The sequence below is a fragment of the Mandrillus leucophaeus genome, unplaced genomic scaffold (genome assembly GCF_000951045.1).
Source record: "Mandrillus leucophaeus isolate KB7577 unplaced genomic scaffold, Mleu.le_1.0 Scaffold1699, whole genome shotgun sequence".
Classification (NCBI taxonomy): Eukaryota; Metazoa; Chordata; class Mammalia; order Primates; family Cercopithecidae; genus Mandrillus; species Mandrillus leucophaeus.
This window is the reverse complement of record NW_012101697.1, coordinates 18,782-81,558: the sequence shown is the minus strand read 5'-3', so window position 1 is coordinate 81,558 and position 62,777 is coordinate 18,782. Positions and strand designations below refer to the sequence as shown.

Genomic DNA, 62,777 nt, shown 5'->3' with positions numbered 1-62,777 from the left:
ATGCTGGCTCTCACGGAAGCTGAGAGCTGTGTTCGTTCTACCATCCTGGCCATGTAGGGAGAGCCCTAAAGGAGATGCCCCTGTAGATATCCTTGGTCTCTATTCAAGGACTAGCAGGACAGGTCTTCCCTACTGAGACGGCAGTCTGCTGTCAGTGCCAGTTCCCATGAAACTACCCTGAATATGAGAGAAAAGATAACAGAAGGCCAATTGTAAGCACTCAAGGTGACTTCTGCTTACTCTAGGTTTGAGCTGAGAAACATAACTATGGCCTACACATGGACAGTCTCTGTGAACCGCACAGCTTGACAGAAGGAAGCTCCGGTGTGGCCCTGATGGCCCCTGCTGACCGCACCAAACTTGTAGCAAAAAGGGTTAACCACAAAACAAGGTGGCCGCCACTTACTACACAGGAACTTATTTTTGAGGCAGCTGGAGCCTTGGTTTTGTTTGTTCGTTTGTTTGTTTGTTTGTGATGGGGTCTGTCTCTGTCACCCAGGTTGGAGTGTAGTGGCAGGAGCGTAGCTCACTGCAACCTCAAACTCCCGGGCTCAAGCGATCCTCCTGCCTGAGCCTCCTGAGTAGCTGCAACTACAGGCACACACCACCATGCCCAGCTAATTTTTAAATTAGTTTTTGTAGAGAAAAAGGGCCGTGCGTGGTGGCTCATACCTGTAATCTCAGCACTTTGGGAGGCCAAGATGGGCAGATTGCTTGAGCCCAGGAGTTCAAGACCAGCCTGGGAAACAGGGGGAAAAAAATCCCAACTCTACAAAAAATACAAAAACTACTGGTACACGCCCGGAAACCCAGCTACTCGGGAGGCTGAGGTGGGAGGATCGCTGGAACCCAGGGAGGTCAAGGCTGCAGTGAACCATGATCTTGCCACTCCACTCCAGCCTGAGTGACAGAGTGAGACCCTGTCTCAAAGAGAAAGAGAGAGAAAGACAGAGAGAGAGAGAAAGAGAGAGAAGGGATCTTGCATTGTTGCCCAGGCTGAGAGCCTTGTTTTGACTCATTCCTTCCTCTATCTCATCTCCACCCCTACCTGCCCTGGTTCATTCAAAACTACAAACCTCAGCATGCAAGACAGCCAAGAGAGGGCAAGAACAGCTCTGTGTAGCCCATGGCCTTCTAGGATATGTGGTGCTCCCAGGTACAGTGATGTAAGTGGTCTGTAAGTTATTTTTAATTTATTTCACGAGTTATTTTTTGATTATAAGTTACAAATGCTAAAAATATAAGCCCAAAGCTGAAAAGCAGCTCCAAGGGTGTGACAGGCCAGAGGACCCACCCCACAGCCCTCCCTCTATACAAGATGTCCCGTGCAGTGGTTCATGCCTGTAATCCCAGCACTTGGGAGGCTGAAGCGGGCAGATCACAAGGTCAAGAGATCAAGACCATCCTGGCCAACATGAGGAAACCCTGTCTCTACTAAAAATACAAAAATTAGCTGGGGGTGGCGGTGCACCCCTGTAGTCTCAGCTACTCGGGAGGCTGAGGCAGGAGAATTGCTTGAACCCAGGAGGCAGAGGCTGCAGTGAACTGAGATTGTGCCACTGCACTCCAGCCTGGGCGACAGAGCTCTGTCTCAAAAAACGAAAACATGATCTCCCTGCGCGCCCCATCCCAAACCCTCCTCTTCTCCGCCACCAAGCAGCACACAGTTCCATCACATCGCTCGCCTTTTCAAACACCATCAATGACTCTCTCTTACTTTTTGAGTTCAAGTTCAACTCCTTCCATGGGCAGTCAATACTTTTCAGAACTTGGCTGCTCCAACAAAAGTTTATGTTCTGTCCCAATCAAACCCGAAGTAGTTCCCTAAAACCTCTGCCTTTCTCTTCCCTATCTCCTCCAACCCCATCCACAAGCCTCCATTGCCCACCAGCCAATGGTGACACTACCAATACCCACAGGCCCAGAGGCCGGGGCACTTGGCCTATTCACACCCAGCTCCACCCCAAAACCCCGCCTCTACAGCCCTGACCTTAAACCCCGCCCACCTTTCCTTAAAGCCTGGCCCTAGCTTTCTGGAGGGGAGGAAGAAGTTAGCTGCCAAGAGAAGGCTGTGGGCCTGGCCTCCTCAACAGCGACTTGGCACAGACTCCCTCATGAAACTGTTAGATGGGGTTGGTTGGCTGCACTGTGTAATTAAATAGGCTTTTGTGGATTGGCCTGGGGACTTAGCTGCCGTATATAAATGTTATTCGAGTGACTGTATAGCATTGTTTCCATGCAGAGAAGCCTTCGGAACTCAGAGCATCTGACCAAACGTGACCTTTGGGAAAGTCCTCTTGGTTTTCGGGGGGCGACCTCTGTTGCTTTGGCTCCAGCTGCAGAAGGAGCTCCAGAGAAACCTCAGTTCCAGCCTAGCTTGGCTGGGAGTGGATGCGGGCGAAACAGATGGGGGACACCTATTTAGGTCTGATCTTCTCTTGATCTGACCCTGAGAGGGAGGGAAGGGGGTGTCTGAAGCCCCTGGCCCTTGGATATTGAGATGGAGGGCATGGGTGATCCCAGAAACCCTATCCACCACCGGACCCCTGACAGATGAGATCAGGGGCTTCTTCCTCCATTCGGCCTCCTGGGTCAGGGGGAGCTGGTAGGGGCTCAGCAGGTGACGAGGGAGAGGCGTTGAGGGACCGGGATTATTCAGCTCACCCGGTGCAGGGCCGCGGTCTTAGCGCGGGCTCTAGGGGGCGGCAGAAGCGGAGGCGCCAGCGCCAAGGAGCGGCTTCCATCCTCCAGAGGTTTTTCCGCGCATCCGCCCGGGCCAGGGTGGCCCTCTAGACGCCCACGTGGGGCTTCCTGCGATCGAGAATGAGTTGGGACCGGGACGGCCAAGCCGATGCTGTCGGGGACACGCTGGGAGGAAGAAGTACGAGGAGGAGTGGCGGGGGCGCAGCCTACCCGGGCGTGGGCTCAGGGTGAAGGGTAGCCCCGCCGGGCCCTCCCCGAGGCTGCCGATGCGAAACCGGGACACAAAGGCACGCACCCGTGAGCCTGGCGCCCGCGAGGAAGAGGCGTCCCAGGTGGGAGGAGGCCCTGGAACACGTTTTAATGCAGCGCCCTGACGGGCAGGAGCCAGGCAATGCTGCTTGGGAATGTGAAGCCCCATGGGCGCCAGCTAGGGGGTCCCGACTGCGCGGCCAGCCTTGGAAGAGAGGCCTTCTTGGACACCTAACCCGGAGGGAGCAGAGCTTCTGAGTGCCCAGGACAGGGAGGCTAGGGAAGTGGGGGTCAGTCAAGAGTCGGGGGACACAGGCAGGGACTGTGCGTCTCCACCCAACACAAAGACTCAAGGAGTGTGCACGTGACTGACTACATGCGAGTGTACAGGGCCTGGCACAGCCCTGGTCTTCATGACAGCACAGCACAAGCCTGATGGGGAGGCATCAGGTGACCAGAGGTACAGATGCAGTAAATGTCTTCTTGGAAATGGGCCTCAGCCTCCCCATTTACAGAGATTAGACTGGGCTACGTAAGGCTCCTTCTGGAGCACGTGCCCGCCCTCACCCAGAAGCAATTGCACACTGGTGTCAGAACCTGGGGCCACAGGGACCCTAAACCCCTACCTGGTGTCCCTGGGGCGTCGTTTGTAATTTTATGCTAGTCACCCAGGCTTTGTAAACTCTGGGCCCTGACACCCCAGCTGGGCAGGGCTTGTAGGGTATCTGGATTAAGCCATACGATTCTGGTAACCACTTAGCTGGGAAGAGGGAACATCAGATGGGTGTTGGGGGAGACTGAAATAACAACACGAGCAGGGACACAGACACCTGGGAGGAAACAATCACATTATTTAACCATCAGTCAGCATGGACACTGAGCACAGGGTCCTGGGAGTCCCTTCCATATGCCACACATTAACCCTTTAATTTCAGGATCGGGGAAGGGAGGGGTGCCCAGGGGAGGGACAGGGGTGGCAATGAACATACTCAGTGGCTCAGGGCCATGGCAATTTACCAGCCAATATAGAAGAATTTTAATATTCCAGCCATCTGCTGGATGCAGCCCTGCACACACCCCACACTATTCCGTTTCTTCCCTGGGGGAGCATCCTGGCCCTCAAGTAGCAGGCAGTGCCTGCCAGACCCAGACCAAGTGGAAGAGACAGTGTGCACATGGGCCAGGCAGCCAACACCTGCGGGTTAGAGAGCCCCGCCCTGGCAGAGTCAGAGCCCTGAGGCCAGGGAGACCACATATTCCAACTTTCACAGTGGGTGTGACAGGTGAGGTGGGAGGGAGGGAGGGTTCAGCCCTGAAACCCCCCACACACAGTCACTGAGGAAAGTCCTGACACAAGGATGTGGGTGCCGGAGCCCACCCCCGAGAGCCCTATCTCCAACATCTGCTGATTTTTGTGGGCATTTCTCTTTTTTGTTATTTTGCTTTCCACGCTTTAAATAATTAATTACTTTTAAATACAAAATACACCGTGTCCTTTCTCTTCTCTTCCATTTGTTTGAGGCGATTGGGAGGTGAGTTTTAAATAAGGGTCTCGGCTCTCTAACGGGTCACAGGCTCCAGGTGGGAGGGCCAAGAGCCCCAGATGCCACTCCTCCCGTGGGGTGTCCGGGCAACCACTTCACCCCTCCCCTGGCCTGCCCCTGACTGAGGGCTCTCTGTGCCCTGGCCCAAGGCTCCCTAGATGGTGAGGAGCCCTCTTGGGAGGTGGCACAGAGCTGATGTTGTGGGATTCCAGGTGGGCCTGGTTCCGATGGACAGGATCAGACAGAGAAGGTCCTATCCCATGAAGCAGACAGGCCCCAGCAGCACCCCTCCCCGCCTCGGTGGGGTTCCCAGGTCTGAGAAGGAGGCATCCAGCACCGGCAGCTGCTCCAGCACAGGCGTTCGCACCTCCAGCACCGTCCGGCCTTGCTGTGTCTTCAGGGGGAGACAGGGAAGAAAGGGTGAGCTGGGTAGGGGCCCAGGCTCACCTCTCCTCTGAGCACCTTGGCCCCATCAGGGTGACTCAGGATGTACAGATTGGGAGTGTCTGTGTGCCCATGCGTGTGTGCTTGCTTCTTCCCCACTGTGTGCCTCTGCTGGGCAGCCACGTGCCAGTCTGTGTACATGTCTGCATTACCTTGTGTGACGCTGGTATGTGTACCCAAGTGACCCTCACCTGATGGCTTCCATCTTTTCCACCCTCCTCACTGGCTTTTGAGCTCCCTCAGGCATCCCTGACAATCCAGCAGGATGGACTCCTCCCTGCTCTCCCTGGGTGCCCTGCCCAAGGGGTCTTCCCACCTCCTTCCTCCAGCCTGAGTCTGAGATCAGTCCCCCACCCAGCTCTTTCTATTCCCACCTGGCAGCCATCTCTGAATTCTTTGACATAGGGGCTGGTCTCCGGGCTCAGCTCATCCTCATTGGCCCCGCGGAGTCTCAGGGGACCGTCGCGGGCTGCTCCAGAGCAGGGGTAGGAGACATCCTGGTGGGCTGAGACACTGAGCAGCCGCAGGAAGGTGAGCTGGACCACACCCACTGGGGAACCCTCTGAGTCCACGTAAGAGAACTGGAAGGAGAGAGAGGGCTGGTGTCAGGGGGAGACAGAGACGGGCCTCAGGAGCATCTACAGCACCAGGACAGCTGAGCCAGAGTCATAAGCAGGGAATGGCTGGAAGGCAAGGGCTGGGAAAGAAATGAGGGGCTGAGTGGGAGCCAGGAGACTGGGGGTACACGAAAGGCAAAGTGAACATCAGAGGACCAGTGAGAAGGAAACGAAGAAAAAGCTAAGAAGTGGAGAAGGGGTGGCAGGCCCATGGGGGGCAATAGCCAGAGGACTGTCACCAAAACCCAGAAACCACTAGGCCCTGAGGGGATGCACTATGGGGCAGGGGAGGGGCAGCCAGGGGCCAGCTCTCACCTGCGTGACATCATCCCTAGGCGTCACACAGGTCTCACCCCCTGCTGTGAAGTTGCAGAAAACTCGGAAGGCATCCCGAGCACAGCCCTGGTTGGGGTCGACCCAGTACTCTCCTGTTGGGTGAGGGAGAGGGGAGGTCAGGGCCACCCAGGTCCAGGCTCCAAGATGCTCTTTGCCCCCACATTCCCTCTTCCCTCCCAGCCCTCCCCATCATGCTCTTAGTCTCCTGGTCCTCCTCCCTCCCAGAACCCTAGAATATAGCCCATCCTACCGCTGCAGCCCACTTTCATTATGTGACACCTCTGCCCCCAACAGTAACCCCAGACCCTCTGACTGGAGGAGGTCCGAGTATGGATAGCCTCATACTGGGACATGTGGTTGCAGGCGATCACATAGATTCATCTGTTCAGGTGCAAACAGGTGTGTGCACAGATGTATATTTATCTGCTGTTGCAGACACTGGGCTGATAACCAACTGGTACATACTGACCCAGATCAGTTGCTCAAGTATTGGGATACTTCTGATCTGGTTGGTAAATAGCTGCAGTTCCCAGCCCCTCAGCCCTCACCCTCAATCCAACACCTTCTCCAGGACTCCCCCAGCATCCATTCTGCTTGTTCAGTACCCATGCTGTGGGGGAGATGTTTGTGCACCCTGAGGCTGGCACTGACCATCAGGCAGCTCTGGGTGGCACAGCTTTAGGTCCTGGCAGGTACGAGCAGGGCTGTCCTGGGTCCCCGTCGGCCGCCTCATCTGCTCGATCTCCTCCCGCAGGGAGTCGAGTGAGCCAAAGATCTCCTCCAGCCCCCCAGGACTGCCGGGGGCTCCCCCGGTCGGTATGGCCTCATCTTCCTGCATCAGGCGGCTTCCATCCACCGAGCGCCGAGTCTTCTTGGGCATCTGGATGGGCAGTGGCTGGATCACCTCACCCGGGGGACCCTGGGTGCAGGGACAGATGGAGAGGGCAAGAGACGAGGTTAGGGTGAGGGTGAAGTATGGCAGCAATGGAGCAGAAGGGGATGGCCCTGGGAGCAGCCCCCATTCCTCACTCACCGGGTGTCCTGGAGGGCCCTGCACACCTTTCTCTCCCTTGGGTCCGGCTGGGCCCTGACAAGGAATAAATGAGGTCATGGAGGGGTCAAGAGGTCAAGTATGGATCAAGGTCACAGAAGGATCAAATCAGCCTCCTGGCTGGGATTAAGGGGCCCCTTGGGGGGAGTCTATTTGCCCTGGAGAAACATCATCAAGTCCAGAGGGGGGTGGGGCAAAGGTCAGAGCTGAAGGGGGTCACTCACTGTGGCTCCTTTGGCTCCTTTGGGGCCAGCAGGTCCCTGTGAAATGAGGAACAAGAAAGAGACAGTCACTGCAGGGGAAGGTCAGGACTCAGAGGAGCAGGGAGGCAAGGTCCCAAGTTCACAGGAGCCTTGGGTTACTACAGGAGGAGCAGTCCTGTGGGGATACCAGGACATTCACAGCCCTGGAGGTATGGGGAGGAGGGACTGGGGGTGACAGGACAAATGGGGGACCCTGAGGACTATGCTTGTTAGGCTGGTGGTTCCGTGGAAGTCACTGGGAGGCCATGGGCAGGCAGCAGAGGGGTTTAGGGGATTTGGTGGAGGAACAGAGGCAGTACTCACCGGGAGGCCAGGGGGGCCTCCAGGACCAATGGGGCCGGATGCTCCTGGGATACCCTAGGAAGGGTAGGGTCTGGTTCAGCTGGGTCCTCCTCCCACACCCTCCTGAGCATCTGCTCGCTCACCCACAGCTGAGTCCCAACTCCAGCTCCACCCCTCTCCACCCCACTCTCAACCCCTGCAACTTCCAGGACCATGCCCTCTACTCACCGTCTCGCCCTTCTGCCCAGGGGAGCCCTGAGGCCCAGGAAGTCCCCGATCTCCCTTCTCTCCCTGCTCACCCGGGGGCCCAATCAGTCCAATGAGACCTGGGTGGCCCTAGAGAAAGGTGCAGGCAGTCAAGAGAATGCAAAGAGGAGTCATGTGGATGGGGAGAAGGGCCAAGAAGACACGGAGTAGGAGCCGGGCACAGGGTCCGTGAGTGGCCCTCACTGAGCAGGGACCCCCTGGGACTGGCTGCTGGAGGCCTGAAGCAGAGCAGTGGGCACTCGGGTCCCACAGGTTTCAGGGTCGAGGGTGATGGGAGAGACACCTGGCCACGTGTCTGTCACTCACCTTCTCTCCCTTGGCTCCAGCATCGCCCCGGAGACCAGGCAGCCCTGGGGGTCCCTGTGGAGAGATGGGAAATCACTCTCTCAAGAGAGAGGTGGGACCAAGTTCTCCCCAACAGTCTCCACTTCCTCCAGGGCTTCAGCTCTGTCCCAGGGCAGCGCCCTCACCCCTCACCCAGCCCTATCCCAGTCACTCACCACAGGACCTGGGGGTCCAGCCTGGCCTGTAGCTCCAGGTCGGCCTTGCTGACCCTGAAGATTTGAGGAGACCACAGGGGTCAGGAGGAGCATCCCCACACTGCACCCCTCCCGTGGCTCCTCACTCCCACCCCAGCCCAGCCCTTCCCTGCAGTGACTTACCACTGAGCCTGGGAGCCCCCTCAGACCATCAGGGCCAGGTTTCCCTGCTGGGCCTGCAGGACCCACCGGGCCTGTCTTCCCCGGGGCACCTACAGCACCAGGATCTCCCTGAAACACACACAAGGAATATGTCCTGAAGGGCAGAGGAGTGGGGTGTGGGCAGAGGGCAGAGGGTCCAAGGTGGAAGGTGTGAGGCAGGGAGGAAGGGCCAAACTCTAGGAGCCCCTAGCACAGGAACAAGTATAGGGAACGCCTCTCCCCAAAAGGGCCCAACATGGGAGAGGTGGACATGGGGTAGGCATCTGGGGACAGAGGCATCTGAGGGGTGGGAGGTGGAGGGGATGCTCCAGCACCAGGGTGGCCTTTCCCTCACCTTGGCTCCCTTCCCTCCTTGTCGCCCCTCGGGACCAGGCGAGCCGGCAGGACCCTGCAGATGGAGCGGGAAGGAAGAGCACATGAGGCCATGGGCAGCCAGGCTCAACTCTTTCCCCTTCCTGTCCCAGACACACACATACACACGCACACACACACACATGTGCGTACACAGGGACACACACAGAGGGCTGATTCACAGATGTGTGAACAGATGCAGCTGTGACAGCTGTGAAGATACTGGGTAGTCTGTACATTTGTGAAGAGCCACTTGCCCACACCCTACCTGGTGGCCCGTCTCCTGTCCCAGCAACTAAAAAGGTTCACCCCTGGCCCACAGAAAAGCCAGCCAGCCCCTCCTCCAGTTTCCATTCTGCTTTGTCAGTAACCACCACTCCCCCGGTGAGAACATACACACCAGAACCCAGGAACGAACATGCCCAAGACACCACACATCCATCAACCCACCAGCTCCTGCCCACACACTCTGCCCAGGGCAATGAGATACTGCACACCCTTAAACCCACCGGCTCCTGCCCACACACCCACCCAGGGCAATGCAGACACCAGGCACCTCCCCGCCTGTCCCACCTGCCATTGCCCAGCCTCCATCCACACAGCCCAGGGACTGCCTCCTGAGGTCTCAGGGGTGCACCTCACTTACCCGCTTTCCAAGTGGCCCTGGGGGTCCATTCTCCCCAGTGGGACCAGGGGATCCCTAGGGAGAGAGGAATTGGGGTAGCTGAGTGTTTATCTTCCAGTCAAAGGGACCCCTCAGCCCCTCAGGAGTGGGGCACAGAAGAGGGGTAAAGGGGATAAGGCTTGGGCTCAGGGGGGTTGTGGGGTCACCAGTCACTCACAGGCTGTCCTGGCTCACCATCCTCGCCTCGGTCACCCTTAGCACCATCCTGGCCCTGCAGAGGTGAAGCAAGGTCAGAGATGGGCCCCCAACCTGGCTGGCATCACCCCCAAAACTGTCAATCCCCCATCCCCTTGCCTGCCCTGCCATAACCCCAGCTTCCCAATACCCAAGCCCAGCGGCCACACAGAGGCCCCCGCATAGAAGCCCCACCCTTTTTGCCCCTTCCCCTCTCTGAGTAAGACTCACCCGAGGGCCACCTTCTCCAGGGGGTCCAGGGTCACCAGGAAAACCAACAGGACCCTGATCCAGAGGGAGAATAAGAGTCAGGGTCACAGCTCCCTGAGCCCACCCAGCACAGATGCCCACAGGCACATGCCACTGCCCTCTAGAGGCAGTGTCCACCCGTACCCCCCAGGAAGAGGTCTCTGCACCCCTCTCCCCACTGCGTGCACTGCGTGTTGTATAATGCCTCAGGGTATTAACTGCAGGGCATCTCTCACTTTCTCTCTGGATCCTAGACCCCATGCATCCCTCCAGATGCCCCGTTTCCAGAGCATCCCCCCGAATCCTGGGCTCCCCACACTCCAAGATCCTCCCTCACACACACCCATATTCCCAGGTCTGTCGTTCACAGGGCCTGAGAGGACTCCATCCCCACCGCCACAAACTCACAGGGTTCCCTTTGGGGCCGTCATCGCCTGTGGGGCCTTTAGGCCCTGGTGGTCCTGGCTCTCCGGGCTGCCCCGACTCTCCTTTTTCTCCACGTTCCCCGCGTGGACCCTGCAGAACAAGCGGAGGACACAGATGGCCCAGGGGGTCTTGAAGGTCAGGGCTGCAGCCTCTGCTTCCGAGACACCTTCAGCCATCCCCTACTTCCCTCAGTGACAATGGGACACACACAGAAAGTCAAGCCTATAAGCGGAGTCCCCTGGTCCCCTTCCCTTCGAGGAAGGGGAAGAAGGGCTCACTCAGACCAGGGATCAGGCCTCACAGAGGATGGCAGGGAGCAGAGACTCTTGCTGCAGAGGAGTTCCAGCTCAAGGAGGTCACAGGAAAACTAGAGGCAGGGTTGAGGCGGGTGAGGGGGATTGGGGAGTAGGGCCTTGGAGCTGTCACTCACCTTGACACCTGGCTCACCCTGGATCCCTGGAGATCCTGACTCTCCTGGTTCCCCCTGCAAAGAGATTAGAGTCAAAAACCTCCTCTCCTTCCCTGGCCAAACAATTCTGATATTCCCCACATCTCATTCTCTTTTGTCTCCCCAACCAAAATTGGCAGAAATCCAACTCTCATCCCCGACTTCCATGACTGCTCCGTTCACCCCCTTCCCAGTTACCTTCTCTCCAGGGGGACCCAGGTTCCCAACACCTCCCGGGGGGCCTTGCGGGCCCTGGAAGAGGAACAGAAATAGGTGTCATTGCTTAGGAAGGAGGTGCCATTTCAGGGGCAAAGTCCCAGATGAGCAGCCCAAGGTCACAGCAGTGAGGCAGTGGAGGCCTCCCAGGAGTAAGGGCTTCTCTTGGCCCCTGAGACGATACTAGAGTTTATGGTCTGGGAAAGGGAGGCAGAGGACCAGACACATTGATCTGAAGGGACAGGGGCTGAGATGACTCACATCAGCGCCATTGGGTCCAGCTGGACCTCGAGGTCCTGGGGGGCCAGGTGGTCCCTGGGGGGAAAGAGATACACCACAGATGGGGAAGGGAAGTGAGACGGCTGAGCATAAGTGGTGGAGAGAGGAGGACGAGCAGCCAGGCCAAGGAGTCGGCAGTGGGGTGTGGGGTGAGGGCTGGCCAGGGAGAGGGGTGACTAGTATGGGGGCTAGGGTCAGTAGGGGTCACACTCACCATAGGACCCACATCTCCTGTTTCTCCCTTCTCCCCAGAGGGGCCCGGCAAACCCTGTGCAGGTATACAAAACATGGGCCCAGGTGACCACCCCACTCAAAGCACAACCCTAGGCAGATAGGCCCCACAGTCCCCTCCCCTCAGACCCCACGTGCCCACCAGTCCTCATCAGCAGGCTGCTGGCAGGGTCTGGGGCAAACATCACCCCATCCTGACCCCACCTCTCAGCCCCTGTTCCTATCCCCCAACACACCTGTAGGCCAATGGGTCCTGGGGGCCCATTGAATCCTCTTGTTCCTTCATCGCCTTTGGCTCCAAAGTGTCCCTGGGGTCCCCGAGCTCCAGGCTCCCCATCTGCTCCCTGCAGGGTGGAGGGAAAGCAGAGACAAGGACACAGGGATGGGTCATGGGTCGGGTGTTCTCTATCCACAAATACCACACAGAGCTGGGTGCCATGCCCAGAGCCCCTGCTCCCGTTCCCAGCCCCAAGGGCAGAGGAGGGCTGAAGGAGAATCAGAGGCTGCTGGACCTTTGGTGGGGGTGGAGGGATCACTCACCGCTGCTCCAGGCTGCCCCACAGGACCAATGGGTCCAGGGGGTCCAGGAGGGCCCTGGGTGAGAGAAGAGAGTCAGAGACACCAAAACAGGGAGAGAGATCAGGTGGGAATGAGATTAAAGGCCAGGAGATCAGAAGTCAAGGTCATGGACACTTACATGTTCGCCCTTGTTCCCTTTGGTGCCCTTCTGTCCAGGGTCCCCCACCTCACCCTGGGAGGAGAAGACAGACAAGATATTAGAGAAAGGTGATAGATAGAGTGGGAAGGATGACATGACAGGGGCCAGGGGTCATGCCCAGGTCAGCCATCTCATCTGGAGAGAAGATTGTCGGGGTCTGTGGGGTCCCTCACCTTGTCTCCATCCTCTCCAGCCACACCTGGAGGCCCAGCAGGACCAGGAAGCCCCACAGGACCCTGCACCCCGTCTCGGCCAGTCGGGCCAGTGGGGCCCTTCTCACCCTGTGGGACAGGACGAAGGAGTCATAGCCTGGAGGTGACCCTCACCCTCAAACACCCCACAGGAAATTTGTCATAGCCCATCAACCCTAGGCTCACAGACCCCTCCCCAGAGCCCCTCCCCAGGACCCCCACACTCACCGGGACGCCTTTCTCTCCTGCAGCTCCAGGGGGACCCTGCGGGCCTGGGCGCCCTGGTGGACCAATGGGTCCCCCTGATCCTGCTGCACCTCGTTCCCCAGGGGAGCCCTGAGAGAACAGATGAGTCAGACCCCCAGGAAGGAGACCCCAGCTCGCCCATACCAGAGAACCTCAGACCAAAATTCCCAGAAGATCCCAAAATCAGACACATTCTGGCTGTCCCTGGACAGCCTCTGCCCAGCCCCACAGCCCCTGGTGGTATCGGAAATCCTACCCTTCCTCACCCACCCCTTTCCTGGGTCCTTTCTACCACCCCCCCACCGGAACCCCAGACTCACTGCAGGGCCAGGGGGGCCAGACGGACCTTCATTCCCCTTCAGACCAGGTCCACCCTAGGAACCAAACATTTGGGGATGATGAGACTTCATGGAAAGAGAAGGGTGAGGGCTGGGGAGGGAAGATAGGTTCCAAAAGATGCAAGTGGGGAGTGACATGGAGGGGGTCTGGGTCAGGGAGGGGACTCAGGACGCTTGGTGCTTGTGACAGGCAGGGGTCTGGGAGTCACACTCACAGCAGTGCCTGGGAGGCCTCTCTCTCCTGGGAATCCCCTTAGACCAGCAGGACCATCCTTCCCTGGGGCCCCAGGGGGACCAGGGTCACCCTAAAAGGAAAGCAGAAGTGATGAGCCACAGCCACGCTCCCAGATAAAACAGAGAGCTCTTGAGCCCCCCTCAAATCGCCAATTACCTGTTCCTTTCAGCACCCCAATCCCCAGTTCCCCAACTTCCCCTCTGCCTGGTCCCTCACTGACCTTTGTTCCTTCTTTTCCAGCTGTCCCAGGTAGTCCCTGCTCTCCAGGGGGCCCTGGGGGGCCTGGGTGGCCTCTCTCCCCCATAGGGCCGGTTTCTCCTGCTGCTCCCTAGACAAAGGCAGAGAGAGTTCCCGGTCTCAGGCCCTTCATCCCACTGTCTGCCAAAAGAGCCCAACCTGGCCACCCTAAAACACTCCTCCAGAACCCCTTTATCCCTGCCCCAAAGCCCCTGGGAAATTCCCCGGCATTCCTGGGCCACTGCTGGGTTTTTTCCTGCCCCGTGTGGAATAACTACACCACCTTGTGTCTCTGTTGGGGAACTGCCTCTCCTGGGGGACAAGACGATGAGAATGCACCTCAAAACAGACTGAAGTTCAGGACCCCTGCCTGAAATCCCAGCCCCCACCATTGACTCCAGCCCCAGGAGTCTGGGTCAGGCAGACCAGGGGCAGGGATGTGTGACCGAGAGAAGAGGGGCAGACAGACTAATGCTAGGGTCTGGGGTCCATTCTCTCCTAGGGACAAACGTACCTGAGGTCCCACCACTCCTGGAGGACCAGGGGGGCCGGTCTTCCCTTGGAAACCCTAGGTGAGGAAGAGAGGAGAATGCAGTGAAAGCAGGTGTGGGCGCTGTGGGCCAGATTCCCAGGAGGAGGGATCCCAGGCAGGATCACACCAAGCCCTGGGCCCTGGGTCTGGGCAGCACCAGGGCAGGCTCCACTCTGCCAGGAGAACGTCCCTGTGGACTTTCCAGACAGCTCTGCGGTTAAAGGGTCTGAGGGAGCCCCCCAAGAATGGGTAGCCAGGAGCATCACTCACCACTTCTCCTCTCTGGCCTGGGTGTCCCGGCAGCCCGTCCTTCCCAGGGGGGCCCTGGAAGGGGTTCAGGTGTCAGGTGAACTCTCGGTTGGAAAGGGGGCAGGGAAGAAGGACTCAGAGAAGCGAGGTGGGTCAGAGCTCAGGGTCAACTTACCGGGGGTCCTTTGGGTCCAGGAAACCCATTGGGACCCTGAGGTCCAGGGAGGCCCTAGAGACAGAGGTGGTGGAAGTCAGGAGAATGGGGGCAGGGGCTGAGTGGGGGAACTAAGCTTCCTCCCTGGGGTGAGGAGGGAGCTGGCTCACCCAGGCTTCCTGGGGAGTTCAGGGGAAAGGGACTCTCGATCCACACTCACCCTCTCTCCAGGGGGCCCATGGGGGCCATCACCACCAGACGTTCCCTGTGGGGGGGAAACAGAGTCAGGGAGTGGGAAGAGCTGCCTTCCAGCTGTCCCTGAGGTCAGGGTGTTGACAGAGAGCTGGGACTGAGTGGGCAGGGGGCAGATGGAGCCCTGTAGAGACCACTCACCTTAGCTCCAGACTTCCCAGTGGCACCTCGGGGTCCCCGCTGACCCCGTGGACCCTACAGAGGGGAGAGGAGTTGTCAGAGAAACCCAAATGCCTCCCTCTGGACCTTGAGCCACCTGTTTCTCTCCCCTGCACTCACCGTGGGGCCCCGTTCTCCCCGAGGCCCTGATTTCCCCGACAGGCCCTGATGGGAATGAAGCAGAGAGAACATTACCCAGCATAAGACTCCCCACAGACCCCCTCTACACCTCTCCAGCCCTTCCCTTCTCACTCCCTCTCATCCTCCAGCTTACCCGGGCTCCCTTCTCTCCACTGGCACCAGGAAAGCCAGGAAATCCTAAGGACCCCTGGTGAGAATAGAGAAGGGGGGAAATTGAGAAGTGATGAAAGGTAGGGTTCAGGAAGGGGCAAAGGGGGTCAGGAGAGGCCACAAAGGCAGTGGCGAGGGAGACCTGAGCTCTGCCAAGAACTAAGTGGCCTTGGACAAACTGCTGCTGCTCTCTGGGCCTCTTTCGTCATCTATGAAATGGGGGTCAGCTAAATTCCCTCTGGGGTCCCCCGCTGCCCTGCATCTGTGCTTCCTGGAATCAGGGATCAGGGAAGGGAGAGGAAGAGGGGCACGTATGGGGCACGGCATCACCTTGGGTCCCTGACGTCCAGGATAGCCAGGCAGACCAGGAACCCCCAGCTTGCCCTGTGGAGGGACAGAGAGCAGTTAGGAGTGAGAGGAGATCCAGATGCTGCTCCACCCCTGGAGACCTCAACCCTCACACATAATGGCCAGCCCCGCCTAGCAACGCACCCCACACAGCCCAGCCTCTAGCCCGCCATTGCCTGCCCCGCAGCTGCCTGACTTGTAGTCTCTCCTTCTCACGAGTGGATTTTCCCCAATTCTAGTGCTGGGATTCCACCTCCCCTGCGCCTGCAGAGGTATCAGGTCCTTCAGGGTCACTGTGATCTAGCTGCTTCCCACCTGTCAACCTCAGCTCCATCTACCCCACGAGGGAGGTGGGATCTACTCCAGCACCCACTCCTGCTCCACCAAGACCAGTCCCCCTGCAGGCCCTTTGCCCACCACACCCTGACTCCTGTGCACGCCCCCTTCCCCAGAGGCTCCAGGGCTCATCCTGCCCAGGCAGCTGCAGAGCAGGGCTTAGGAGCAGAGACTCTAAAGCCAGACTGACTGGGCATAACCCCTGGCTCTGCCCTTCACTGGCCATGTAATTAACAAGCATCCCTGTGCCTCTGCAAAACCTCAGCAAAACAGTGCTGTCACATGCCTACCTCATAGTATAGATAGGACGCATCAGCACAGCACCTGGCACAGGGCAAGCGCTGGGGAGAGTCAGCTCAGGAGACCACAGACCTCACTGCTATTAGACTCTCTCATCTCAGAACTCCTGCTGCTTGGAGTCCGAACGCATGTTCACTCTGCCTTGAAGCAACAGCTACTCTCTAAGCCTCGTCTCCATCCAACTCTTCATGACAGGGACTTTTCCCTGACTTCTTATATATCCCCTCTGCCCATCAGCAGCTGGGAGATGCCATTTACACAGAGAGAAGAATAACTAATGCTTGGCCATCTTCAACTGACTGGCTGACTTCAGCTGCGGGCACCCCCCATGCCCATCCTGACCCCAGTGCCCACACCTCCAGAGGACCCAGGCACAAAACCCTCATCCCATCACCTTCTCGCCCATAAGCCCTGGGGGCCCAGGGTCTCCAGTCGGTCCACTGCGTCCCTTTGGCCCCTCAGGACCATCCTCTCCCCTGGAACCAGGGACTCCAACCTCACCCTGTGTGAGAGGGAAGGACAGGTGAGTGTCGGGGACTGGAGGTAGAGTCTGGGCCCAGAGAAGAAACGGGCATCAGTGAGGCTGAGGAGGGCTGGAGGGGTCCCAGGGGCCACTGCAGGATAGGGAGCCGGCAGGGAGGGATAGTGTAGTGATGGGAGGGCAGGTGTGACACAGACCATGGGGTTATCATCCTGTAGGGGTCAGGCTCCCAAGAGAACATAGCACTGGAACTGCAGAGTCTGGAGACTCAGGAGAATAAACTGTTGCTTGGGGTCTCCAGAGTGGAGGCTCAGTAGGACACGGAATTGGGGCCAGTGTGGAATCTCTACTCACCCTGTCACCTTTCACGCCTATGTCACCTTTGAACCCTGGAAAGCCATCCTCGCCCTAAGAAAGATAGAGGTGAGAGGACATCACAGATGACAGAGGGCTGGGGTTCTAATGGGGATTCTGAGAACATAGGTGGAAGCAGGGGCTCAGGAGCTGGAGGGCAGTGCGGGGCAGGCTGGAGGGAAGACAGTGAAGAGAGGAGATGGCAGGACTGACATGCTGGGAAGCTGGGGGCATGGTGCTCACCTTCTCACCCTTATGACCCTTCAGACCCCGAATTCCGTCCACACCCTAGAATTAGACAGGGGATAGAAGTAGAGTGATCAGGAGATGGAGGTGGGTTGGAAGGACCAAGCTCCTAAGACCCCATATGGCTCCCCTGACCACAGCCCTTTGTCTCCCAGCCTGGTGGTCAGTTACCTTGACCCCTCGAGGTCCTGGGTATCCTAGAGGACCCTGCGGTCCAGAGGGACCCTGGAAGAAAAAAGAGAGGCGTTTATAAAGAGGCCTCAGAGTGTCACTGTGGGGACCTCCAGGGGTGGGAGAAATGGAAGTAACAACATTGCTGTCTGGGTAGCGTTACAGGGCACAGGAATTGAGAATGTGGCAGAGCCGTATGAATAATGAGAGAAGGAAATCCCGAGGACTTTGAGGCTCTAGAGTCTGGGTAGAGATTCCCTCAGGGGTTAAAGACATGGAAGATCTCACCTGGTTTCCTTTGGTTCCAGGGGGACCTTCCTTCCCCGGGTGACCCTGGGAGTAAGGGATAGAAAATGTGACCAGTGGTCCCTGTCACCCTCTCTGTACCCCTCCCTACACTTCTTCCAACACAAATTTCCTGTGACCTAGTGAAGCCAACTGTCCATGGACAAGCACCACCAGTGACCTTTCAGTGCAAGGGTCACTGAAGGAGCTTTGAGGTCATGCACTGGGGCGGAAGGCCAAGGGAACTGGATTCGGAAGTGGGGGCCCACTCACCGGGGGTCCGTCTGAGCCAGGCATGCCAGGGAGCCCTGGCTTCCCTTGAGGACCCTGCAGGAAGATAAAGAGGCTCAGGGTCACTAGGAGGGTCATGTCTGGACACAGACAAAATCCCAGCAGACATTCAGGGTTCTCTCTACACCCCCACTCTAAACCCCCTGTCCTCCAAATCACTTAGTCACTTACCTTCTCTCCATGAGGGCCGATGGCACCCTGGGGCCCAGGGAGACCCTACATACAGGGAAAGAGAAGTCACAGGGGCCTCCCAGGGTGTCTTCCAGCCAGCCTCCCCATTCAGAGCATGAGCGACAAGGGCCTGAGACCCTTAATTTCCTGTATTCTTCCAGCGTCTGACCCATTGTGGAAGCCCAAGGGAAGCCATGAAAATTGGGGAAGGGAGTAGGGGCACCACTCACCTGGGTCCCAGGGGTGCCCTGTTGTCCAGGAGGTCCTGGCTCTCCCTGGGGTCCCTAGAAACAGGTGACCAGGCACAGGTCAGAAGGAGATGGGGACAGAACAAATTTAGAGCATGGAGCTGAGTCCCAGCAGCGACAGCCAAGAGGGCAAGAGCAGGAAGCAGACAGGGGTCAAAATAGTGGCCAACAGGATGCTGGCAGGGACCTCAGGGGATAAGAATGGGGGCGGGATCTGCCATCCATCACTCACCAAGCTCCCTTTGGGGCCCTGGGGACCATCCATGCCTCGGACGCCCTGAAACACAAGACGGGTGTGAGCAGCCTGAAGGTGGGCCAGAGGGACCTGTGGTTTTCAGAGGCCCAGCCATTCCCAAGGTTGGGACGGTCAGACCTCCAATCCATCCCGAACCCAAGCAAACACAGCTGGCCCAGGCCTGCAGGGTGTGGGACTGTGGATCTGTGGGCTTGTGGGCATTCGTTTTGTTTTTCTCAAGGATTTATTTCCTATGCCCAAGGGCCCTCGGGGCACCACACCACATGGCCCTCCCTGTGCCTGGGGAGTGAAGGCTGAGGCAGGGCAGGGTGGGGCCAGAGCCGGGGGAGCTCACGGGGAATGGGAAGCTTGCCGAGAGAGGAGAGGGAGCAGGAAGGCAGCTAGAAAGGTGGAGAGTTGGAGAGGTCAAGGGGCCACCTCAGGGTCAGAAGTCAGGGAGTCACTTACAGGAGGTCCAGGAATACCAGGTGGGCCTTTGGGGCCAAGGAGACCTCGAGGTCCCTGCATTCAGGGTGAGGGGAGGAGACAGCATGAATGGATAAAACTGTGTCCCTTTAGTGCCCATGTCCCCCTCCTGGCTTCCCCAGAGCCCCCTCCCCCAGCACCAGCCCTTGGACACTCACCGACTCTCCAGGCAGCCCTCGAGGCCCAATCTCCCCATCATCTCCCTGGAGGAGGAGGACATGGTGAAGCCGCCGTGCCTTCTAGACCTCCCCTGCACCCAGCCCCTACATTTACCACTACACGTACCCTCTCTCCATCCTCACCAGGGGGACCAGGAAGGCCCTGGGCACCAGTATCACCCTGCAAAATGGGGGAACTCATAAGAGGGGCCTCAGAGCCCCCAACACAGGCAGACACTGAACCTCTGCACTTAGCCGACCCATTACGTTCACCGAGCTCCTGCCAAGCCTCCAACCTCCCTTCCCTACCTATCCTCACTCCCACAAAAGATTTATCCCCAATTACAACACACACCCACTAATGTACTCACCCTATGGCCCTTTTCTCCAGGGAGCCCTGGGAGTCCATCAAAACCTCGGTCACCCTAGGAGGAGGAGGGGCAGCCAGAGTGAGGACACGGCCCTGTCCAAGCCCACCCCTTCCTACTGCACCTGAGTTGGGGCACTGATCCTGGGGGAGCCTGGGGAATTAGGCCATCCCCAAGAAACAACTGAGCCCAGTGTGGGCTGAAGGCTATAGGCTTCAGGGACGGGCCCAAGTCTGTTACCTTCACTCCAGGTTCTCCAGGCATCCCCCGGGCTCCATCAGCACCTGCCCGGCCCTGGGAGAACAAGGGAAGTGTCAGAGCAAGCAGGGGCGCAGTCCCCCACACTGCAGGCCCTGTCTCCCCGCAACACCCATCCACCCCTGGGGCACTCACCCTTCTCCCAGCTTTGCCAGGAGGGCCTGTGAGTCCCTGAGGTCCTCTGGGGCCCTGGTAAGAGGAGAGATGGGGTGGGGTTAGGAGGCATGAGAGGGGAGTGAGGGAGACTGAGCTGGGGAACAGATACTGGGGTGCAGTGGAGGAGGGTGGTCACCTGAGGTCCTAAGTCTCCAGACTCTCCTTTCAGGCCAGGGCTCCCAGGTTGGCCCTGGGAGAGAGAAGAGAGGACGGTCGTAATGAAGGACACACCCAAAAGTGGCCTCTGAGTGTTCCCCAAAAGAAGCCCTTCTCCAGAACTATCCACACCACACACACAAATAAAGCATCCTCCACCCAAGCACCCTGCTCACTCACCAAGGGTCCAGGGCGTCCTGTGTATCCCATGGGGCCAGGAGGTCCACGGAGCGCCAGCTAGGGAAGCAGGGTGACAGCAGAGCTGAGGGAGAGGCAGTGGGAACCCCCAGCCGCAGCAGCCTCCAAATTCACCCTTCCTCTCCTGATCCTCATCCACTACCCAGGATTCTCCCCAACCTCCCTGTTAACCTCAAACCAACCCAGGCCTCCCCTGCCCCACATTCACTCCAACCAAACCTTCCAGTGCCCTCCAGAGCCTTCCCTTTCCAGGGAAGCAGCCCCACTCACCCTCGCCTGCTGCAGGATCGCCTGGGCCTGAGCCTCCTGGGCCGCCACCACAGGGCCCTTGTCACCCCCACCACTGCCAAATCGGAACTGAGGGCAAGGAGAGAAGATCCAGATTCTCTTCCAAGAAAGCCATGGGACCCTCCCAGGCAGAGGTTCCCTCCAGCGTTTCTGCCACTTGCCCCAGGTTCTGCCCATCCAGCATTTCCCATGGCTTCCAGATAACCACTTAGAGGATTCCAGAAACTCAGCTCCTGCCCTCCTCCTCCACTGTCCAGCCTCTGCCTCCAGAAAGACTCTCTTTTGGTTCTAGAGTCCCTGAAATATAGGCTGTTCTGCCCAGTCCTAGAAGACTGGTGTTTTGTTCTAGGTCATCTAATGAGGACCCATCTCCCCAACCCCAAAGACAAATCCCTTTGGAGTGATGATCTTTTGAGACTCCTCCATAGCTTTCCTGCCCATCTGGTTCTTGGTAACACGACACAATTCCTTGTCTTTCCCATCAGCAGGTTCCAAAACCCAAGAGACAACTCACTGGGAGCATGAGAGATGTGCCAGGAGGACCAGGAGCCCCATCTGATCCAGGGAGCCCTGCTCGGCCAGGAGGGCCCTGGAGTGGGAAGAGAATGCAAAATATGGGGTGACAGATAAGGGAACATCAAGATCTTAGCACGATTTTGAAACATCCTCTTCAACAGAATAAGTGTAGACTCCTCTACCTCTTTCCTGAGTCTCCCACCCCCATGGGGAAAACTGAGGGTGAGAAACCAGATTAGTACCCTCCCCAACCAGAGTTTGCCCTCCTTTCTGGTTGCTGGGAAGCAAACCATCCCCTCATTCATTAACAAGCCACCTAACAAGAAATTACTGGGCATGGCAGCCCCCACTTGGATACCACTAGCTCCCCCAAAGCTCCCCCCTCACATAGAGGACACCCCCTTACCCGCTCTCCAGGGTCTCCAACTGGGCCTGGGTTCCCCTGGATGCCAGGGGGACCAATCAATCCCTGAGGAACAAAACAGTAGGGGTCAGGTGTGGGCATTCAGACAGGTGTGGGCACTCAGCCTGTGGCTAAGGAGTGCTCTGTGCAGAAGAGATCTGGGAATCTGGGAAGCGTTGATTGGAGAGATGCTCCAGAGTTCTGAGGAGGAGGCCTGGGCATATGTGGGGACGGCTCAGATGAGCACATAGCAGGGCTTTCTGAGAAAAGCATGGTCACCAGGTTACTGCTAGACTCACCGCAGGGCCTTCTGGGCCAGGAGGCCCCTCCACAAGCATACCCTGTGGAGTCAAAAGTTAAAAGTCAGAGGTGACAGGACCAGCACACCAAACCCCACTCGCTTCTCCTCTTTCCACCACCTCAGCCCTGTGACCAGCATAACTTACAGGTTCCAACACCGCAGGCTCTCCCTTCTCTCCCTTCAGCCCTCGGGGTCCATGGGCAGCCTGAGGGAGACACACATGTAACCCCCAGTGGGGCCTGTGAGCAGCCAGGACACCAGGCCTGCCCCCATCTCAACTCCAACCTTGATTCTAAGATCCTCTCAAGACCACTTCAGCCCTACCTGAAAGCCCCACAGCCCTCCCCTAAAACTCCCTCTTCATACACCTTTCAAGCCTGCCAAGGAGACCTCAGGGTTCCCTGCCCCCTAAACAGTTCCCAGCCCCACCTCAGCAAACACAACCTCTCCATCTCCCTGACAGCCTCTTTCAGGAAGGTCCCCAGACCTTTCTAGTGTTTTTGTTGTTGTTGTTGTTGTTGTTTGGTTTTTCGGGTTTTTTTCTTTTTTTTTTTGAGAAGAAGTCTCGCTGTGTCACCCAGGCTGAAGTACAGTGGTGCGATCTCAGCTCACTATAACCTCCGCCTTCCAGGTTCAAGAGATTCTCCTGCCTCAGCCTCCCAAGTAGCTGGGATTACACTGGGATTACAGATGTGCACCACCATGCCCGGCTAATTTTTGTATTTTTATTAGATATGGGGTTTCACCATGTTGGCCAGGCTGGTCTCAAACACCTGACCTCAGGTGATCCACCTGCCTTGGCCTCCTAAAGTGCTGGAATTACAGGCATGAGCCACCACACCCGGCCCCTTCCAGGGATTTTAAACCACCCACCTTCCCAAACCCTCTTCTAGAGGACCCTATCCTATCCCCCAAAATCCCTCTGACCCCAGGAATCCCTAGAACCTTAAGAAACCTTCCACACATTTACCCCGATACATCATAAAAGAATCTCTCTAAGATTGTGGGTAGATTTTTATTTGGGGTAAGAGGAGGGCATGGACCCATATGAGAACCTGATAAAAGCTAGGCTGGGTGAGGTGGCTCACGCCCATAATCCCAGCACTTTGGGAGGTGGAGGCAGGCAGATCACCTGAGGTAAGGAGTTTGAGACCAGCCTGACCAACATGGTGAAACCCCATCTTTAATAAAAATACAGAATTAGCCAGGCGTGGTGGCACATGCCTGTAATCCCAGCTACTTGGGAGGCTGAGGCAGGAGAATCGCTTGAATCCATGAGGTGGAGGTTGAAGTGAGCCGAGATCGTGCCATTGTACTCCAGCCTAGGCAACAAGAGCAAAACTCCATCTCAAAAAAAAAGAATCTGATGAAAGCTCTGAGTCTTTCTCCAGAAATGAAAAAGTATATGCTATTATGCACAGAATTTTATTTAGGATGTCAAAGGGTTCACAAGTTTGAATATGCCCCAAAGGTTAAGCATCCATACTCCAAGTAAATTTGGAGGCTGGGCACGGTGACGCACGCCTGTAATCCTAGAACTTTGGGAGGCGGAAACAGGCAGATCATTTAAGGTCAGTAGTTTGAGACCAGCCTGGCCAACATGTGAAACCCCGTCTCTACTAAAAATACAAAAAATAGCCGGGCGTGGTGGCACATGTCTGTAATCCCAGCTACTCAGGAGGCTGAGGCAGGAGGATTGCTTGAACCCAGGAAGCAGAGGTTGCAGTGAGCCAAGATTCTGCCACTGCACTCCAACCTGGGTGACAGAGTGAGACACTGCCTCAAAAAAAAAAAAAAAATTGGAGAGAAGTCCCCACTGAATGCATTGCCCTTCCTCTGGCCCTCAAGTACATTCCAAGCCCACCAGTTCCCTCCCTTGCACACCTCCACTCAGATAACTGTTCCCAACTCTAGGGCCAGAAACAAAAGAACAGGGAGAATGGGAGACATTCACCACCACCCCAACTCCCCCCAACAAAGATCTTCAGAATGTCCCTCTCCACCTTCATTCTGACCAAACAGCAATGATCAGTTTCAAAACTCTCTGAAATCCCATATCAACCCCAAATACCCAGAGAGCAGCATAAAAGAAAGGCAGCAGAAGCTCAAGGGAGGCAAGAGAGGGGAGGTATGGGATGCAGCAGCACAGTAGAGGAGGCAGCCAGAACTGCAAGGCAGGCAGAAGATGGAGCAGAGTGGACAGGAAGCAGTCCCACTGACAGGGAATACTGGAAGATATGAGAACAACTAAGGGACACAGAACAAAATGACAAACACGTGGAAGCAAGAATGATGCCAGAGCCAAGGAAAATTAAACATGGCCAACATGGCTAGAAAACAAACTGGACAAACAGGAAGTGGCTGGACAGGAAGCAGCCAAAGAAAGAGGATCCAGGAAGTGAACCTTCAACAACAACATGGCTACCATGACCCAGAGAGAAAAGAAGGGCACAAAACAGGTAGAATGTGACTCCTGCAAAGGGAATCATGACAGTGAAGGGTAATTCTTCCAGAAAACACAAACATCAAGGCTAGGACACACAGGAAGTAGCCATGAGAAATATTGAGGCCCACAATGGAAACTTTATGATTTAGATGACCTGAGACATACAGGAAGTGGCTTATTGTCAAAGGGAATTGTCACAAGATAGCATGAAAAACTAGAGCCAGAACAGAAATAATATATCCCTTGCAGTCCAACTGTGTCTTGGTAACAGACACAGTTACCAAGATGGATGCCACAGCTGGAGAAGGCAGGAAGGGACAGATAATAAGTGGCCTGTAGGTTAACAAAAAGGTGACATAGGAAGTTAGATCGTTCGGTAGAAACATGAACAAAAAAATTGTTTCACCAAGAAGAAATGATAGAGAAACTCTGAAAATGGACACAAGGTAGTAGTTTATTGACCAAAAGCTTTATGAAATCCAGTTTCAGTTAGACAGGAAGTGATCAAGAAAGACAGGAAGTAGCTATATAATTTTTATTTAAATTCCCAATTGCCCTGAGCAGAAGTATCCACAAGAGTCACAAGGTAAGACATTTGGCAAGGGAAGGCAGGTAGTAATCTTTTCAAGCAACATATATATCATATGTGAACAGAAAATGACAAGTCACAGATGGGAAGTTGCTCACAGCCAACAGCCAAGGATCAAAACCAACAAGAAGCAATTCCTGTAGCTCCCACTGGTGGTCAAGAATGAAAGAGAAACTCCTTTCACTTACGGCTCCTGAGTGGGCTGTCTCCGCAGAGAGGGCAGGGCCAAGCTCTGTCTCCTCACGATAATCATCCCCATAGCCATAGGTGTAATCGTAGGGCCCTTCAGGAGGGTCTGTGCCACCCTCCCCATATTCCTCTGCCTGGAACCTGTCGGCTGTGGGGGGGACCTGGAGATCTGTCTGCTCCTTCCCAGGGATGGGGAGGGAGAGGAGTAGATGGGGATGTTAGGGCTGAGAGGAGGCTTACCCTGGACCCCAGGGTGTGACAACTTCTAGCCCAAAGGATTCTGAGGTTAATCAGAACTGGAGTTTTTCTCCCAAGAAGAGCCATGGGAGTGGTTGTATATAAATGGAAGGACCATCAAAGGCCGAAAATGGAGAGAGATGTCCAGAAAGTGGGTCCAGTGGGATGAAGTGGTGGATAAAATGAAGGGTGGCCGGAGGGCTGGATGCAGAGTGGACAGTCCATGAACACAATGACAGACAAAGTAGTCCAGGAATGACCAGAGAGATAGGGAAGACAAACGGTGACAACATTGGACAGAAAGTGGCTCCTGGAAACAGAAATAGGACATAGAAAGTAAGACCATTAGACACCAACATGGAGACGAGGTCACTCTGGAATCAAAGAATCGTGGAAGAAGGCCTGGATACTGAAGGGAACTGGCTGGACTGAGAGAGACAAGCAGACCCACAGAACTATAGAGTGACCCAAAGACAGAGGCCATCAATGGAAATGAGGAAGAACCCTCCGGCCAGAGGAGGGGCTGGTCCATCAAGATGTCATGGGCGGAGGGGAGTGAGTCACAGGTGCCCATTTCCCCCAGCTAGGGTGAGGGTGGGGCATAAAGTTACCTCCTCAAGGGGTGGCAAGGGGCTTGACTCCAGGATTTCTTCCTCTTCACCTGGGGTGGGGTCCTGACCCCAAAGAGAGAAGGAGAAGAGTAGCACAGGGTGGGAAGGAAGGAGAAAGGTTAGCGGAAGGGTGGCAAAGCAGCACCCGTCCCCCAAGGGCAGGGTCTGTCTGTGCTGGGGGATGGGGGAAATCTCAGATCTTGCAGCCCCTTTGGAGGGGGATAGTTTGGGGAGAGTGAACCTCCAAGGTCATAGAGGTTTGGGGGCAGAGATCTGGATGCCCCGGCTCTACCTGCCGGTAACCGCTGCCTCTGGTCCTGGGGGGGGGCCAGGCAGTGGGGGAAGCTGCCCTCCGAGCTGGGCGTCGGGAAGGGGGAGGCTGGCCCTGTGCTGGGCCAAAGCCTGCAGTTGGAGAGGGCCTCCGGTCTGGTGAGGGGGACGCCTGCCGAGCCGCTGACCGCTTGGCAGGTGGGGTAGGCTTTCGGGGAGGGGTCCGATGCCCCCTAGGGGAAGGGGGAGGCCTGTGGTGGGGGCTCCCAGGGTGCTGCAGCAGAGAGACAGGGAGGGGGCAGGGAGTAAGTAAATCCCCATCATCTAAACACACTGTGCCTCTTCCCACAGCATGGAGGGGGAGGAAGGTGTTCTAGGAGATGATTGCTGGGGGTGCTGGGAGAAAGGGAAGAAATGAAGGGGTCCCTTGAGTTTACCTGATAATCAGGGGTTGTCCCCGTAGTCATCACATCATAATACGGGGGCTCGTAGTCATAGTAGAGAGACTCAGTGGGCTGGGATTGGGGGGTGGGCATAGACAGGAAGGGGATGAGGTAATTGGAAGGTGTGGAGTGAAGGGCAGGAGAGGGAGATAAAAAGATGGTGTGGGTGTTGGGAAACGGGGGAGGTGTGGAGTTGGGAAACAGAGAGTTGAAGATGAAAGGAGAGGTTGAGGGTCAGGAGGGAGGTGGGGGGAGGTGGAACAGAGAGAAGGAGTTCCACATGTGAGGCAGAAGCAGACATGATTAAGGGATTGACCCTCTGATCTTCAGTCCACTGACCCCAGAGCCTATCTGTATTCTAACTGTCCAGGCCCCACCTAACCCAAGCTCCCTTCCCTTCCCTTCCCCCACCACCTCCCCTTTTCCTGCCCCTCCAGGTAGGTGGGGGCCAGAGACCAGGCTCCCCACCCCCACAATTCTGCAGATCCACCCCTACTTTGACATTCCCTCCATCCCCACTTCTTCCCATTCCTCCTCCTTGGTCTCACCGTCCTAACTGCTTTCTCCTGGTTTCAGTCCCCTCTACGCTCCTCTCCTACCTGCCTCCCCAGCTCTCACCACGTCCCCACTGTCTCCCAATCTCTTAATTCAAGGAAGGAAGGGAAAACCCAGGGACACAGTTCCAGGAAGACTGGTAGAGGAGACGCAGAGCAGGGAACACAGCTCCCAGCCACGAATTCTTCATAACAACTCTTTTTATTTTTAGATGAAAATAAAAAGGCTGATGAATGAGGACTAGGAAGAGGGGGTGATGAGAATAGGAAGATGAGGGGTGGGGAGGACAACTAAGGAGGAGAGATGCCTGGGTGTCTTCCCTCTCTGGGGTGTGCTGCACTTGGGGGTTCTCCTGGCTCCCTCACCTGGCGCTGGGGTTCCTGATTTTGTGGCCTATGAAGTCTTGATGGTTGCTGCTCTGGAGATCTCTGGGCTCTGTGAGGCTGTTGGTTTTGGGGTCTTGCCCTCTGGCCCCCCTCGCATTCCAGCTCCTTCTGTTCACATGATTCATAGGCTGCTTGGACCCCTGGGACAATGGCCAACTCCTGGACATCACCCTGCAAAGACATGAGAAAGATGGAGCAGAGAGATTCAGAGAGAGGCAGAGGGTATCATCCAGGAGAAAGGGTAGGAGGCCAATCCTAGACAAAACCCTATGACGGGAGAAGGTCACTGTCAGTCCTCCATATGCACAGCCCTTTTCAGTTCTCAAGGGATCTCATGGGACCTTCATAACAACCAGGAAAGTTGGCAGAACAAGGATCTTTCTTTCTACCCATTTTTCAGATACATTCCATTCAGAAAAGCCCAAAAAGGCAATGACTGCCCCAAGGTCACCTAGAATGGCAGAATCAGGACCAGATCCCAGGCCTTCCAGAATTATTTGCCTCCCCTCTGCCCTTTGTGGCAATGCATGAACCCTTTCACAGTGGCTTCCAGAGACAGGGCTCAGCCTTAGATGCCTTGGTCTTTCAATGGCAGTGATGATGAGAATTCTCTGGACCTCTAGAAATGGAGTGGGGAGAACCCATTTCTGAGTTCCAATGGCATTTACTTTTGCCCACACAAGGTGCTTAGCATACTCTCCACTGCACCGTAATTTAGGGGATGTTGTCTCATTTCCAGAGCCCACCTGGGAGCTCTTGGGGGTGATAGAGACTTTATATTCTTCTTCTTTATTCTCCTTGGCCAGCAGGTATTCAGAAAATGTTGACTGGCTTGGGGGGTGAATGGAGGGATGGAAGAATGGATAGATGAGTGGATGGGTGGCTGGGGGCTTACACACATTAATGAATGGGAGCACTGATAAATAGTGAATGAATAAATGTATGTATGGGAGAGTAGACTGGTGGGTAGATGAACAGGGGTTACAGAGTAGATGGAAGCAAATGGGTGAATAGGTAGATGGGTGAACTTATGTGGGTGAATGAATAGTCAGATGGGAAATAAGGAGATGGGTGCATGAGTGTATTGAAGGAGGGAGTGGTTCAGTTGGTGGAAGGATAATGGATAGATGGGTGGCTGAAGGAATGCATGCATCCTTGTATGCATGGGTAGATGGGGAGGGTGGGTAGGTGGGTGAGTGAATACCTGGATGGAGGAGTTGAAGAGGATAGATGGATGGAAGCATAGATGGGTAGTTTGAAGGGAAGAGTGGTTAAGCAGGGGAGGATGGACAGGTGGGTGGATATAAGCCTTCATGCATGAGTAGGTGGGTGTGTGATGCATAGATGAGTAAATGCATGGGGGAGTGGGTGGTGGATGTGTGCATAGGTTGTCTGGCGAGTGAGTGAATGGATGGGTGGGTGAGGAGAGAGAGGAGTTGAAGGGATGGATGGATGACGGAACTGATGAAGACTGAGGGACAGAGTAAGTGGCTGTGGACAGTACTGCTATATAGGTAGGCATCTAGTTCTCCTGCAGAGAACAGTAGCCCTGAAGATATAAAATGGAAATGAAAATTCACAAGAAAAAAAATGCAGGCCTAGGGAATAGGAAGATGACATGCTGGGGCCAGAGGGGAGTGGGCACAAGACAGGGGACCAGAAGTCAATCCTGCCTCTGATTGCTCTGGTTACCTCAAAGACTTCTTCATCCAGGATACGGGCACCAAAGATTATCACTCCATGGGTGTCCAATACTGGACGAGCACTTCGTGGGAGTGGCCGGGTGACTCGCTTCTTGCAGTCAACAATGAGGGTGACAGACTGGCCCTTCACAGCCACGGCCACGCGGTGCCACCTGGACATGGAGGGAGAGGTTCAAGTGAACCGTTGGCTGACTGAAGTGGGGGAGTCAACATGGTTGGAGAGCAGTGATGAGAGTTGAAGCGAATGGTGATAAGAGCAGTAATAACAAAGGCTACCGTTTATTGAGTGTTTACAGTGCACCAGGCACCATGCCATCACTTTCTTATTTGTGCCGATTCTATTTAATGTCCATTTTACAGATGTAGAAAGTGAGGCTCAAAAACTTTAAGTAACTTGCCCAAGGTACAGGCAAGTTCAACATGCAGAGAAGGCTGCACACTGTAAAGCCCAAACTCTGGACTAGAAGTGACTGAAGTTTGGGCAGTGGGTAGGTGTGGTGTGGCCCAAAGAGTCTGAAGGGTTTCACAGTTTAGAGTGTAGGAGTTCCAGGGCACTTCCTCCTCAAAGTGTGGGCCGAGCAGACCAGAGAAGCAAACAAACTTACTTGCCATCTGCGAGGCTGAGGCCTCGGAAGACTGGCTGAGCGGGAGGTTGAGGCCGCCCAGTCTGGTCCTCATACAGGAAGCGGACAGGTCGGCCCAGCTCCAGGCCCAGCTGTTGGACACCCTGGGCACTGTAGAGAGTCAGGAGGGGAGCTTGGAGACCAGGGCGAGTCCGGACAACAGTCAGCAGAGAGAAATCTTTGGGAAATCCTCCTAGTATCCAAGAGAGATACACACAGAGTGAGAGGCAAAGGGAGCCGCCACAACCCCTTTCTTTCCTCCTAGTGTCTGATCCTAGGCCCCATCCCATTACCTCCCCCAGGCCTCCCTACCCCACCACGTCACCCATACCTGGGAAAAGCTGGCGAGTGGGTGCACTGAGCTGGGCAGGTCGTGCCACTCGGTAGGCCACATCAGCTGGACAGATGCCTTTCGTTCTCTGGACACCATCAGGGAGGGAGGGGAACCTCAGAGCCCGGAGCACATCCACAGGGGGTGCACCTGGGAGAGTCCATGACTATCAGGAGAAGGGACATGCCCTCAGGAGGGCATAAATAGAGGACATTTGGGATCTAGAACTCAGCTTTCCAGGGCTCAAACTCCCTGCAAGGCAAAGGTCACCTTACCCTCACTTGCTTCTAAACAGTGCCTGAATGGACTGGAAATGCAAAGGTACCTGGAGGCAGGGCAGCATCAGCCGGCATTCATCCCCACGACACTCCTGCCCCCCCTCTCTCCTAGCATCTGCTTCTCTTACACTCTCCCTTTGTCTTTTAGCCTATGAATCTGACTCTCTCTGTGCTCTCTGAACATCTCTCTCAACTCTCCATCTGTCTCCTGTCTCTCTCACTCTCTTACTCTCTCTGTCTCATTATGTTGGTCTTTCTGTCTCTATCTCTTCTGTCTTCCTCCGTTTCTCTCACATTCTGTCCATCTTTTTCTCTCCCTCGCTCTCACTCTCTTTCCATATCTCGCACTCTCTGGGTCTCTGGCATCTGTCCCGTCTCCAGCACAAACAACATCTGGGCAATCGATCATCCTGGGCACAGGAGGTGCAGGGGGGCCACGAGGAAGAGACCAGAGAGGCAGCTCTGTGGGAGGGGCTTTGAGCAGCTACCCATCCCAGGTTTGGGGGATGGGGTGGGAACAACCCTGACCATGCTGAGGAAAAAGATACAAGAAAGCTCTCCCAGGAGTCTGTGCCTCCTGGTTTAGGAGATGAGTTGGGGAGGGGTGGAGGAATGGGGGGTGGGGGCTGAAGCTGCCACGCGGAGCCGGAACAAGTCCAGGGCCCTGAGCCACACATCTGTGGATCCCATCAGAGTGCTTGCCCAGAACCCAGGCAAGCTCCCCACACCTGGAACCTCAATCCTGTCTCACCCCGCTCACCAACTCCACCACCTGGGACCCAAAGATTCAAGACCCAGCCCACCAGCCCTGTCTACCTAGAACTCAGCTTCCTAGGGCTCAAACTCCCTGGAAAACAAAAGATCACCTCGACCTCACTTGCTCCTCTGTATACATACTCTTCACACCATCAGCTCCAGATCGGAAAAATCCCAAAGAGAGTTCCAGCAAAACTTTCATAGAAGTGTGGGGCAGGGCAGAGGCCAGAGCAATCAGGAGAGCAGAGCTGGGTGGGGTGGTTGAGGTGGGGCGGGCAGGCAGAGAAAAGGCCCTTTGAGTCCAGGAGCCGGGAAACCACGGCCTTCCCCCCCAACCCCCGCCTAAGCCTGGCCCCCGCGCGTGTGGCAGCTCCGCAAACACCAACACACAAGGGCTGCTTTGAGAGACGAAGGGTGAGTGAGACAGAGACACAGAGACTCACAGAGACCCCAGGCCAAGGAGACCTTGGAGGCCCCTACCCTCCACCAAACCCCAGGGGAGTACAATTCGATCATATAGACGACCTACCCACAGGTCCGCCCACCATCTTCCCACACCAGGCCACATACTTGCCCCACTGTCTCCAGCCTAATCTGCCCCACAGGCTCCCCATTGGTAGCCCCATCACCCTCCACCACTCTACCTCTGGCCCCCCAGATGCCTTATTCTCTAACCTTAGGAATTCCACAGTTAACTCATTTCCCTAAAGTCCCATCTCTACCGACTCAGCTCCTGAAATAAGAAACAGTCATCTTAGCCATCCTCCTGCCTCCATGCCAGAGGATCCCTCTTCCCCCTAAGAAAGACTCCTAGAGTCTACAGGTACCATACCCCTCAATGTCCTGGCCCTGGGCCTCACTGTCCTCACATCTTGGAAGTTCTTCCTTCTGAAATCTAATCTAAATCCTTTATGCTGCCATTCTGACCATTTTCTCTCTAAAGCAGAGAAGAATTGAATCGTCAAGTTAAATACAAATCAGCCCTCAGTGTCTCCAGAAATAGTGGACTTTTCCCAGCCTGCTGAGGGCTTGGTGCTCACAGCCCCCTCCTCCCTGACATCAAATCCCCTTTCCTAGAAGCCAGGAATTCTGGGTCCTGGGAAAAAGAAGGAAAAGATCGGGGTTGTGGACACCAGGGTCCCAGGGGAGCCTGGCTGGCCAGAGGGAGGAGGGGCTAGGCAGGAATGCAAAGAGTTGGCTCTGGCCTCAGACACCTGATCCTGGCCTGTCCGGCGGGCCGTCCTGTTGGCAGCCAGCCTCAGTGCTCCCCAGAGTCAGCTGCGTGGCAGCATTGAGGGCACAGGGAGGGGGAGGGGGTCCCTGTCCAGGAGGCTAATGAGACAGGTAGTCAAGGCACCCTTTCTTTCTGGGCTTACTGGGCTCTGCTCTGAATCACAGGTGCTCACCCCTTATCCCAGAGATAGCAACAGAAAGGCCAGAAGACACACACACCTCACCCATCAACACTGGCATCTACCACCCCCACACCAGCGATGACTGGACCCGGCTGGCCCTGGCCATCTTTAGCTCTGGCCATCTTCAGCTCTTCCCAAGGACTCAAGACAAGCATCCATCCCCATTCAGGGCTCTCTAAAGTGGTCCTCCACCTTTCAGCCCTACCTGCCCTCCCCCAGTCACTTTAAGGAGGAAGAGATCCCTACCCTGAATCCAAGGAACACAGGTGTCCTGCCCTCCAGCCTGGACCCTTGAAGCCCCAAATCTCCTTGTTAGACTCAGAAGCTCCTGCCCCAGGCATCAGCTGTCCCCTTCCCAGAGACACTCGGAGCTCCAGCCAGACTCCGAGGACTCAGGCATCAGGACTTCTCTTACCTGCCCAGCCTGGGGCCGCGCTCAGCCCCAGCACCAGAGGTAGGAGGAGGAGGAGGCGATGGCAGCGGCTGCACCGCTCCATGGCTGAGAAACCGGAACGCCGGGTCCCAGGGACCCAGGTCGGCCTGAGACGCTGGATGCTCTGAGGCTGACAGAAGACAGGGAGCAGACTATGAGCCTCAGACGCTGGGGTCCCAGGGAGGTCAGAGGCTGCGGGCAGCAGCAGCTGTCAGCGGCCCAGCTCCATGTAGCAAGGCGCCGTCGGGGCTCCCGGCACTGCTCCCTCCTCGGTGGCTGCCGCTTCTGTGTGTCCCCGGCCACCCTGGCGCCCAGAGCCCCCACCTCGCCCCCGCCCCCGGCCCGGCCCCTGCCTCCAGCCGCCCGCCCACAGCCACCAAGGGGAAACCCCACCCTCAGTCTCCACCTGGGGAGGGAGGCGAGAACCCTCCCTCTCTCTGGCTCTCTCCTGCTCCTTGTAGGTTTCAATGGCCTGTACCCTAAGATTCTCTTTTCGGGAACCCAAATATCTTCCCTAGCCCCTTCCTTTTCTAGGACCCAAACGTCCAGTCACACACACCCACTCCCGTTCCCTCCCTCTTGGGGGCCCAGAGCCCCCTTTCAGCAGAGACCTGGGTGGGATTTAGGGCACAGTGGGAGGAGAGAGGCGGGCCTGGGGGTCGCAGTCCCCACCCCACCCATAATCAGGTCTCCATAATTACTTCCCTCACCCCGCCCCGTGTAATTACAGAGCGGGCCGGGGCGGGGGTATTTATAGACAAGGCTATAGATAGCGACGAACTGGGGCGGGGGATGTGTGGGGAGGTGTTCTACGGGGAGCAAGAGGCCAGAGACCGGAACCCACCGACAAACACAGGATAGTCAGGTCCAAGGATATGCACATGGGGGACGCGGTAAGGGAGTCCCAGGGCCCAGGTAGAGGGGGAGCAGTGGTAAGATGAACGAGCAGTCGACTCTGGTTGGAAGAGTCCAGGGAAATGGGGTCACTCAGGGACGTGGGCCGCCTCGTGGCGGGCAATGCCTGAGAAGCCCGCAGCGCTCAGCGCCCAGTGCGCCCCCACGAGCAGGCACGGCGCCGGGTCTGCCCGGAGCCCGCAGCGCGGCCGGAGGGAAGGCCGGAGCGAGCCGAGGCGCCGCCGCCCGCTGGCGCGGAGAGGGCACGAGCGAACAAGGCGCCTTTGAGAAGCCACCGCCCCCCCTTCCTCCTCTGGCCGGCCCCGCCCCTAGCCTGGCACACCCTCTCCCCCCTCCCCGACAAAGCTTGCCTTGTGTCCCCCACCCTGCGTCCACCTCTTGGGCCCCAGGGAACCTCGGTGGCAGCGTCCAGGGATCGCGTCCGGAGCTCCCAACCGGATACCCCCCCCAAGCCCGAAACGGCGCTGCCCATCCTCATACAGTCACCTCAGTCCAGAAAACAGCGATTTTAATTTGAAAGCGATTTTATGTATGAGTGAGAGGGGAAAGGAGCCCCAAGGAGAAAGGACGCAGGGCAAAAATCATGCAGCCCCAGCACCCCACCTCTGCGGGCTGGCCACCTCCCCTCAATTCTCAGGCCAGGATCCTGTGTCCCCAACCTATGCTATGTGCCCAGGGCTGGAGGAGAGCTGTGAAGGGAAGGCCTCCGGGACTACACTCAGGAAAACATCCCCTGTGGGGACCCTGTCCTCACAGCCCAGGCCCCTTCCCCAAGTTAGACAGAAGAGATGGGGAGGGGGAAAGCTGGGAAGGCTAGTGCTTGGAGAGCCCTAGAGACAGGCCATTTCAGGGCCCTGCCTTTCCCAAACACCCACCTCCACCACTGGCATTTCTTAGTCAACCTGGGAAAGTACAGTACTTCTTTGAGTCTAACTGCAAGTCTCTATCCTCAGAGGAAATTAAAAATAGCAGATCGGTTCATACATCTCCACCAGCCCCTTCACCACCACCACCACCTTTTTTATATTTCAGTCTGACTGCAGAAGGAGGTGAAGTGTAAAAAGAGACTCTGGACAGTAACAGGGCCCCTCCCTCTTCCAGAGAGGCCCCCATCTGCCAGGTTTGAGAAGAGGAAAGCCTGTCAGGCCCTACTCTCATGTCCATCAGTTTGGGAGGCCTGCCCCCCAATATCCACCTCTGGGGGAGTTCCCCATTTCCACTCTTCAGAAGGGAAGCAAAATGAGGCAAGATGAGAAGGAAGCAAGGTCCTGGAGGCAGGGCCAGTGCTTTGTGCTGGGGGAAGGACAGAGGGTGAGAAATCACCCCAAATCATGGGAGACCCCGACAAATTCAGAGACTCAAGGCCACTGAAGGGAGACAACCAGTCTTCACAGGGATCTGGGGTCCCTTCCAACTTGGGATATCAAGCAGATCCCTTGGAGGGTTTATGTTCTTGGTTCTGCCCTGTACTTCTCACCCCATCAAGGTTCTGGGAACATGGCCCCCCACCCTGCCCCAGGGCTTGGAGTCCCTCTAGGATGTGTGCTCCTCCAGTGTGAGAAGCACCACGTCAGGGTCTGAGCTCAGGCCAGTTGATGGGGAGCCTCAAGCATCTCCATGAGGAAGGTGTCGATGGGGGTGTCACCAATGAGCTTGAAGAAAAACAGATGCTCTAGACACTTAAGGCCAATGGACCGGAGGGCAGGAAGACGTAGCAGCAGCTTGGCAAACCTGGAGTGGAGGTGGGAGAGGGGGATTGAGAGCTGGAAGCACACGGGCCCTAAATACATCCTCATCGCACTCCCCACTCCCAAGGGAGCCTCAGTGCCCCCAGCCCCATCTCACCGTCCCTGCTGCTCAGGGTACTTCTGTTTGCAGTAGGTCTCCAGTGATGCATACACTTTCTCCCGCAGGACCTCCACCTCACTAGGGTTGGAGAGGCCCTTGGCATCTGGGATGGCAGGGAAGAGAGGAGGAAGAGAAATGAAGACAAACCAAATCAGGATGGCCATGTGGATGTCAGTCACAGGATGCCCCTTTTGGGCTGCATTTGCTTGCCCTTTACCAGAGGCCTGGCAAGGGAAGCAGGGCCCACTGGGTTTGTGGGATGGATCCGTGGATGTGGGTTTTTCCTTGGCCAGTTGGGAGATTTCCAGGTTGAGGGTCTTACTGAGGGGGATAGCTGGGTAACTTAGGAGTCTCGGAGAAGAGGAGGCTCCAAGGTTGCCTTGGCCTTGAGAGACAAAGGTAATCCTCCTCTTACCTGGATTAAACAGAATGATTGCCCTCAGGCAGCCAAGCTCTGTCTTGTCCATCCTCATGTCACGCATTTTGGACACTAGCTCTGTCAGCACCCTGGAGAGGGACCTGCAGGTCACTCAAAGGTCACAGCTCAGCCAGCCTTGGACACGGACCAGCCTATAGCCCCACCCCCTCTATCTACATGCCAGCCTAGCCGAGGGCCACTGACCGATCAAAGATGGCTCCTACTCCTGCCGAATGGGCTGAGTTGCGGTGCACATGAAGACCTGTAGCAAGGAGGATGCCATCTCGAACATCAATGGATCGGTGGGAGAAGGAGGCAATGAGGAGCTCATTCCAGCCTGGGTGGGGCAGCAAGGGTCAGGAGCCAGAAATCAGGCCAAGGGATTCAAAGCACATCAGTAGAAGAGAAGGAGAAAAGAGGTGGCGAGGTCAGCAAGTTTGGCTCCGAGTACACAAGGTAAGGCCACTGGGGTCACTAAAGGTTGGGAAGTCAAAGAGGGGTCAAATGTCAAGAGGTCAAAGGGATCCAAGGTCACTGACCTGCCCGCAGCAATATGACCTGATCATCCAGAGGCAAGGAGGAAAAGTGTGGGATCCTCTTCGCCCACTCAACAAGCGTGAATAGTTGTTTGTCAGCTGCCTGACAGATGTTAGTCACGGGGTCATTTGGCTGCAGGGGACAGGGGTAAGAGTTATCGAAGATTTTCAGATACGCTGGGAGCCCCTTGTAAGAGGCTTTTGACAACCCCTCCTTACATATAGTCTTCCTGTGAGCCCCATCCAAACCAATCCCTGTAAGTCAGGCTTCTCTTCTGGCATTCGTGCAAACAATTATTTATTTGGGACATGCCTGTGGTTCTGCCAGTGGGTTGTTTGGGGATTGGAGACAGAAGGAGCTATCACATCCACCTCAGAGGTTTGAAAGACCCTGTTTGGCAGCACTTCCAGTCCCAAGTAGTGTTAGGAAGGTTATGTGGGGAAAGGAGGGGGAGGGGATATAGAACAGACCTAGACTGCCTCCCCCAACCCCCATCACCAAGGAGAGTGGATTGACCCCAACACTCACGCTGCTGCCGCTACCCCCGGTTCCCCCAGGACCCTCAACGCCCTGGTCACTCTTCTGCTCCACAGCAAGCTCTGCCTCCAGGATCCTGTCCACAGGCATCTCCTCGGGGGCTCCCCCAGCCCCCTCCCCATCCCCATCCTTGTCCTTTCCCCGCTGACGCTCCTCCTGTACCGCTGCAGGGGGAAGCGGGAGAGAAAAAATGGAAAGTCAGCAGCCATCCATGAAGGGGTTCCACAAATATACTTGGCCTCATCAGGATCTCATGGCCCTTGGGAGATATTTATATGAATGGGGAAGTCACTAGAAAGGGTGGACTGGGGGCAGCCCTGAAGCAAGAGTTATAAAAGGGCAGATAAGTCAGTCTGGAAAGGTGAGGTAGGTAAAAGAATTAGGGAGGAATTTAAATGGAGAGCCTATTACATGGTTAAAAAACATGCCTGAGAAGGCTGATTGAAAAAAAATTTTTTTTTAAATAAAATATGCCAAGAAACATGCTAAGCACATTTTAACATTTATTCAATTATTATAATGATGCTGGAAGCATTTATTCTCATTTTTAAAGATGAAGAACTTGGGATTCAAAGAGATTAGTTTGCTTAAATTCATATACTACATAGCAGGTCATACAACTTAATCTAAGTGTGTCTGAGTGCAAATCTTGTGCTCTTCTTACTCAACAAATAGGCAGTGAAAGGGGCACTGGCCTAGGTCTTCAGAGATGTGGGTTCTGATCCCAAACCTGCCTGCCACTCCTTTGTTGCATGACCTTGGGAAAGCCAAGCCTCAGGCTCATCTTCTCTAAAGTGGGCGTTTTGACCAAGATGCACTCTAAAGGGTCTCTCAGAATCCTAGGAATCTGACTTAAGAAGATAAGATGGAGAAGGAAGGGAAGCCCTGAGGTCTTCAGTAAAGTCTGTAAGCTTAAGAGTGTCAGAGTCCCAGGAGTTAGAGGAAAGACCACAGATAACAGGAAACAGAGACCAGAGAAGGTCCATGGAATCAAAGAGAGGAGGAACTACTTAGGTTAGAAATGGGGAGACAGCCCATCATGGGTAAGGAAAAGTTATTCTATCCTAGGACCAGTCTAGGGAGGGGTCATAGGTGCAGGCCACAGAGGCCTAATCATTAAGAAGGAAACTGAAGGGCCAGAACAGGGTAACAGGGAGGACAGCTGCAAAGGGAGAGAGAAATCAAATATCGCCCTCTAGAGGAGAGAGAACAGTCCAGCCTTCCAGAGAGGTACACAGTCTGAGTCGGATAGGGGAGAAGGGTATGTGGTCTAAGACACCTGGGTAGGGCAGGTCCTTACCCTCCCTCTTCATGCCAGTGGCCAGGCACTTCTGATAGCGGCAGTACTGACAGCGGTTCCGCTGGCGCTTGTCCACTGTGCAGTCTTTGTTGTCCCGGCAAGAGTATGTAAGGTCCTTGCGGATGGTGCGTTTGAAGAAGCCCTTGCAACCCTCACAGCTGTAAACCCCATAGTGTTTGCCTACAGGGAAATGGGAGGAGCAATAAGAAGGTTGCATGGAGACAGCTTCACCATTTAGTCTCTTTCCAATCTCCCCCTAGCAAAACTTAAAGTTTAAGTCCTCTCCGTTTGCCAAATACAGAGATAGGGAACCAGGAGCTGAGTGATGATCCAGTCCCAGTCTCCCCACTGTTCAGAAACCCTACAGGCACTCCCTTTTCCCTCTGACCTTCCCCCCAATCGCATCCTACACCTCAGCTTCAGTTTCTTTACTCTCATCAAGCCTCCCCCAGGTCACTTGCTCTGACCAAACCCCATAAGCCCTGGGAATCCCACAGGTGATGATACACGGCCCAGACTCTCCCTCTCTGTTCATCCTCTGAGCCCCATACCTGAGCTTCTGTCCCCGCAGATTGCACATAGCCGTTTGCCAGCCCCAGGGCCACCTGGAGGGGGTGGACAGTGCAGGCCCCGGACCCCTAAGACTGGTGGCTTCACATCTTCAGGGGGGCCAGACCCACCCCCAGGGAGTGACACTGTTGAGTTAATCTGGGATGGGGGAAATAGGGAAGTCACAGGAAGACTTGTTGGGAAGGAGAATCTCACAGAAGTGATGGAAATCATTCCCTACCACTAAGCAAGGCCCTGCAGTGCACATTCCAGAGGGCATCATTTACACTGCAGTCTATGTGAAGGGCCATCCCTGGAGCACAACCCCAAAGAGAATAAACAGGCCCCCCGAAATTGTGCAACACAGTGACCCTGAAGGGCAGGTGTCTTGGGAAAGCAGATGGGACCAAAAGGGCAGAAAATCACTGATAGATGAAAAGGACATCAAGAATATCAGAATTAGCTGGGCGTGGTGGTAGGCACCTGTAATCCCAGATACTCAGGAGGCTGAGGCAGGAGAATCGCTTGAACCCAGGAGGCAGAGGTTGCAGTGAGCCGAGATCGTGCCACTGCACTCCAGCCTGGGCAACAGAGCAAGACTCCATCTCAAAAAACAAAACAAAACAAAACACACACACACAAAAACAAAGAATATTAGGGTTCTTTTAGGGGAGGAAGCATGCACTGAAAGATCAGTCACCTCAGGAAAGGCAAGGGGTCTCACAAAGACCACAGGACTGACAAGATTAGAGAATTGGAAGGTCAATGGGCCATGGGGAAGTTCACATATGGATCCTCGGTTACAAGGAAAACAAGAAAACGAAAGTGGCCAGGCAGTAAGTTGGTCACAACCTCTCACCTGGGGGCTGCTGACAGGCCCGGAGAATCCTGGGGGAGCTGGAGGGGGCAGACCAGGGGACCCCATGGAAGAACTGATGACTGGAAAGGGAGAGCCCAGTGGGGGGGGTGGCATCGGAGGTGGGGGTGGGGCCCCAGAGCCTCCAAGGGATGGAGCTGTTGAAGGGGGTAGGGGTGGTCCAGGAGGAGAAGGGGGAGGGACTCCCTGGGGAAGGGGATTTGGGGAGGAGCTGTCTGGGCTTCGGGAGTCTTAGGGAGGGGTATGTACACGTACACAGACACAAAAGAGACAGAAGAGACAAAAAAAGAAAATGAGTCTTCAAACATCCAACTAGAGACTTTAATTCTCTAATACCCCACCGTGCCGGACCCAGCCCACTCCAACCATCCCCAAGTCCAGAGACACCCTGCTGTCAAACAACTGTGTAACTCCGGCTGGTCCGATGGTAGTGGGTTATCAGAACTTATTAATAAACATTAGTGTCACTAAAATTGATATACAACCCCCCACTGCTATATTTGACTGGCTAAAAAAACACAGCATAACTCCTCATTGTGGTGAGAGGAGGGAGGTGACAAGGAGAGGAGGATAGTTCAGGTGAGGAAAATTTTCCAACCGATCTATTTGAATACCAGGTCATCCTAAAGCCACACCTGTCTCGTGGGTGGGGCAACACGTGGGGTAGACCATCGAGCCCCTCTATTCCCAGCGTAAAGCCAGGTAGCCAGAGCGTGCAGGGGAAAGAGATAGGCGGGAGAGACCCCTCCTACGACGCAGGATCTGCCTTTAAACGCCCAAAGTCCTGAAGCTTAAGAGGAATCGTTCCCTTCCCACGCCCGCGACCTCCGGTGCCCAAGGCCTCAAGCGGTCACGGTTAGGAGGGCGGAAGCTCCCCTTCCCCGCCCCGCCCCGGGGAGGAGGGTGCTAAGGCCCTCGGGAGGGAGGGGACGCGTGTTTACAAACAAGGGGGCGGGAGCGCCAGGAAAACCAGAGGAGGGTGTGGGGGAGGGGTTGCAGATAACGCGGTTACTGGCTCGCCTGCCCTTCTGCTGGGACACTCACCCCGCCCGCTGTCGCCCATCCCGTCCCGTCCAGCCTCCCCCGGCTCCGGCTCCGGGGTTTGTTGTTCTCCGCCTGCCACCGCCGCCGCCGCCGCCGCTGCGGGATCCAGCCAGGGCCGTCGCCGCCGCCACCGGGACGCGACCCCACAATGCATTTCTTTTCGCACCCCCACCGGCCCACACTGCCCTGCGGCATGCCGCTGAGGGAGGAAGGGCGGGCGAGCGGCCCAAGACATATCCCTGGCTGAGAGTAGGGATACCGAAGAGCTCCCAGGGATTCCCAGGGGTTGACCGGAGGAGTAGCTGAGCACGAGGAAGCCCCTGAGAGAAAGACTCTGGCCTGGATTGGGTAGAATTAAGCCCGTCGCTCTGCTCTGTACCAAAATGACAGCGCCAATGTGGCAGCCATCTTTGTACAGACGGGAAGTCTCGGCGCGAGTTCCCGCCCCCTCGTCTAGTTGGAAACCGAGGAGGCGGTCTCCTCCGGCCTGTTAGCCCGCCTCGCCCACCCTCCCCTCAAATAACCTCCACACTCGCGCATGCGCATCAGTGCAGGATGGATTCGTCGCTACCAGAGTACCGCCATATTGGTAAAGGCATTAGGACGAAGGTGGAACGGAACTTCCTGTTCTCGCGGGAGCTAAAGGCGGGACTGCCACGTCCGAGCAAACCGGGAAAGGAGAGGATCCCGGAGCTGGTGAGAATTCTCTGTTTTTCTCTACCATCCTTTCTAGGCCTTTTCCTTACCTAATGAGTCATAGAGACGAGGGCCCAGAGAGTCTGTAAAGTGGCTGGTGAAAGACTAGTGTCCCAGGGCCCTACATCCGGGAGGGGGTTCGGGATAAAGAGAACTAGTCTTGGGAACAATGTAGGTAGGTGGGAACTTAAGGGAATGGGAGAGCGGCCCATAGAGGTGGACGGAGGGCGCTATTGGAGTAAAGCTGACCCTGTGTAGGTATAGAGTTGAGTCAAGTGGAGTCACTGTCTCTGTCCCTCTGGTCAGCGTGATGGCCAGAGTCCTGGGGGCCCCCCACTGGGTGGCCGTGGGACTGCTGACCTGGGCGGCCTTGGGGCTTCTGGTGGCTGGACTCGCGGGTCATGACGACCTGCACGACGATCTGCAAGAGGACTTCCATGGCCACAGTCACAGGCACTCACATGAAGATTTCCACCATGGACACAGCCATGCCCATGGCCATGGCCACACTCACGAGAGCATCTGGCATGGACATACCCACGGTCACGACCATGGGCATTCACATGAGGATTTACACCATGGCCATAGCCATGGCCACTCCCATGAGAGCCTCTTCCACAGAGGACATGGACATGACCGTGAGCATAGCCATGGAGGCTATGGGGAGTCTGGGGCTCCAGGCATCAAGCAGGACCTGGATGCTGTCACTCTCTGGGCTTATGTGAGTCTCCAGGGGATGGGAGAGAGAGGGGCTGGTTCTGGATTGTTGGGAAACACCACAGTACTTGACCCTGACTCTCCCTCACCAGGCACTGGGGGCCACAGTGCTGATCTCAGCAGCTCCGTTTTTTGTCCTCTTCCTTATCCCTGTGGAGTCAAACTCCCCCCGGCATCGCTCTCTACTTCAGATCTTGCTCAGTTTTGCTTCCGGTGGCCTCCTGGGAGATGCCTTCCTGCACCTCATTCCTCATGCTCTTGGTAAGTAACCTCTGACTTCTACCTCAAATCTAACCTATTTTGTTCTTTGGGGGAAAAGGGTTCTTTCTCCTTTATGATCCCTGACCTTTCGATATTCCCCCAAATACACACCCTTTGTGTCAGATATTCCCTCATCTGGTTTTCCCCCCATCTTCCAGAACCTCATTCTCACCACACTCTGGAGCAACACGGACATGGACACTCCCACAGTGGTGAGGAAGAGACAGATGGGGATGGGAGTTGGGGTGCTGGGGAAGGTCTGTCTCTCCCTATTCCTCACCTCCTGCACTTGAGGAGGAGGAGTCTGTAATGCACATCTCCTTTAATGTCTCAATGCCTCCATTCCCAGGCCAGGGCCCCATTCTGTCTGTGGGACTGTGGGTTCTCAGTGGAATTGTTGCCTTTCTTGTTGTGGAGAAATTTGTGAGACATGTGAAAGGAGGACATGGTCATGGACATGGACACGCTCACAGTCACACACATGGAAGTCATGGACATGGAAGACAAGGTGAGCCCAGGAACAACTTTCCCGAAAGCTGACTTGCCTGCCTCAGAATCTCCTCATCTTACGGCCCTCAGGAGGGAGAGGACATGTTGGAAGATCTGTTCTCCACGCTGACTAACTCTTTTCTTCCCTCAGAGCGTTCTACCAAGGAGAAGCAGAGCTCAGAAGAAGAAGAAAAGGAAACAGGGGGGGTTCAGAAGAGGCGAGGAGGGAGCACGGTACCCAAAGATGGGCCAGTGAGACCTCAGAATGCTGAAGAAGAAAAAAGAGGCTTAGGTAAGGGCCAGAGTTGGTCATAAATTTGGGCAAGGGACATCATCACAAATCACATGGAATATGTGCTGTGGGTAATGGCAGGTGTCTCGGAAACACTAAAAGACTGGGTATGAAGTGGTCTCTGAGGGGAGGTGTGAGAATAACTGACCAAGACTGAACAAGTGGTGATGGAGGCCTCTGATCATTTTCTCTTCTCATCCTGTACAAGATCTGCGTGTGTCAGGGTACCTGAATCTGGCTGCTGACTTGGCACACAACTTCACTGATGGTCTGGCCATTGGGGCTTCCTTTCGAGGGGGTCGGGGGCTAGGGATCCTGACCACAATGACTGTCCTGCTACATGAAGTGCCCCATGAGGTCGGAGACTTTGCCATCTTGGTCCAGTCTGGCTGCAGCAAAAAGCAGGTTGGTGATGTCTGCCAAACACAGCTACCTCAAACCCTTTATTTCTCCTCACTCACCCTAAACTCAAACAGCCTCTTGTTAGTTCCAGACAATTCATACTGTCATTGACAAGTCCTCTAGAAATGAGGGGAAAGAAGTTCTGGTTACTTTGTCCTTTAGCTCAGTATTTCTTAAACTGTGGTCTATAAACCATCTGAATGGTTTAGTGGAGTCTTACACACACATGCCTACTCAATCAGAAAGTCTGGAAAGGACCTCTGATCGCTAAGATTTTTCAGAAATTGTCTATTCTAGACTGCCCCCTCCTCTCTTTTTACTTTGATGTTTAGTTTCCAAATCCATGTTCCCTATACCTATACCCCACCAGCCACTTCTAAACCACTGATAATCTTTAGCTATTGGTGAGTGCGTTTTTCTCTTTTCTGCCCATCAGGCAATGCGTCTGCAACTACTGACAGCAGTAGGGGCACTGGCAGGCACAGCCTGTGCCCTTCTCACTGAAGGAGGAGCAGTGGGCAGTGAAGTTGCAGGTGGTGCAGGTCCTGGCTGGGTCCTGCCATTTACTGCAGGTGGCTTTATCTACGTAGCAACAGTGTCTGTGTTGCCCGAGCTGCTGAGGGAGGCATCACCATTGCAGTCACTTCTGGAGGTGCTGGGGCTGCTGGGGGGAGTTGTCATGATGGTGCTGATTGCCCATCTCGAGTGAGGCGTGGGATAAACTACTCCTGCCCCAAACTTCTACCCCTAACTCCAGGTCAGTGGTGTGTAGAGGTTGGGGGCCCTGGCCAGGGACATCTGCCAAAGGAAGGAACTGTAGACTGGGAGAATGGTTACTTTGGCATTAGGGCCTTCAAGGGCTGGCAGTCTTAGAGGCTGGAGCAGTGAGAATGAGAGGCCAGAGGGATGATAGTGTTGGGCACCCCTTGACCATGTTGCATTTGGAAGGCTAAATGGGGCCGTGAAGAAGGTTGGAAGGGAGAGGGGGTGATGGCAGCTTACCTGGTGTCCCCTACCCCACCTGTTCTCGGAGAACCAAGTTGCCATACAGAAAGTTCTCCAAGGTCCAGTTCCCTTTCTCCCACCAGTCGGTGAAGGCTTCAGAGAAGACCAGAGTCCTGGACAGAGAGGGTAACAGGAGGAGTCGGGGATAAACATCAGACATCAATCATGTGTCCTAATTTGGGAGTGATTCCGGGGGATGGGGGTGGGAGAGGGTTAGTTGGTAATCTCATGGCCTGATTTTTTTTGTTTCTATTCCTTTTATATCACTGTTTGACTCGAGGGGGAGGGGTGGCAACCGGAAATAAAGTCCTCCGATCTTCCGCCCCACATGCAGTCTTTGTCTTTTTGGGGGGAATGGGGCCCCCTGTCTTCTCCGCACCCGGGGCCACTAAGCAGCAGTGTCTGGCCACGCCCCCGCAGTGGGAGGTCGGCCTGCGCTGGTGGGCACAGATGGCCTAAGGCTGGCGGGTCTTTGATTGGCCCCGGCTTTGCCCTGGCCACACCCCCCTCTGCGCTGGGATTGGCTTAGTGCTGGGGTTCCCACCCACCCACAGGCCGCAATGGCGTCTCAGCTCCAGAACCGGCTCCGCTCTGCACTGGCCTTGGTCACAGGTTGAGGGGGTTCTCTCCTGGGGCGGTTTGGGGTGTTGGAGTGATGTCAGGGGCTTGCCCTTGGAGTCTGCGGCTGCTGTGACCTCTGACCCCTTATCCACATTTTACTAACTTTCTGCCCTGTGACCTCTGATCTGTGCCGCCTCCTCCCCTTGCCCGGTCCGGCGTGTTCTGTCCTACCTCAGGTGCGGGGAGCGGCATCGGCCGAGCAGTCAGTGTACGCCTGGCCGGAGAGGGGGCCACCATAGCTGCCTGCGACCTGGACGGGGCAGCGGCACAGGAGACGGTGCGGCTGCTGGGCGGGCCAGGGAACAAGGAGGGGCCGTCCCGAGGGAACCACGCTGCCTTCCAGGCTGACGTGTCTGAGGCCAGAGCCGCCAGGCGCCTGCTGGAACAAGTGCAGGTGAACGCCAGGCTACCTTCCCCCTCTAAAGCTCTAATATTACCTCCACTGCCCCGGCTCTTTGGGGGGGGCGGGTTTTGATGCGTAACTTCCCCCTTCCATAGGCCTGCTTTTCTCACCCACCATCTGTCGTTGTGTCCTGTGCGGGCATCACCCAGGATGAGTTTCTGCTGCACATGTCTGAGGATGACTGGGACAAAGTCATAGCTGTCAACCTCAAGGTGGCGATCTCTGAACCTGCTACTTTTGGCCCCCTTAGCCTGGAGAGGGAGTTGAAGGAGGGCTGTCACCCCAGCTGATCTTTTCTCCCTTGTTACCCTTTCCCGCCAGGGTACCTTCCTAGTCACTCAGGCTGCAGCACAAGCCCTGGTGTCCAGTGGTTGTCGTGGTTCCATCATCAACATTAGTAGCATCACAGGAAAGGTCAGGTTGAGTTGGACGAGGTCAATCAGCCAAGTGGCATAGAGAGGAGAACTCCTCCTTGAGACTCCTGACTCATTCCACATCTCTGACTCACCTATAGGTGGGGAACATGGGGCAGACAAACTATGTAGCATCCAAGGCTGGAGTGATTGGGCTGACCCAGACTGCAGCCCGGGAGCTTGGACGGTTGGTCAGATGCTTGAGGGTGCTGGGGAGCACCTGGGGGGTCTGAAGGAGGGACCAGCATTCAGCCTTCTCCAGAATCAGCAGCCACTCTCCTTCCCACAGACATGGGATCCGCTGTAACTCTGTCCTCCCAGGGTTCATTGCAACACCCATGACACAGAAAGTGCCACAGAAAGTGGTGGACAAGGTAGGAGGCTGTGGGTGGAGGGCAGAAGCATTCAGAGACTCAATCTCTCTGGGCTTCACAGAGAGAGAATACTGGGCACAGTTCCTGGCAAACATTAAATATTCAATGAATGTATGAGGAATGAAAACAAAAAAGGGTCACAGACTCAGTCTTCAAAAAAATCCATAAAAGCAGCTTTCACCTACATGAGTATTTCCTTACAGATTACTGAAATGATCCCGATGGGATACTTGGGGAACCCTGAGGGTGAGCACTGAATGGAGAGGAGTCCCTGGGAAGGGGGCCTGAGTGAAGAGATCCCCAAGGTTTTGGGATTTTCTACGGGACTGGTGGTTGGTGTCTGTGGAAAGGTTTGTGGGGAGGGATGTCTTTGGTGGGAGATTATAGCTATTTTGGGTCTATAGGAGTGAGCAGGATTCTGCCCTCTCCCCACCATTCTCGTAGATGTGGCAGATGTGGTCGCATTCTTGGCATCTGAAGACAGTGGATACATCACAGGGGCCTCAGTGGAAGTCACTGGTATGAGGCCAGCATGGGGAGGGACAGGGCAGAGAAGTAGAACCCAGACTATATGAGAAAGCAAGTAAGGGGAGTCTGGAGCCACTGGGAAGGGCAGAGGTCCCCAAGGCCAGGGACAAAAGTGGGCACCCCCTAGACCATTTGTCTCTCCACCCATGCATCTGTCCAAATGTTTCTGCCCCTCCCAGGAGGTCTTTTCATGTAACTGCCTCAAGGACCCTGGACTCTGCTCACCCCCCCATCACTCTGCCTGGCCTCCTGCTGATGAGGACTCTAAGTTCCCAGGCTACAAAAGGGGTGGCAGTGTATGGCTCAGGAATGCTGAATATGGGAAGCAGGGGTGCTTGTGACCCTAATAAATTCCAAATCCTCTTCCCTGCCACCTCCGGTTCTTCTTGTGTCCAAGCCCTCAGACCCTTCCCCACCTCCCCCTCCTTTCCCTTTCCCGAAGGATTGTTCCCTTTCACTGCCTGGTCTCCCAGGGCAACCCCCGCCGCCGGGTGTGAGAGGAAAGAGTGTGTGTCACTGTGTATGCGTGACACTCCGGGTCTTTTTGGAGGGAGGGGTTTCTGCATCACCCCTTTCCACTGGTTCTGCAGCACCAGTCCCCTCCCCCCAACTCCCTGGGTTCTTATGGTCCCCAAGGTTGATTTGTTCATGGCCTCATCTTGGTGTCCAGTCTGGCCTTGAAAGGGGGTCTTGGAACAGGTGGCCCTCCCCCACCCCTCTCCTTTCTCTGAGTCCCCCCCTCCCCTTTCTCTCCACCTTACAATAGCTGCAGCCGGCCTGGGGTCGGATGGGGGGGATTAGGGGAGGGGGCCAGGATTAGGGGAATGAACCAGCCGATGAAAGGGGCTGGAGAGAGCAGGAGGGAGGGGGCTGGAAAGAGGAGGAGGAAGGGGAGGGGGGTCTGCGCTAATCGACTCTGGCGCCCACATAAGGACTGGCCACGGACTGAAGGAGAGGACAGGGAAGTAGGGGGGAACTGGGGTGGGGGGCGAGGGCACCCACTGCTGCCTTGTCCCAGAGACAGGCCACCCCCTGGCAGCCGCAGCCCAAGTCCGGGAGCCTCAGCTCGGGCGGGGACAAGACGTCCATCAGGGTCTCTAACTGCCCCCTACCCCCTCGCTCCGTATCCCTCTCATTCCCTGCACTCAATGGGGATCGCTCTGCCCCTTCCTCTTCTCTTTCCTCCCCATCCCCTTCGTTTACTTTAGAGTCCTGGAAGAGGCTTCTGCCCACTTCCCACTCCAGACATTCTGACCCTGTGTACCCCACCCACACGCGCACCCCCACTCCCCAATGGGAGCCCCATCTTGTGTGTGTCCCTGTTTCCGCGTGGTGTCTCCATTCCTCCCGTTCCTCCCGTGCGCCTCCCTCCCTTCCCCGCCCCGGGCCGCGGCTCCTGATTGTCCAAACGCAATTCTCGAGTCTATGGCTCTGGCCGAGAGTTGAGTCTGGACGTCCCGAGCCGCCGCCCCCAAACCTCGAGGGGGAGAGCGGGTCGGAGGGTCTAGGGAGAACCAAAGTGGAGGGTGGAGGGAGTCCCCAGGGTGGTAAGGGGAATCCCGAGCACATCGGGACCTAGGTGCGTTCTCTGGACTAGAGGGCAAAAGCGGCAGAGGATCTTTTGCAGCCTTTTTCCACGGAATCCTGGAATGGGGGTTACGGAGAAGTAAGGGGGGTTGATCCCCAGAGTCGCCAGGGTACGCAGAGTGGGGGAGGTAGCCCTTTCTACGAACCCTCTGTCCCCTCCTGGGGTCCCAGATATTCCAGGCCCCGCCCCCTGGAGCTGAGGCCCTGGGTGGGGGCCTCTGGAAGGGAACCGAGGCTAAGGTTGTTGGCCGCGCGACGGTGCTGGGCCGGGGGCGGAGACCGTGGTTCCCTAAGTGGCGCAGAACTCCCGGGACGCAGGATCCTCACGTGGGACGAGCTCGTCCCGTGGGCGGGAGAACCTCGGCGTCCACGTCCCGTCCCACCCGCGCCGCGAATGGCGGGTGACGTCTCCGCCGGCGGGGGGGCGGGTGTAGCGGAGGAGCAGGCGGAAGTGACGTAGGGCCCCAGCGCCCGGGCCATGGCGGCGGCGGTGGCGGGAGCTGCTGTCTGAGCAGCAGTTGCGGACCCAGCGAACTTGGCGCAGGAGCCCGGGCCTAGAGAGAGGCGCGGCGGCGGCGGGAGCGCGAACGGCTGGAGCTGGGTGAGGGGCAGTGCCGGCGCGGGGGCGGGAGCGGGGGCGGAGAGGGGCGCTTCTGGAGGGGCGGGGTCTGCGCGAGGGGCGGCCCCCCTAACGCCCTCCTCCCCTTTCCCCCACCCCCAGCCTTCCTCGCCTCCTCCTCGGCTGTAGAGCCCTGGTGGGGGGGTCTGTGCCCGGTCACCATGACGACGCCGGCGAATGCCCAGAATGCCAGCAAAACGTGGGAACTGAGTCTGTATGAGCTGCACCGGACCCCGCAGGTGACAGGCATTCTCCCTTTCAGGCTTACCCCCTCCCGCAAACCCCTCCATCCACAGACCCCATCACACAGCTTCTTTTCCATAATTTGCTCTATTCTGCCCTGCCTGGCCCTATCTTTGAATCACCTTAATCTTTCCAAAGCACTTCGCATTTACCTCATTTAATCCTCAAAACAGTCCTGCCAGAGAGGTGGAGCAAGTATTATTGTCTTCATTTGAAAGATCGCAAACACAAAAATTACCTTCCCTGTTCCTCATTCAGTATTATAAGTCAGTGCATATAAGACTCACCTTGGGAGTTTATTAAAAGCAGAGCTTCATGCTCCCCAACATTCTGATTCAGTAGTGGATTGGGTTCTCAGAATCTGAATTTTTAACAGGCACCCTATGGGGTTCTAATACAGGTAGCACCAGGACTTTAAAAATTTTTGTCGAATAGTTTTTCTCAGCCACAGATTTGTGCCATCTTCACTCCTAGGCCACTTAGTTACCTCAGATCCTCCTATTCCAAAGCTCCTACTCTTAGCTAATGGACACTAAAGTCTGTCTTTTCTCCATTTGCTCCAAGTCATCAGTCCTTCTCTTTCTCAGAATTCTTGTCTCGAATAGAGACCAGCATGGGTACCCAGATTCTGCCTTCTCACTGTATTTTTCAAAACCCTTATTTTATGGGCTGCTGTTTCTAAAACCCCTTTCCCTCTAACCCACACCACCTTTCTACTCACTGATGCCTCCAGGAAGCCATAATGGATGGCACAGAGATTGCTGTTTCCCCTCGGTCACTGCATTCAGAACTCATGTGCCCTATCTGCCTGGACATGCTGAAGAATACGATGACCACCAAGGAGTGCCTCCACAGATTCTGCTCTGACTGCATTGTCACAGCCCTACGGAGCGGGTAATAGGAGAGACATGTTTGAGATGAGATGAAGGGGTACAAAGTTAGGGCCCTCTCACTGGTCTTGGTTCAGCTTAGGCTTCAGTTCCCTTGACTGACCACTCAGGGCTTCCCTTCTTCTACCCCAGGAACAAGGAGTGTCCTACCTGCCGAAAGAAGCTGGTATCCAAGCGATCCCTACGGCCAGACCCCAACTTTGATGCCCTGATCTCTAAGATCTATCCTAGCCGGGAGGAATATGAGGCCCATCAAGATCGAGTGCTTATCCGCCTGAGCCGCCTGCACAACCAGCAGGCATTGAGCTCCAGCATTGAGGAGGGGCTACGAATGCAGGCCATGCACAGGTGTGAGGGTCAGGAGAGAAGCAGGAGTGGTGGGATGGGTCCGTGGATCAGTCTTTGTTGCCTGCTAGCTTCTAAGCCTCAGCATCCTAAGAGCTGACCACAGACCGATCATTAGGGCTGGAAATCATGGGTATAAATTGCAGTTTCTTAGTAAACAACTGGCACTGCTATTCTTAAGAAAAATATAGGGCTGGGCACAGTGACTCACATCTGTAATCCCAGCACTTTGGGAGGTGAGGATGGGAGGATCACTTGAGCCCAGGAGTTTGAGACCACCTTGAATAACATAGGGAAACCTCATCTCTACAACAAATTAAACATTTAGCTGGGCATAGTGGTACATGCCTGTAGTCCTACCTACTTGGGAGGCTGAAGTAAGGGGATCCCTTGAGCCTAGGAAGGAAGTGGAGGCTGCAGTGAACCATGATCATACCACTGCACTCCAGCCTGGGCGAAAAAAAAAGGCCCAGTCTCAAAAAAAAAAAAAAAGAAGAAGAAGAAGGAAAAATACAGTTTACCTCTTGACTTTCTAGAAGTTAGAACAGTAGAGCGATTTTGAGAATAAGCTCTGGATTTATACTGCTGGAAGTTAAATCACCTCCTAGGCCAGCATCTCTCAGTCTTTCATGTGTATCCAAATTACCTGTAGATCTTCTTCAGATGCAAACTCTGATTCAGTATGTCTACAGTTGGGCCCGAGAGTCTGCATTTCACAAGCTCCCAGGGGATGTCTGTGCTGCTACCACATTTTGAGAGGTGTCAGCCTATGATCGCTAACAAGTTACTTAACCTCTCTAAGCCTCAGTTTCCTCAGCCATAAAATAGAGATAATATAATTACCTGTGTCATAGGATTCATTGTATTAGGTGAGGGGATTGGTGCAAAACACTTAGCAGAGTGCTTAGCACACAGTTAGTGTTTAATAAATGTTAGGTATCATCATGAGGATTTTTCTTATCTCTTAATTCTCTGAAGTTTAAAGTCTAAGCCCTTTATCCTGGATGCTTTCTAACCTTAATCACTTGCTTCTACAGGGCCCAGCGTGTGAGGCGGCCGATACCCGGGTCAGATCAGACCACAACGATGAGTGGGGGGGAAGGAGAGCCTGGGGAGGGAGAAGGGGATGGAGAAGATGTGAGCTCAGACTCCGCCCCTGACTCTGCCCCAGGCCCTGCTCCCAAGCGACCCCGTGGAGGGGGTGCAGGGGGGAGCAGTGTAGGGACAGGGGGAGGCTGCACTGGTGGGGTGGGTGGGGGTGCCGGTTCGGAAGACTCTGGTGACCGGGGAGGGACTCTGGGAGGGGGAACGCTGGGCCCCCCAAGCCCTCCTGGGGCCCCCAGCCCCCCAGAGCCAGGTGGAGAAATTGAGCTCGTGTTCCGGCCCCACCCCCTGCTCGTGGAGAAGGGAGAATACTGCCAGACTAGGTGAGGAGCCCTGTCCTTCCCCCAGCCACTGAGAAACCAAAGATCACAGATTTCCATCAGAAGTGGGCTTTGCCCAAACCCAAAATACTACCCCAACCCAGAATCCATTTTGGAAAGCCCCTACCTCCAGTCCCCATCTGAGGCGTCCTGGCTCTAAGCCTGTCCTCCCTCCCACTCCAGGTATGTGAAGACAACTGGGAATGCCACAGTGGACCACCTCTCCAAGTACTTGGCCCTGCGCATTGCCCTTGAGCGGAGGCAGCAGCAGGAAGCAGGGGAGCCAGGAGGGCCTGGAGGGGGCGCCTCTGACACCGGAGGACCTGATGGGGGTGGCGGGGAGGGCGGGGGTGCCGGAGGAGGTGACGGTCCTGAGGAGCCTGCTTTGCCCAGCCTGGAGGGCGTCAGTGAAAAGCAGTACACCATCTACATCGCACCTGGAGGCGGGGCGTTCACGGTGAGAGCTTCTGAGGGCAGTAGTAGAAGAGGGGAGAGGAGGGAGGGTGATCTGGGCCACATAGAACCATGAGCCTGGTCTAACTCATCAGCACTCTTCCCCTAATATATCCTCCATCTCTTTCTATGTCCCTTCTCCTTTCCCATCATCCGTGTCCTTTTTTGCCCCATCCCTTTTATTATTCCTTTTTTCTTTCTTTCTTCCTCCCTTCCACCTTTTGCCTCTCATTCATTTCCTTTTCCATCTTCTCCAACTTTCTTCTCTCTTTTCCTCCCCTCCCACTTTTACTCCCTCCTCAGACGTTGAATGGCTCGCTGACCCTGGAGCTGGTGAATGAGAAGTTCTGGAAGGTGTCCCGGCCACTGGAGCTGTGCTATGCTCCCACCAAGGATCCAAAGTGACCCCACCAGGGGACAGCCAGAGGAAGGGGACCATGGGGTATCCCTGTGTCCTGGTCCATCACCCCAGCTTCTTCGTCCCCCAGTATCCCCAGCCCAGCCCGCCAACAAGAGGACACAAATGAGGACACGTGGCTTTTATACAAAGTATCTATATGAGATTCTTCTATATTGTACAGAGTGGGGCAAAACACGCCCCCATCTGCTGCCTTTTCTATTGCCCTGCAACTTCCCATCTATACAACGTGTTGGAGAAGGTGAAGAACCCTCCCCTTCACGCCCTCCTACCAACAACAAACGTGCTTTTTTCCTCTTCGAAACCTGCAGTTCTGTGTGTCTGTTTATCAGGAGTGTAGAAGAAAAAGGGAAATAGATTGGGGAGGGAGGCCTAGAAATAATGTAAAATCAGCGTTGGAAATGGGGAGAAAATGTCGGGTTATTCATGATATATCGTCGGAAACTCCAAATTAGCAAATATGTATGAAAATAGGAACCACCTATGAAGCTGGAAGACAGGATAAAAAACAGGTGCCAAGTCGGACCCCAAACTTCCCCTAAAACTTGAATCGCCCAGGCTGAAATCCAGGGTTTCAAGACTAAAGGGAAAGCAGGAAAATGGCTCAAAAGAGAAAGGGATGTGCCGTGATGTTTGGAAGTCACTGTGAGCAGCTGGTTTCTATAGCTGGAAAGAGGGAGGAAAGTGGGGAGGGCTGCGGAGGAGCTCCCTGTTCCACATCCCGGTCCCCGGGCCACCTCCCAAAAAAGGGCAGGCTGGGCTGCGGACTAGGAGTGCGAGTGCACAGCCCTTGCCCGCCGGGCGGCAGGGCTCAGCGGAGGGAGGGCCGCCCGGGAACTGTAGTTCTGTGCTCCTCCAGGCAGCGGCTGAGAGCAGAGGACTGGGGACATCAAGGAAAGCCGCGGCTGCCTTACCGGCCTCGAGTTCCTCGAGCGGGGCTGGGCACCAAGCCTGAGGCTGAGGGGACAGGGGCGCACGACTGCACTCCCGGTCCGAGGCAGTGCAGGGATTCGGGGCAGATGAACCGCCTCTCCAGAACCGACTGCTGTTCCTTCCACCACCCGCAACCTCTCTGCCCCTCACTTCCTGTTTCCTCTGCTCTCGGTACCCCCAGCCCCTCCGGCCCCAGATTCCTCCCCCTTGCTCAGTTCTCTGTCTCACTGGCAGAGGAGCCGGTCGTGTTTCCCTCTAAAGCCCGCTTGGCCCTCCCAGTTCCGCAGCTGGGCAGCCCACCCGCCGATCCGATGGCTCCCTTCTCCACCCTTGGGATTTCTTGTTTGTTCGGCCTCCTCCCCAGTACCCTCAATCCCGCAGATGCAGGTGGGCATCCTCCAGCCCCAGCAAATACTGCGGACCAGTTGGACTGGCTGGTCCCTTGCCTGCAGAAGCAGACAACACCCACTTCTACCCTCATAGGAGCCCCTTTCTACACCCACTTCCCTGGAACCCGTGATCCTGACTCCCCTCCTCCCGGACCCCAAGCATCCAAGAGGTGAATGGTATAAGGGGAAGTTGTAGTGGGAGGCAGATGGGCGTTGTTCCTGGAGTTTCAGGGTAGAGAAGCAGGTGGGGAGGAGTCGGGTGAGACACCGAAGTGGAAGCCGAAACTCTGGAGTTAACCTGACTTCTGGCTCCAAGAGCTGCTGGGATTGTCCTCACCCTCCTTGTCCTCCCCAGCCCTAACCACCCGGCAGCCTCTTCTCTGTCTCTGCTGCCCGCCCCGCCTTCACTCTGAAACAGCCTGCCCCCTCCCGGGTCCCCAGTCTTCACCTTGGCCCCACACGCCCCCCTCTCTATCACATTTCGTTTCGTGCCCCCCCTCACCCCCACCGCCTGGTGCGAGTGCTCTTTCGCCCTCCTACCCCCGTGACTGAACCTCACAGACATGGCTGTATATTTAGGTAACACCATGTGGGAGACACACAGGAACCCGTTTCCATCCTGGCTCCACCGGGGCATTTCCTTTCCAAGTCCTTCAGTCCCTCCCGATCAAGCCTGGGTTACTGGGTCAGGCAAGGTGAGAGGTACAAAGTGTGCAAAAGAAAACGTTACTATTTTGTTGAGGAACAAGATACATGTGGAATAGTTGACAATGCAGAGGAACAGGGTAGAGGAAGAAGGGTCGATACAGTATTAGAGTCAGACAAACCTGGGTTCAAATCAGCTCTGCCACTTAGAAACTGAGCGACCTTGCACAAGGCACTGGGTCTTCCCTCTGTTTCTTCACCTGCAAAATGGGGGAGAATAACAGGTTGCCCTGAGAATTTAGAGATAATACAAGTAAAGTTACATGCCTAACAGATCAGTGGGTCTCCCAGTGTGGATCCCAGACTAGCAGCATCAGCATCGCCTGGGAACTTGTTAGAAATGCAAATTCTTGGGCCCCACCGCAGATCAACTGTTTGAGAAACTGGAGGTGGGGCCAGCAGTTGCATTTTCCCAAGCCTCCGTGTGCTTCTAATGTTCTCACAAGGCTGAGGACACTGCAGAAGATGCCCCACAAAATGTTACCGCCTTGCCTTATAGTATAAAGAATGGCAAAGGGCCCGTGCGGGGGGCTCTGTGACTCCCAAGCAGGAGGATCACTGTGGGTCAGTGGGGAGGTTAGGAGCAGCCTCACAGAGGAGGTGGGACTGGGCTGGGGAAGGAAACAGAGAAGCCTTTCTGCAGTGGGTGAGGGAGATGGGGGGAAGCTCCCTCTCCCTTACCCTACCTACCACCCAGCCTGATTTTACCTCTCTCAGGCTTCCCAGTCTCCAAAGCAGAGCAGACCGTGTATCTGAACGCAGAAGCTGAGCTCTGGAGCCCAGAGCCTCAGGGGCCTGAGGGAAGGTTCCCCCAGGAGACCCCTGCCCAGGCAAGGCCTAACTCTGAGGGCCCTGTCCTTGCTGGCAGCCCTCAACGCCCTGGTAAGTTGCTCACAGGAGGCTGTGCTCTGGGTTTCTCCACCTTCACAGTCCACCTCAGCGAGGAGGGAGGCACCGCTGAAACCGCCAGTTGGGTGTGGGGCTTAGCCTCTCCTCTCCCACCTCTGTCTCCTCTGCTTCCTCCTCCCCCATGCTGCTCTCACCTCTTTCCCCTCTCCCTGCAGGCTGGGAGCAAAGGAAGAGGAGGAGGAGAAGAGAGGACAGACCCAGCCCTCTACCTCCTATGGCACTCCTTCACCCGCCAGCTGTCACAATCGACCCTTCCCCAACTCCCCTACCAGGGACCCCCATCTCCACCCACAAATCCACTCAAATTTCCTGCCTGGAATGTGGAGTCTCTTCCCACTGCTCTCACCTCTCTCTACACAGCCTGGGCAAGGGACCCTTCCCCTCCCCCTAATATAGGAAGTGCTTCAGCCAAGGGGCCCACCTGGACCTGTATGAACACTTTCACACAGGTGATAGGCCCTATTCCTGCAGAAAGTGTGGCCACAGCTCTTGCCACAGCTCACACCTGGCCCAGCACTGCAGCACACACCTGCCTGAACCCAATCACTGCTGCCAGCATGGCAAGGGCCTCTCCCCAGAGCTCCAGCCCGCTGCAGCCTGCCACTCTACACACAGGCAAGCAGCCTTACGTCTGTGCCACCTGAGCCTTCTTGTGGTAGACGAGGGTGCTGGCCCCCACTCCAACCTGTAACACCAGCAGCAGAACCATACCTGGGGGCGTCCCCATCACAGTGACCAGTGAGGCAAGGGCTTTGGACGTTGCTCAGGGCCGGTGCAGCACTAGCAAGTCTGCAGAAGCAAAGGCTACAGGCACGGTTTCTGATACAGCCCCAGTCTGGTGCAGCATCACCAGGGCCACATCAGGGACAGGCTCTACTGCTTGCCTCTGTGACTGTGGTTTCACTTGGAACACCCACCTGCCATGACACCAGGCCTCATGTATGGGGAGGAAAGAGATGAACACAGTGGGGAGGCAGGGAATCAGAGCCCCTGTGGCTGCATCACTGCCCCCAGCCTGCAGCGCTCTATGAGCGTGGCAGGGCAGCCTCAGAGACAGACTTCCTCCACCTGTGGGAAGCATAACAGAGCAGAGCTCCACCCACCCCCAGCCACAGTGATTTTCAGAGTAACCATAAGGAGTAGCTTGAGTGTCTCCCCTGAACCCACTCAAAGCTGGAATGCCCAGGTCCACTTCACTCTAGACCAAAGTGCCAATACCTGAGGGAGCTCGCAGGCCAGGAAAAGTTTCCTCTGTTTCTTAGAAAAGAATCCATACTTTCAAGTGTCTTAAAAATTTTTGTTTTTTTATATAAATAAGAGGTCCTGGGGCACTTTTCCATCTACTGTCCTTCATCGGAGAAATTTCACCAGGCTGTCTCAGACCTGCTGTTGTCGTGGATGGATTAGCCTCCTTGGGACTTTCTTGAAGGATCATTTTAAAGAGATAGCTTAGGTTGGACATGATGGCTTATGGCTGTAATTCCAACACTTTGGGAGACCAAGGTAGGTGGATTACTTGAAGCCAAGAGTTCAAGGCTGGCCTGACCAACATAGCAAAACGCTAGCTGTACAAAAAACACAAAAATTAGCAAGGCGTGGTGGCCTATGCCTGTAATCCCAGATACTCAGGAGGTTAAGGCATGAGAATCACTTGAACCTGGGAGGCGGAGTTTGCAGTGGCCGGGATCACGCCACTGCACTCCAGCCTGGGAGATAGAGTGAACCTCTATCTCCAAACAAAACAAACAAACAAACAAAAAAATGCCCTTAAGGGTTCTTTTATAAAAATAAAAATAGAAAAAAAAAATAGATAGCTTAATCTCCAGAGATCTCCATGACAACCCCCTACCATCAAATCCTAGTCCCCCAACTCTTCCCACCCTACCCCTAGAGGCTGCTGGGTTCTCCCCGAGGGCTGCTGGGTTCTTCCTGCCTCAGGTGCTCACACTATACCCAGCACCCCTATTTGATGAGCCATCTTCCTGTGCCTACTCCTTGCTTCACCAGGCCTTGTTCTTACAAGTTTACTGTTACTCTTCATGTTATAGGATAAGTGAGACCTTATTCTTGTATTAACTTGCCCAGAGTATACTCTTTGGAACTCAGCAATATCTCTCCCTATGAGGTACCAAGGAGGTTGATTATTGACACATGCTGGAAGAAATTAAATACCCTTAGAGGTCAAAGGATTACCTGAGAGACTGCTAATCATTTCCACCCTTTCAGGAAATGTGTTTTGAGTCTACCATGTGTCAGGAGTTGTTCTGGGACCTGGGTATCATAGTCATGTGACATGGCCCCTGCCTTCCAAGGATTTGACGTAGGGGTGGTTTAGAATGAGCATCTCAATATTTAATCCAGCACCTAGTCCTATCCATTTTATCTGCTCTAATATATCTCAAGTCTGTCCACTCATTTTCAACCCTCCACATCCCTGAGCCAGCCACCATGTGGACCATGTGGCCTTCTCTGAATCATTGCAGTAGGTGAAGAGGCTGGGAATGGCCTTCTCTACAATATGATGCACACCTAAGAGGGATCCTTTAAAAATGCAAATCTGATTGTTTCAGTCAGCCTCCTTAAACCTACCTATTCAGTGGTTTTCCATTGATCTTAGGTTAAAGACCCAAGTCCTTAACCTGACCTCTAAGGCCCTGCAAGGGGTGGCCCCTCCTCTCCAGCCACTCCCACCACTCCCCCTTACTCGTGTACTCCAGTCCCTGTCCACCTTGTGCTTCCTCCTTCACAGAGCCTCCAGGGAGGCTAGACCCCCTGCTGGAAAGGCTCCTTCCTCTGTTCCTCTTAGCTCCTCTTCATTCTTCAGGCCTCAGCTTCTTAACAGCCTCAGGGAAGGCTTCCTGACCTTCCTTTCAGGGTCAAATTCCCCTATTATGAGCACTCACACTAAGGTGTACCTTTCCTCAGAGGCACTTGGCCCTATTGGAGTTCTACATTTGTTGATGATTATGTACAGATTGATGTCTGTCTGCCCCATTGAATGTAAGCTCCCTGAGGTCAGGGACTATGACTGCAGATGCTCACTCTTGCCATTCCCTGGACCTAGCACTGGATACTTTATAAATAGTGGTTGGATAGATGCATTCTTGCCAGGATCTGGGCAGGAAGCTAGATATTTCAGGATTTCAGAAGTGATGAATTAAGGCCATGATCCTCCCTTCTGTAGCTGCAGCCCAAGAGTCCCATGTGCTATTACCTAACACTGTTACTTCCTCCTTAATTCCTGGCATCATTCAGCTCCACAGCCCTGCCTTCATCCCAGGCTCCCTCCATCTTGCCTGTGAGACCCTCTCCCCCTTTAACTTTTTAGTTTCCCTTTCTGATTTTGCCTCATTGGCTTCAGAAGCCAGCATGGAATAATGTGGCAAGATGCAGGATCCAAAACTGGAGGCCAGGTGCAGTGGCTCACTGCTAAAATCCCAGAACTTTGGGAGGCCAAGGCAAGAGGATTCTTTAAGCTCAGAAGTTCAAGAGCAGAGTGGGCAACATAGTGAGACCTCGTCTCTACAAAATATTTTTTCAACTTTTATTTTAAGTTCCGGAGTACAAGTGCAGGATGTGCAGGTTTGTTACATAGGTGAACATGTGCTATGATGGTTTGCTGTACCTGTCAACCCATCACCTAGATATTAAGCCCGGTATCCGTTAGCTATTCTTCCTGATGCTCTCCCTCCTGCCACTTCCCCTTCTGACAGACTTCAGTGGGTTATTGTTCCCCCTCACATGTGTGCAGGCGTTTTCATCATTCAGTTCCCACTTATAAGTGAGAACATATGGTGTTTGGTTTTCTGTTCCTGTGTTAGTTTGCTGAAGATAATGGCTTCCAGTTCCATTCACGTCCCTGTAGAGGACATGATCTCATTCCCTTTTACGGCTGCATAGTATTCCATGGTGTACGCATACTACACTTTTTTTCCTTTTTTTTTTTTTTTTAAGATGGTGTCTTGCTGTGTCACCCAAGCTGGAGTGCAATGGCACAATCTCGGCTCACTGCAACCTCTGCCTCCTGGGTTCAAGCGATTCTTCTGCCTCAGCCTCCCAAGTAGCTGGGACTATGGGCGAGTGCCACCATGCCCTGTTAATTTTTGTATTTTTAGTAGAGACAGGGTTTCACCATGTTGGCCAGGCTGGTCGTGTACTCCTGACCTCGTGATCTGCCCATCTTGGCCTCCCAAAGTTCTGGGATTACAGGTGTGAGCCACCACGCCTGGCCTTTTTTATTTTATTTTATTATTTTTATTATTATTATTATTTTCTTTTTTTGAGATACAGTCTCACTCTGTCACCCAGGCAGGAGTGCACTGGCACAATCTCAGCTTACTGCAACCTCCGCCTCCTGGGTTCAAGAGATTCTCCTGCCTCAGCCTCCTGAGTAGCTAGGATTACAGGCATTTGCCAACGCGCCTGGCTAATTGTTTTTGTATTTTTAGTAGAGACGGGGTTTCACTATGTCTGTCAGGCTGGTCTCGAACTCCTGATCCACTCGCTTCAGCTTCCCAAAGTGCTGGGATTACAAGTGTGAGCCACCACGCCTGGCTGCATACTACATTTTCTTTATCCAGTCTTTCATTGATGGGCATTTGGGTTGACTCCATGTCTTTGCTATTGTGAATAGTGCTGCAGTGAACTACAAAATATTTAAAAATTAGCCATGTGGTGGCTTGTGCCTGTAGTCTCAGTTACTTGGGAGGCTAAGGTGGTAGGGTCCACTGAGGCTAGGAGTTTGAGGCTGTCGTGCTCTATGACTGAGGTTGTGAATAACCACTGCATAGTGAGAATCTATTTCTTTTCTAATCTTTTTAATTTAGCTAACTAGGAATAGGAAGTAACTTCCAAAGTAAAGACAAGGATGCCCGTTTTTACTGTTTCTATTTACCTTTCTGCCGAGAAGTCTGAACTGACACAAGAAGAAAAAGAAGAAATAAGCCATCACTATACATAGACAACTACTATACGTAGATCGCTTACTATACAAAGAAGATTCACAAGAACATACAAACTCTTAGAAATAACAATTTCCTTGCTGGGGTCAAGGAGAATACACAAACATCAATATCCCTACACCAAAGCAATAAACAGATAAAAGATTTCATTTTAGGCCGGGCACAGTGGCTCATGCCTGTAATCCCAGCTCTTTGGGAGGCCGAGGCAGGCGGATCACGAGGTCAGGAGATCCAGACCATCCTGGCTAATACGTGAAACCCCATCTCTACTAAAAATACAAAAAATTAGCCGAGCGAGGTAACAGGCGCCTGTAGTCCCAGCTACTCGGGAGGCTGAGGCAGGAAAACGGCATAAACTCGGAAAGCGGAGCTTGCAGTGAGCCGAGATCGTGCTATTGCACTCCAGCCTGGGCAACAGAGCGAGACTCTGTCTCAAAAGAAAAAAAAAAAGAAAAGAAAAAAGAAAATACCATTTGTAATAACAAAAATCATAAGATACTTAGGAATAAATAACAAAGTCTGTATATGATATTTATGGAGAAAATTATAAAGTTTTATTAGAGAACATAAAGAAGTTATAAAAGAATAGGAAGAGATCCCCTACTCATAAAGACGGAAGTTTGACATAAAACTGATAATTTTTCTCAAATCTAAAAACTCAGTACAGTTTTAAGCAAAACCCCAACCAGATATTTTATGGAACTTGACAGACTGTTCTTAAAATTCTCTTTTTTTTTTTTTTTTTTGAGACAGAGTCTCACTCTGTCACCCAGGCTGGAGTGCAATGGCACGATCTCGGCTCACTGCAACCTCCGCCTCCTGGGTTCAAGTGATTCTCCTGGCTCAGCCTCCTGAGTAGCTGGGATTACAGGCGTGCACCACCACGCCTGGCTAATTTTTTTGTATTTTTAGTAGAGACGGGGTTTCACCATGTTGGTCAGGCTGGTCTCGAACTCCTGACCTTGTGATCCACCCGCCTCAGCCTCCTAAAGTGCTGGGATTACAGGCATGAGCCACTGCACCCAGCCTTAAAATTCTTATGGAAGGGTAAATGGCCAAGAAAAAACAAAACTTGAAGCAGAAGAATATGAGATCCCTTGCCTAACCATATGTCACAAGTTTACTTGTTGAAACCTAGAGTGATTAAAAGAGTCTAGTCCTGGTATATGCACACATAAATAGACCACAGTACAGAATAAAACTTTTTTGAATCAGACCCTAATAGGGTTTGGATCTGTGTCCCCCCGCACACAAACAAAAATCTGATGTCGAATTGTAATCCCCTTTGTTGGAGGTAGTGTCTGGTGGGAGGTGACTGGATCATGGAGATGGATTTCCCACTGGGTGCTGTTCTCATGATAGTAAGTTATCACGAGACCTGGTTGTTTAAAAGTATGTGGAGGCCAGGTGCAGTGGCTCATGCCTATAATTCCAGCACTTTGGGGGCCTGAGGCAGGAGGATCACTTGAGCTCAGGAGGTCAAGAACAGCCTGGACAACATGATGAGACACCATCTCTACAAAAATACAAAAAAGAAA

General features: G+C 54.9%; 5 protein-coding genes across 13 annotated transcripts; 3 read left to right on the top strand and 2 right to left on the bottom strand.

The window, feature by feature from the left end:
- Positions 1–3,781: 3,781 nt before the first annotated feature.
- Positions 3,782–33,429, bottom strand: COL11A2 (collagen, type XI, alpha 2). 3 transcript variants are annotated; one of them, XM_011976668.1, is made up of 66 exons: positions 33,120–33,429; positions 30,256–30,405; positions 29,907–30,117; positions 29,291–29,453; positions 27,578–27,769; positions 26,652–26,729; positions 25,945–26,007; positions 25,096–25,275; positions 22,018–22,077; positions 21,871–21,912; positions 21,575–21,637; positions 21,167–21,241; positions 20,635–20,721; positions 20,347–20,403; positions 20,147–20,200; positions 19,990–20,043; positions 19,837–19,890; positions 19,600–19,653; positions 19,356–19,409; positions 19,229–19,273; positions 19,053–19,106; positions 18,582–18,626; positions 18,332–18,385; positions 18,102–18,146; positions 17,913–17,966; positions 17,643–17,687; positions 17,355–17,408; positions 17,181–17,225; positions 16,938–16,991; positions 16,497–16,604; positions 15,449–15,502; positions 15,102–15,155; positions 14,948–14,992; positions 14,810–14,863; positions 14,637–14,681; positions 14,438–14,491; positions 14,284–14,337; positions 13,996–14,049; positions 13,465–13,572; positions 13,225–13,314; positions 12,992–13,045; positions 12,654–12,761; positions 12,408–12,515; positions 12,214–12,267; positions 12,057–12,110; positions 11,753–11,860; positions 11,500–11,553; positions 11,268–11,321; positions 10,989–11,042; positions 10,773–10,826; positions 10,325–10,432; positions 9,899–9,952; positions 9,651–9,704; positions 9,455–9,508; positions 8,792–8,845; positions 8,419–8,526; positions 8,257–8,310; positions 8,063–8,116; positions 7,718–7,825; positions 7,511–7,564; positions 7,169–7,204; positions 6,927–6,980; positions 6,545–6,812; positions 5,873–5,985; positions 5,315–5,521; positions 3,782–4,890 (listed from the first exon to the last, which is right to left on the bottom strand). In XM_011976668.1, exons 1-66 carry the CDS (start codon positions 33,199–33,201, stop codon positions 4,750–4,752), a joined length of 5,211 nt encoding a protein of 1,736 aa, XP_011832058.1. In that variant the 5' UTR covers positions 33,202–33,429; the 3' UTR covers positions 3,782–4,749. The 3 variants fall into 3 exon arrangements, with proteins under 3 accessions (XP_011832058.1, XP_011832059.1, XP_011832060.1); XM_011976669.1 differs by lacking the exons at positions 25,096–25,275; positions 26,652–26,729; XM_011976670.1 differs by lacking the exons at positions 25,096–25,275; positions 25,945–26,007; positions 26,652–26,729.
- Positions 33,430–34,543: 1,114 nt separating this feature from the next.
- RXRB (retinoid X receptor, beta) lies at positions 34,544–41,773 on the bottom strand. Of its 4 annotated transcripts, none has more exons than XM_011976657.1 (10): positions 41,163–41,610; positions 40,101–40,348; positions 39,244–39,400; positions 38,693–38,872; positions 37,384–37,556; positions 36,858–36,987; positions 36,523–36,655; positions 36,316–36,419; positions 35,898–36,003; positions 34,544–35,783 (listed from the first exon to the last, which is right to left on the bottom strand). In XM_011976657.1, exons 1-10 carry the CDS (start codon positions 41,395–41,397, stop codon positions 35,636–35,638), a joined length of 1,614 nt encoding a protein of 537 aa, XP_011832047.1. In that variant the 5' UTR covers positions 41,398–41,610; the 3' UTR covers positions 34,544–35,635. The 4 variants fall into 4 exon arrangements, with proteins under 4 accessions (XP_011832047.1, XP_011832049.1, XP_011832051.1 ...); XM_011976659.1 differs by having other exon boundaries at positions 36,316–36,407; XM_011976661.1 differs by lacking the exon at positions 41,163–41,610 and adding an exon at positions 40,862–40,937 and having other exon boundaries at positions 36,316–36,407.
- SLC39A7 (solute carrier family 39 (zinc transporter), member 7) lies at positions 41,746–45,351 on the top strand. Of its 4 annotated transcripts, none has more exons than XM_011976665.1 (8): positions 41,746–41,858; positions 42,165–42,311; positions 42,684–42,836; positions 42,995–43,048; positions 43,186–43,344; positions 43,477–43,617; positions 43,826–44,022; positions 44,456–45,351. In XM_011976665.1, exons 2-8 carry the CDS (start codon positions 42,260–42,262, stop codon positions 44,726–44,728), a joined length of 1,029 nt encoding a protein of 342 aa, XP_011832055.1. In that variant the 5' UTR covers positions 41,746–41,858; positions 42,165–42,259; the 3' UTR covers positions 44,729–45,351. The 4 variants fall into 4 exon arrangements, with proteins under 4 accessions (XP_011832055.1, XP_011832053.1, XP_011832052.1 ...); XM_011976663.1 differs by having other exon boundaries at positions 42,165–42,579; positions 42,668–42,836; XM_011976662.1 differs by having other exon boundaries at positions 41,746–42,579; positions 42,668–42,836.
- Position 45,352: 1 nt separating this feature from the next.
- HSD17B8 (hydroxysteroid (17-beta) dehydrogenase 8) lies at positions 45,353–47,736 on the top strand. Its single transcript, XM_011976666.1, has 9 exons — positions 45,353–45,636; positions 45,822–46,039; positions 46,144–46,260; positions 46,370–46,462; positions 46,563–46,648; positions 46,751–46,835; positions 47,039–47,081; positions 47,280–47,354; positions 47,543–47,736. The coding sequence occupies exons 1-9, from the start codon at positions 45,585–45,587 to the stop codon at positions 47,557–47,559; spliced, it is 786 nt and encodes a 261-aa protein (XP_011832056.1). The 5' UTR covers positions 45,353–45,584; the 3' UTR covers positions 47,560–47,736.
- A 1,664-nt stretch (positions 47,737–49,400) lies between these two features.
- On the top strand, positions 49,401–53,646 carry RING1 (ring finger protein 1). Its single transcript, XM_011976667.1, has 7 exons — positions 49,401–49,551; positions 49,672–49,808; positions 50,546–50,706; positions 50,835–51,050; positions 52,085–52,474; positions 52,655–52,928; positions 53,228–53,646. Exons 2-7 carry the CDS (start codon positions 49,731–49,733, stop codon positions 53,327–53,329), a joined length of 1,221 nt encoding a protein of 406 aa, XP_011832057.1. The 5' UTR covers positions 49,401–49,551; positions 49,672–49,730; the 3' UTR covers positions 53,330–53,646.
- The last annotated feature ends 9,131 nt before the right edge of the window (positions 53,647–62,777 follow it).

Coding starts and splice junctions, on each gene's coding strand:
- COL11A2 (XM_011976668.1), bottom strand. CDS start 33,201: ATGGAGCGGTGCAGCCGCTGCCATCGCCTCCTCCTCCTCCTACCTCTG. Junction 25,276..25,944: donor CCTTGCCACCCCTTGAGGAG/GTAACTTTATGC, acceptor ATCCCTGGGAAG/GAGCAGACAGATCTCCAGGT. Junction 19,274..19,355: donor CTGGTGAGGATGGAGAGAGG/GTACGTGTAGTG, acceptor CTCCTCCTCCAG/GGAGATGATGGGGAGATTGG.
- RXRB (XM_011976657.1), bottom strand. CDS start 41,397: ATGTCTTGGGCCGCTCGCCCGCCCTTCCTCCCTCAGCGGCATGCCGCA. Junction 36,420..36,522: donor GTAGGAGCCATCTTTGATCG/GTCAGTGGCCCT, acceptor AGTGACCTGCAG/GTCCCTCTCCAGGGTGCTGA. Junction 35,784..35,897: donor TACCCTGAGCAGCAGGGACG/GTGAGATGGGGC, acceptor CCTCCACTCCAG/GTTTGCCAAGCTGCTGCTAC.
- SLC39A7 (XM_011976663.1), top strand. CDS start 42,169: ATGGCCAGAGTCCTGGGGGCCCCCCACTGGGTGGCCGTGGGACTGCTG. Junction 43,049..43,185: donor ACATGGACACTCCCACAGTG/GTGAGGAAGAGA, acceptor CTCCATTCCCAG/GCCAGGGCCCCATTCTGTCT. Junction 44,023..44,455: donor CTGGCTGCAGCAAAAAGCAG/GTTGGTGATGTC, acceptor TCTGCCCATCAG/GCAATGCGTCTGCAACTACT.
- HSD17B8 (XM_011976666.1), top strand. CDS start 45,585: ATGGCGTCTCAGCTCCAGAACCGGCTCCGCTCTGCACTGGCCTTGGTC. Junction 45,637..45,821: donor TGCACTGGCCTTGGTCACAG/GTTGAGGGGGTT, acceptor GTCCTACCTCAG/GTGCGGGGAGCGGCATCGGC. Junction 46,040..46,143: donor GCCTGCTGGAACAAGTGCAG/GTGAACGCCAGG, acceptor CCCCTTCCATAG/GCCTGCTTTTCTCACCCACC.
- RING1 (XM_011976667.1), top strand. CDS start 49,731: ATGACGACGCCGGCGAATGCCCAGAATGCCAGCAAAACGTGGGAACTG. Junction 50,707..50,834: donor GTCACAGCCCTACGGAGCGG/GTAATAGGAGAG, acceptor CTTCTACCCCAG/GAACAAGGAGTGTCCTACCT. Junction 52,929..53,227: donor CTGGAGGCGGGGCGTTCACG/GTGAGAGCTTCT, acceptor CTCCCTCCTCAG/ACGTTGAATGGCTCGCTGAC.